This window comes from Rhineura floridana, chromosome 1 (genome assembly GCF_030035675.1).
Source record: "Rhineura floridana isolate rRhiFlo1 chromosome 1, rRhiFlo1.hap2, whole genome shotgun sequence".
Classification (NCBI taxonomy): domain Eukaryota; kingdom Metazoa; phylum Chordata; class Lepidosauria; order Squamata; family Rhineuridae; genus Rhineura; species Rhineura floridana.
The window spans coordinates 311165265-311237353 of NC_084480.1; the positions used below are offsets into that span (position 1 = coordinate 311165265).

General features: G+C 42.3%; 1 protein-coding gene across 1 annotated transcript; it reads left to right on the forward strand.

Moving 5' to 3' along the window:
- Nucleotides 1-1977: 1977 nt before the first annotated feature.
- LOC133377602 (solute carrier family 2, facilitated glucose transporter member 5-like) lies at nt 1978-32970 on the forward strand. Its single transcript, XM_061611963.1, has 11 exons — nt 1978-2055; nt 4516-4611; nt 8442-8566; nt 12692-12844; nt 12937-13062; nt 15126-15313; nt 15863-15973; nt 20431-20532; nt 21185-21260; nt 22003-22130; nt 32773-32970. The coding sequence occupies exons 2-11, from the start codon at nt 4574-4576 to the stop codon at nt 32968-32970; spliced, it is 1245 nt and encodes a 414-aa protein (XP_061467947.1). The 5' UTR covers nt 1978-2055; nt 4516-4573.
- Nucleotides 32971-72089: the final 39119 nt, after the last annotated feature.

Consider the following 72089-nt stretch of genomic DNA (forward strand, 5'->3'; position numbering starts at 1 on the left):
TAGTGCTTTTGTTTGCTGCCCTGGGCTCCTACTGGGAGGAAGGGCAGGATATAAATCAAATAATAAATAAATAAAAATAAATAAATAAACTTCATTCACCCAACCCAAAATTTGGAATCATGCCACTTTAAGCTGTTTTGCAACTGTTTAAACTTGTTTTATGGTTATTGGTTTTTAAAGGGATTTTTTTCTTATTGTGAGCTGCCTTGGTTTCCAATCACCAACCCTACCTCACAGGGTTGTTGGAAAGACTACACACACACACACACACACACACACACACACACACACACACACACACACACACACTCACACTTGCAGGTGTAAAAATACACCCCATATAATAGTTTGTTGTCAAACCAGTTGGTCATTGAGGAACTTTTTTTTTAAAAAAAATCAGTATTAGTTTCCTACATAATAAAAACTGTGATACCTAGGTAAACCCTGCCTAATTGCTTTAAAAATAGGATTGGAGGGAGAGAGAAAGATTTACAACACAAACACAAGTCTGTGCTATGTTTACTCAAAAGTTCCATTAATTTACAGCACAATCCTAACCATGTCTACTCAAAAGTAAGTCCTAATGGAGTTCAGTGGGGTTTACTCCAGGTACATGGAAAGCAAGTATTGGATTAAATACTTTCATATTTCATAGCCCAGGGTCTGACTCTTGCACACTAGAGAGAAAAAAAATACCTTTAAGCCATATTACGCAAAGTACAAAATCTCAAAGCCACCATTTTCTGATGTTGAGATTAAGCCTAGGCATGCCTGGATCAACAAGTCACAACCCTGGCTTCATTTATTGGCTACAGTCCTGAAAGGGCAGGGTTAGAGACAGAGCTTGGAAAAGTTACTTTTTTAAACTACAACTCCCATCAGCCCCAGCCAGCATGGCCACTGGATTGGTCTGATGGGAGTTGTAGCTAGAGCTAGGAGCTGTTATAAAGATCTGTAAAACAGATTTAAGAGTCGCGCGGGGGCGGTTGACGTTCTGGTGTATATTTCAGGAACCAGACCACCTAGAAACTTAATTTTTTAAAAAATTGAAGCTGAGAGTCTGGAGATTAAGGGGTGCCAGCTGGAGAACCTGAGGGGACCCCCCAAAATCCAGAGACTCCTGCCAAAACCCGGAGACCTGGTAACCCTAGTGCTGAGAGTTGTTAGGATACTCCTATCCCCCTGACACAGAGTGGTTAAACAATCAGCCCCTCTTCCCAGGGAACTCTGAGAGCTGCAGGTCTGTACGGGGAATAGGGCTGTTTTACCAACTCTCAGCACCCTTCACAAACTACTCTTCCCAGAGTTCTTTGGGAAAACCATGTCTGTTTAAAGTGGAATGATAGTAGAATAAATGTATAGTGTGAATGTGGCCCTTGTGCCATATCTCCTTATTTCCATGGCCATGGTCTCAGTCAATAACACTGGGGATAACAGGTCCTGAACTTTCTACAGTTGCAGACTTCGTTGAAATGTTCAAGGAATCAGTGTTCAAGGACTAAAGCAGTTCCTTCCCTCAATCTTTCTGCTAACAAGAGATGTGATGACCACTGGTAGAGTGAATTAGCATGTGACCTTCTCATAACAATCCCCATAGGCACGCCTCCAAAAACACAGACAGCTGCACTGCCCTCAATTTCCCTTCCACTATACTCCTGGTGGTGGCTCTTAGCTTCGAGGGCTTTTTAAAAAAAAGGATTAGGGAAGTTCATGGAGGAAGCCAGAACTATCAATGGCTGCTAGCCCTACTACGTAAATGGAAGAACAAGTTCAGAGGCCGTGTACTTCTGAATATCAGGTGCTGGAGTACAATCAGTCAGGGCTGGTCATCACTTCTATGCAGAGCTTGGAAAAGTTACTTTGTAAAACTACAACTCCCATCAGCCCCAGCCAGCATGGCCACTGGATTGGGCTGATGGGAGTTGTAGTTCAAAAAAGTAACTTTTCCAAGCTCTGCTTCTATGCCTTGCTCATAACCTTCCTGCAGTCATCTGACAAGCTGCTGTGGGGTTACGAAGTTGGTCTGATCCTGCAAAGGTGTTCTTTACTTCTTAAGTAAGTTGAAAGAGTAAATTACTGTCTGTCAACAGCACTCTCTTATTCCTTGACAGGTGAACCTTTTTTTATGACTTGTACACAAGAAACCATGGATAAAAAAGAGGTAGCCAATGCAACAACCAAGAAAGGGGTGAGCTTGGAGGGTTTGTCCAATCTACTTGGTTTGTAAAATACTGAAAACCTATGTTGATGTATAATTCTTTCCCAGGGTTCAGACAGGGTGTTGTATGTAATCCGGTAGCACTGTATAGCATAGATAGTATATTGGGTTGGATCCAGAGCCGTTCAAATCCCAGTGTGGAAGTGGTAGGGTATGCTGGAGCAGCATAATCACTGCCACGGTCATAGCCCCATTGCTCATACCAGCCAAGGTGGAAAGTAGGGGGCAGGCAAATGTCTGCTTCAGGCTATGCCAGCCTGAAGTTGGCATAGCAATTGGGCCAGATTCCATCAATTTACATGAGTGGGGCTGGCTAAGGATGCAGCAGATCCCAGGCTGACACACCCCTTCCCCAGTCCCAGCACACCCTCTTTAGGGCTCTTCAAGATATATAGGGCTTTGTAGACCAGAACCTTGAACGGCCTGGTAGCTAATGGGCAGCCAGTGCAATTCTTTCAGCAGCAGGGTGTTGGTGATACCCTGCCCCAATAAGCAGTTACGAGGCCACATTTTGCACCAGCTGAAGCTTCCAGACTAACCTCAAGGGGCAGCCCCACATAGAACACATTACAGTAATCCACCCTGGAGGTTATCAGTGCATGGGCAACACTGATCAGACTATCCCAGTCCAGAAACGGCCACAACTGTCTTACCAGTTGAAGTTGGTAAAAGGCACTCCTAGCCACTGAGGTCACCTGGGCCTTTAGCGACAAAGATGGATCCAGGAGCACCCCCAGACTATGAACCTGCTCTTTCAGAGGGAGTATGACCTGATCCAAAGCAGGCAACTGACCAATTATCTGAACTTGGGAACCACCAACCCACAGTGCCTCTATCTTGCTAGGATTGAGGCTCAGTTTATTGGCCCTTATCCAGCCCACCACCAAGTCCAGGTAGCAGTCCAGGACTTGCACGGCCTCTCCTGATTCAGATGTTATGCAGAAATAAGCTGGGTATCGTCAGCGTACTGCTGACACCTCATCCTAAATCTCCTGATGACCGCTCCCAAGGGATTCATATAGATGTTAAAGAGCATAGGGGACAAGATGGTACCCTGTGGCACCCCACAGCACAACTGCCAGTGCACCAAAAGACAATCACCCAATGCTGTTTTCTCAAAACAACCCTGGAGATACAATTGGAACCACTGTAAAACAGTTCCTCCGATACCCATCTCACCAAGTCAGCCTAGAAGGATGCCATGGTTAATAGTATCAAAAGTCACCAAGAGATCAAGTAAGAATAGCAGGGTCACATCCCCCCTGTCCTTCTCCTCATAAAGGTCATCCACCATGGTGACCATGGCTGATTCAGTCCTGTAACCAGGCCTGAACCCAGTCTGGAATGGGTCAAGATAATCTGTTTCATCCAAGAGTACTTGCAGTTGCTGCGCCAGAATCCTCTTGATCACCTTCCCCAAAAAGTGGGTATGGGTGACCAGGAGGTAGTTGTCATAAACCAATGGGTCCAAGGCGGACTTTTTCAGGAGCAGTCAGATTACTGCCTCTTTCAGGGAGGTTGGGACTACTCCCTCCCACAGTTTTGACCACTCTGTGGATCCATTAGTTTGTTCTAGAATTTTATTTTATTTAATTTATTTATTTTATTCAGCTTATATCCCGCCCGACTAGCAAACAGCTCTCTGGGCGGCAAACATAGAAACATATACAATAATAAAATTACAAGATCAATATAACAAATATAAAAGTACATCATCTAAAATACCAATTACAACATTTACATAAATAACTTAGATTAAAATGCCTCAGAGAAGAGAAAGGTTTTAACCTGGCGCCGAAAAGATAATAGTGTCGGCGCCAGGCGTACCTCCTCGGGGAGACTATTCCACAATTCGGGGGCCACCACTGAGAAGGCCCTAGATCTTGTTACTACCCTCCGGGCCTCCCTATGGGTCGGGACCCGGAGGAGGGCCTTCGTAGTAGACCGTAGTGTACGAGCCGGTTCATAACGGGAGAGGCGTTCCTGCAGGTATTTTGTTCAAGTATAGCTTTTAATAAGGTTTTAAACCACTCAGATGCCTGAGTTAATGGTTGGTATATAGATGATGATGATGAAGAAGGTTATGAGGATGATCATCATCATCATATACAGTTGGACTGGTCAAACTGCACAAAAATTACATTTATGAAGTGATGTCCAAATATCTGACATATCTTTAGTCTATCTTTCCTTTTAGAATATTTTTTTAGTTGTAACTGTACTTAATTAATGGTTAATAGATGTAAGAACTTTGCCCTATACATCCTCATCACAGTATCTGCTGCTCCTTCCTGTAGGAACTGTCAAAGAAGCTTCTTTGGGGTTCGATTGTTTCCTGCCTCCTATCTATACAATATGGTTACAACATGTGGATACTCTACTCCCCTTCTGTGGTAAGATGGCCGTACAGTGCAGATGGCTTCTTTAAGCAGAGGCTGTTGTTGAGCTAGGGGACCTTTTCTCTCCCAAGGGCCACATTCCCTCCAGGATAAGCTGATGGGGGCCACAAGCTGGCAGTAGGTGTGGCTAGAGCCAAAACTGGGTAGGGCACTCTTCCTTCACTCTCCCTTAGGCTGCATTCAGACATGGATTATTGTATTATTTTAATGAAAGTGCTTTACTGGTAGCACTTCTCTCCTGATTTCTAACATTCCTTTCACACTACACTACCTGTTGCATTATGGAACTGTGGCTCTTTGATCAATATACCTCCATGTCACCCAAAGTTTAATTCACACCAGTGAGTGTGGTGTGACACAACAATAAACATAATTGGACATGTTGCTACTCCCCCAACTTTTCTTCACATGCACACTCCTGTTCTCCCATGATTCACCCATGAAAATGCCAAGAAAGAACTGTATGTCAGACAATGTACCTCCCCAAATTTCATCACTTTACTCTAGTGATTTTCTGGGTTAATGGGGTTGCAAATGGATCTTATTTTGAAGCTATTAACATGGAAATGAGCACTAAACTTCCACTATATTCCACTTAAATTTCCCGTAGTGACTTTTCCATCGTGTGAAAGATCAAATAAAATGGGGAAATCATCAGGTAAGGAAATGTTGGGAAAGTGGAATAAACTGCCACTTGAATGCAACCTTACACACAGAGAGATAAAATAAAGAAAAAATAAAGAAAATAGAAGAAAAGTGGGGGCATCAATTATTATTATTATTATTAACTTTATTTATACCCCGCCGTTTTTCCAAATTGGAACTCACGGCGGCTTCCAGATAAAAGACACATACAGTTAAAAACCTATCAAAAATAAAAGCATATAATACATAAATGAATAAGTATAAACAGATATAATTAAGAAATGAACTCTAGTTTAAAATAGCATTAAACTGTTTCTAATAATTAAAAAACATAATCATAAAATCAGAATAATTAAAAAATAAACTGGCAAGAACAATATAACATCCGTTTGGGCCTATCCTTGGCTGCCTTCGGAATCAAAGGCTTGCTGAAATAAGAAAGTTTTTAACTGTTGGCGAAAGGACTGCAGGGAAGGGGTCATTCTTATCTCCCTAGGGAGGGAATTCCAAAGCCTAGGGGCCACCACCGAGAAAGCCCTATCTCGTATCCCCACTAGTTGTACTTGTGCGGATGTAGGTATTGAAAGAAGGGCCTCTCCTGAAGATCTCAGGGTCTGGGCAGGCACATAGAGGGCGATGCAATCTGACAAATAGCCTGGACCCAAGCCGTATAGGGCTTTATAGGTCAGCACCAGCACTTTGAATTGTGTCCGGAAACAAACTGAAAGCCACTGGAGGTTATCAATCTGCTATTGCATCTGGCTTTCAGAAGCCAGTGTTTGGTAGGCTGTTGCTGAGTAAAGAAATGCAGAATGTTGAAATCAGAGAGGAGCCTTGCTCTTTGATTACAGATATTAAAAGAACACATATCTGTCTGTTATCATCGACGGAATATTGAGCAGTTTGATGAGAGGCAGAGGGCTGGTCACGCATGAGTGCAGAGATGCCTTTCGTGATGTTTTCTGTTCACTTTGTGCAGGCCTGACTGTGAATGAGACAGACCTATGCTCATTTAAGTTGCTTTTTAAACATGTGTTTTCAAATTTGTATATTTGTTTTTAATGCTTTAAACTGTTGTAAACTGTCCAGAGAGCTTCGGCTATGGGGTGGTATATAAGTGCCATAAATAGCAATAACGCACCGTATAGCCACTTTCTCTGGGCAGCCCTGAATTGACTGCAGATGCTGGGCAGTTGGTCACTTGGTCTGAGGCTCTCAGTTTTTGCCACCAGGAGATCTACGTATTACTCCTAATGTTGAGTTGTATGTGCTTTTCTCTTAGCTCCTGCATGACTTGTTTAATATAACAAAATTTGAAGAATTGGAGGATCCAGCTTCTCAGATGGTCCTGGTGATTATCACCATAGCTTTATTCCCACTTGGAGCCACCTTTGGGTCCCTTCCTGTTTTCTATTTGATGGATAGATTTGGCAGGTATAGATATAAAGTTGTCACTGGTGAATTCCATGTCTTAGGATGGCTACGGGGGAGGGGGGAAATGTGGGGCTGCCGCTTATCTAGATGCCCCTAGTAACATCTCACAAAAGACACAATGCTTTTGGTGGTTTTGTTTCCCCTTCCTGTGTCATTCAACCAATTGGATGGGATTTCTCAGAAAGGCACATTCAGTGATGGCAAATTTGCAAAGGCAAATTCAGTGATGCCTTTCAGGCATGGGTCTGCAGCAGGGAGACACAATAAGATCTAATTAGGCCTCTGGAATCCTAACTGATGGCATCTTGTCAACTAATGGAAATTTGTTTGAAGGAGGTGGGAGCAGACCTTCCGAAATGCATGCTAATCCTACTTTCAATCAGTTTTGTACCTAGGTTGTTAGCATAGATTTTCCAATACTAGAGGCTTCTGTGCAACCCCAACACCTAACCAGGGCCGGCTCCAGGAATGCCGGGGCCCTTGGGCATCAGCTTGCCCTGGGCCCTGGCGCGTGTGTGTGCCTACGCATGCACACACGTGGGGGGCCCACCCCCACCTACCTGTCTGCTGTCTTTTACCATTGCCCTTAACGAAGATGGCAGCTGCGGTTTCCCTAAGGGGATGACACCTCCACCGCCATCTTTGTTGATGGCATGCGTGTGTGCTGTGCTCGCGCATCTCTGCCATCAACTAGGATGGTGGCAGGGGCTTCAGTACCTTAGGGAAACTGCGGCCGCCATGTTCGTTAAGGTTAATGGTAAAGGACAACAGACAAGTAAGTGGGGGGGCATGGGGGCCCGCAGATGGTGGAAGGGGAGCGGAGGGGCAGCTGAGGGCCCCCCTGTAGCTCCAGGGGCCATCGGACCAGTGCCCCACCTGGCTGCCCTTTAGAACCAGCCCTGCACCTAACCCCAGGAATGCCAACCCCACACACACATCAACCCCCTCAGGCTTTGGCAAACTCCCCCCCTTTGATATGACCGAAACTCTTCCCCCCTCTTCCCCCAGAAGCAGGAGGGAGGCTGGTTGAGGTGAGCCACACAGTTACCCTGTCCTGTCCTGTTTCATCTGTGCCTCACCTGGCCACCACTGCCTCAGCTGCTTGCCTGGCACACCTGCTGCTCTCCATGCCCCCAAAGCATTGTCCCTGCCACCTTGCTTGTTCACCCTCTGCCACTGCCACTTCTCTCACCCCCATGCTGTCTTGCTTGCTGCTCCGCCACTACCCCATTCCACCCCGCTCCTTCCACTTGCCCACCCCACTCGCCTCCACTGTGCCTAGCCCACCTGCCACCTGGATGGCTGTCATAATGCTGCATGATGGCAACTTAAGAAAAATATAGACATAGGAAGATACCACTACAGAAGGGCCATAGGTCAGTGGCAGAGTGCAAGTGTTCTTTGAGGAGATTCCATCCTCCGCCATCAACACCCTCCAATTAAGAAAGCTTGCCTAGCATGGTTGCAAATTTCAAGTTTCTGGCTGTTATGAATATATGTGAGGAATGCCTTCTGAAATCTATGAAGTGAGAGAAGGTGCCTGATTAATTTTACAGTGCTTGGGAGTCAAAGTTTCAATGCCATGGCTAGGTCCTTCTAGAAAAAGCAGAGCAAATTATTCATAAAAGGATCAGGAGCCAACTGCAATTCTGTAGCTCCTCTTCCTCCCCTGTTCTTTTGATGGTGTGTATCACATATTCATTGGCCTCTCCCCACCCCAATGCCTCCCTTCCTTGTCTTTTCAGGAAAGGTGCTTTGGTGATAACTGCCTTTTCATCAATTATCTGTCCTATCCTATTGGCTTTTGCAAATAAAATAACTGTCCATGAATACACAATCTTTGCACGCTTCTACACTGGGATATGCACAGGTGAGTCAGAGTCCTGGATTTGCAGGTGGGGGAGGGATTAAGAGAAAGATGCCAGATCCTGCAATTCATGTTAGTCTGAGCTGAGCAGGGACTCTGAAATTTGGGAGCTTCAATTCAAATAAGTGATTATGTGCACACACAGGGAGGAGAATGGCTTTGCCTTGAAATTTTCAACATTGCTAACATGATATCAAAAATGCAAATTGTTTTCATAAACTGAGCAGTGGCTTCTTTCCTCAGCAGCAGGAAGTTCTGTAGCCAAAGAACCAAGTAAACTATATTTTAGATTGCGTTAACCATAAGTATATATAGTATATATTTTATGCAGGAAATGAGAAATTAAGAAAAAACAGGGTTGCTTTAATAGTGAGAAGTGATGTAGTAAAAGCAATTAGGAGCTACAACGCAAGGTCTGAGTGAGTGATATCAGTAACATTTTATGGGAAACCTATCAACATAACCATCATCCAAGTCTATGCTCCAACAGCAAACGCAGAAGAAGAGGAATTAGAGAGATTTTATGCAGAAGTACGGGAAGAAATTAATCACACACCAAAACAAGATGTTCTGATAATCATAGGGGACTGGAATGCAAATGTAGGGAACACAGAAGAACTAGGAATTATGGGGAAATGGTGCTTAGGAGATAGAAATGAAGCAGGAGAAAGACTTGTTGAATTCCGTGAAGCCAATAATTTGTTTCTTGCAAAGACATTTTTTGAGCAACCAAAAAGACAACTGTACACATGGACATCACCAAATGGTCAATATAGTAATCAAATTGATTATATAATTGGTAGCAGAAGATGGAGAAGTTCCATACTTTCTGCAAAAACAAGACCAGGGAGCAGACTGCGGTACAGATCATGAACTGGTAATATCAAAAATCAAAGTAAAGAACAACAAAGCACTCATAATGCCAAAATACAATTTAAATAACATCCCAGAAGAATATAAAGATCAAATAAGAAACAGATTTGAGGCTTTAAACTTAGTTGACAGAGAACCAGAAGAACTATGAAGTCAGAGACATTATCAGGGAGGAATGCAACAAGACAATACCTCTAGTTAAAAAGAAAGACCTCAATGGGTGACTGAAGAAACTCTTAAAATGGTTAAAGAGAGAAGGAAAGCAAAAGCAAAAGGATGAAGAATCAGAAATTTTAGAATGTGAGGTGAAAGCTGCTCTAAAAATACTTGGAAGAAACAAATCACCAGGAACAGATGGCATACCAACAGAGTTGCTACAAGCTACTGAGAGTGAATCTGTCCAAATTTTAACAAAACATTGTCAAGAAATATGGAAAACTAAACAATGGCCCACAGACTGGAAGCATTAATATACATCCTAATTCCAAAGAAAGAAGATCCCAGGGAATGCAGTAATTGCTGTACTATTGCCTTAATATCCCATGCAAGTAAAGTAATTCTCAAGAGTCTACAACAAAGGCTCTTGCCATATATGGAGTGAGAAATGCCAGACGTCCAAGCTGGATTTAGAAAGAGAAGGGGTACCAGACATCATATCGCACACATATGTTGGATAATGGAATGGACTGAGGAATTTCAGAAGAAAATTACCCTGTGCTTTATAGATTACAGCAAAGCCTTTGATTGTGTAGATCATGAGAAACGATGGAATGCTTTAAAAGTAATGGGGTTGCCACAGCATCTGATTGTCCTGATGTGCAACCTATACTCTGCACAAGAGGCTACTGTAAGGACTGAATATGGAGAAACCGATTGGTTCCCCATCGGAAAGGGTGTGAGACAAGGGCATATTTTATCACCCTATTTGTTTAATCTATATGCAGAACATATCATACGGAAAGTGGGATTGTACCAAGATGGAGGTGTGAAAATTGGAGGGAAAAATATCAATAATTTAAGATATACAGATGATACCATACTACTAGCAGAAACCAGTAATGATTTGAATCGAATGCTGATTAAAGTTAAAGAGGAAAGTACAAAAGGAGGACTACAGCTGAATGTCAAAAAGACTAAAGTAATGACAAAAGAAAATTTATGTAACTTTAAAGTTAACAATGAGGACATTGAATTTTTCAAGGATTATCAGTACAGATTCACCAAAATGCAGATAATAGTCAAGAAATCAGAAGGCTAGGACTGGGGAGGGCAGGTATGAGAGAACTAGGAAATGTCCTCAAATGCAAAGATGTATCACTGAACACTAAAGTCAGGATCATTCAGACCATGGTATTCCCAATTTCTATGTATGGATGTGAAAGTTGGACAGTGAAAAAAACAGATAATAGAAAAATCAAGTCATTTGAAATGTGGTGTTGGGGGAGAGCTTTGCGCATACCATGGACTGCAAAAAAGACAAATAATTGGGTGTTTGAACAAATTAAACCAGAACTATCACTAGAAGCTAAAATGATGAAACTGAGGTTATCATACCTTGGGCATATAATGAGAAGACATGATTCACTAGAAAAGGCAATAATGCTTGGAAAAAAAGAAGGGAGTAGAAAAAGAGGAAGACCAAACAAGAGATGGATTAATTCCATAATGGAAGCCACAGACCTGAACTTATAAGTTTTGAACAGGGTGGTTTATAACAGATGCTACTGGAGGTCATTGATTCATAGGGTCGCCATAAGTCATAATTGACCTGAAGGCAAATAACAACAACAAACCAAAGTATAGTTTCCAAATTGTGTGAAATACTAGTTCCCCTCAATTTGGCACTGGTTGGGCCTCATCCTGAGTACTGGACACTGCACTTTAAGAAGGACACAGACGAACTGAAACAGGTTCAGGGAAGCGCAACAAGAATGATCAGGGGATTGGAAACAAAGCCCATTGAGGAGAGACTGAAAGAACTGGGCATGTTTAGCCTGGAGAAGAGAAGACTGAGGGGAGATATGATTGCACTCTTCAAGTACTTGGAAGGTGGTCACACACAGGAGGGCTAGGATCTCTTCTTGATCATCCCAGAGTGTAGGACATGGAATAATGAGGTCAAGTTACAGGAAGGCAGAATCCAGATGAACATCAGGAAAAACCTCCTAACTGTTAGAGGGGTACGACAATGGGACCCATTACCTAGGGAGGTGGTGGGCTATCTAACACTAGAGACATTCAAGAGGCAGCTGGACAGCCATTTGTCTGGTATGCTTTAAATTGGATTCCTGCATTAAGCCAAGGGATGGACATGATGGCCTTATAGGCCCCTTCCAACTCTACTGTTCAGTGATTCTAAAACAAAGTCATTGTGTCTGATTTTCACAACATTCACATCTTAAAAACTGACTTCTTAGCTGGAATCTAATTGGGGGTCAGTTTGGGCTTCCTAGGATATTAATGGGGTAATAGTGTTGGAGAATTTTGTATTTCTCCTGTGGGTTCTTTTGCTGAGGGTCCTTGAATAAAATTTTTGAAGACACAGGCTTGCAGCAAAGAGGTAGGAGCTGGTATTGGCTTGCAGCAAAAGGGTAGAGCTGGTATTGAAACTCTATAGGATCATGAGTTGGAAAATGTATTTTTATAAGAACAAGACCCTGTATACAGAAGATATATGGGTTAATTAGTGTGGAAATTATTCTACCACCATGGTATCTTCTTGATGTTTTTTGAAAGTAGTTTCCATCTACACCAGCAAATAGCTATTCCATGGCCAATAGCCAGTGATGATGGGAACTGCAGTCCAATATCATCTGGGGTTTGGCAGGTTGGCTAACCCTGCACAACCCTATCAGTGGTCACCACAATTACTCTAAATAAAATAATTTAGTGCCATTTCTGGAAGATGTATACGCTCTGGCCTTGACACGCCTCCATGAAAGAAACTTCCAAAGTTGTGAGGCATCCACTGAGAACCTCTCTCTGCGTGTCCTTGCGGGGCCTGATTTGATTCAGAGCTACAACTGGGAAAAGTAAGCATATCTATGGTGTCAAATGCCATCTCTTTGTATAGTTTCACCCAGTGGTCAGTGACATATTGCAGAACTCCATAGGGTTCATTGTTGCATCATGAAAAATTACCTGTATGACCCACTGGGGCCTCCTATACGGCACTGAGCTGTTCATACATTTCTGCACATCATGCCACATGCTCGTTGTGAGTTGTACTTTGATTTAAATTTATCATCTAACCAGGAATAATCTCCATTGTTGTTCCTCTGTACCTTGGCGAGATATCCCCTACAAGCCTGAGAGGAGGCATAACCATGATGACTCACCTGTTTCTTGTTTTTGGTCTCCTGTTGGCTCAGATACTTAGTGTTCCTGAATTGCTTGGGACTCAAAAAGGTAATTCAGAGAAATTCATTCTTTGGCTTATATGAGATTCGAATCACCACCACAGTTTCTTCAGATTATAATCACTCTACCTTCTTGCACAGGTTTCTCAATTCTGATGGGCATTTCTGGGGTCATGCCATTCTTTGCAATCCTTCTGCTGCCCTTCTTTCCTGAAAGTCCTAGGTATCTATTCATTCAGAAGAAGGATGAAGAGAAGGCAAGACAAGGTACAATACTATGAATTGCACTAAGACTTCTGGATGTGGGTGCCATACATAGCTATGATAACCCATCAAGCTGACAAGACTTTGCCTACCATTGGTGTGACAAATAAAATCTCACCGTTCTAGCATTTCCAGATCATTTTTATTTAATTTGTTTAACAAATTGACTGTAAAAAACCTCTAAGCAGTTTACAAAAAAAATTAACATTATCAATAAAACAGTTTAACAGCAAGTCATGAAAGCAGTTTTAAAACAACTGAAACAACTGACTAAAAAGTTCACTATGTTTTTAATATAGGGTCATCAACATCTATTTCATAACAATCTGCATATATATGAAATATCAGTGTACATTTTTGGTACATAAATGTTGAACCATCATGGATGATAGGGTTTCCAAGGCTACTAGAAATGACAGCAATATATTATCTCTAGTATCAAAGGCAGTATTTTATTTTATTTTATTTTTTAGTATTTACAACCTGCCATTCATCAGATGGTCGAAGGGTGGGAAATACATATGCATTAAAGCCACGATTACCAATATTTCAAAAGTAAAACAGCTAATTCAGAAATTGTAACTACATAATTAATTTTTTTCCGGCAGGAGCTGAGTAAAGCACAGGTTCAGTCAGGAACTTCACCCATCCACACTGTGGACAAAGACATGGTGTCTGGAAGGTGGGCAGCCTTGGTACATACCGAACAGCTAGCCTGAAACCATGCAAAACTGCCAGCCTACAAGATCTCAATGGGAGTTAGGGCTCCAGTGATTATTCCTGGGGAATTCATAAGCAGTATCGCAATAAAAGTGGTAGCTAATTTTACAGATGGTTTCCCCATAATGCAGTAATGACTGAGAGAAGGAAGTAAAAATATAATTAGTTTCAGGCCAAAAGCAAAAGAACAATGGGTTATCTCCAACACTACTATTTAATTTATTATTTACTTAAGACATTTATCTACAACTTAATCATTCACATTTCTAAGAAGGGTACAAGGCCTACTCCGAGTAGACTCAATAAAATTAATGAACATAGGAAGCTGCCTTCTACTGAGTCAGACCATTGCTCCATCTAGCTCAGTATTGTCTACGCTGACTGGTTGAGGGTCTCCAGGACTTCCGGCAGGGTTCTCTTCCAGTCCTACCTGGAGATGCTGGGGATTAACCTTGGGACCTTCTGCACGCAAGGCAGATGCTCTGCCACTGAGCTATCGTCCTTCCCCAACGTAACAAATGTTACGTTTGTCCATTAATTTCAATGGGTTTATGATTAGTAAAATGTTGCTGGATACAACCCAGTATAATTGGTGCCAACATGCACTATGACCACTGACTCCTTCCTAGCACTGTTTACTTTTAAAAAAAAGTTTTTAAAAATGTTTTTAACGCTGTTTTGTCTTTTAAGATTTGTTTGTATGATGTTTTAAAGTGTTTTTAGTGCCTTGTTTGCCGCCCTGGGGTCCTGCTGGGAGGAAGGGCGGGATACTAAATAAATAAATAAATAAATAATAATACCAGTCCTTGTAAGTGCTGTATGACCTCTGCAACTTTTAGAATAGGCAGACAAATATCCAGTTATCTACGTCTCTAATGATAAATTGCCCACCCCCAGCCCTCACCACGTGTATCCTTAGTGCGAGAGGATATCAGTTTATCCTCCAAGGAATGGGTCCCATCCTAAAGTTTACTTTTCTTTTTCTCGGAGTAATACCCTCCTTTCCAAGGCCAATTTTCTATTATTTTTAATATTTTTAGCAATATATGCTCCAAATCATGTTTCTGTATCCTTATTGCCTGCTTGCCTTTCTTTTGCAAAAGCTTGTGTTCTTTTGGACATCCCTTTTCTAAAATATGTCTTTTTGTCTTGAATCGCTTCCTTGTTACTGATCTGTGTTAGGTGTTCTGTCTGAGCTTTTATTACTTTGAATAACTCCCAAGCATTCTGAAGAGATTTGACCTTCTTGGCTTCCCCTTTCCAGCTTCCTTTTTACCAATCCCCTCATTCTTTTGAGAAGTTTCCTCATTTAAAGTCTAATCCTTTCCGCCTCTGTTCCCACCCAGTATTGAAGATACTGAGAGACAGGAACAATGTGGAGGAAGAGATTGAAGAGCTCCGACAGGAAGACCTCCTCGAGAAGGCAGAAAAGAACATGAATCCCATGAAGCTGCTATGGACTCCAACCCTACGATGGCAAGTCATCACCACAGTTGTCTTGATGGGAGGCCAGCAGCTCGATGGAATCAATGCGGTAAGAAAGACATTATCCCAAAATGTTCAGAGATTGAGCCAGGTAAAATGAGGGCTTATTTCACGCAAAGTTTAGAGGCTGTAATACCAAGTTTCACTGTTAGTCTCTAGGCACAGCCAAGTTCTTTGCAGTCAGCTGGCTCTTCTGCAGAGCTTGGAAAAGTTACTTTTTTGAACTACAACTCCCATCAGCCCAATCCAGTGGCCATGCTGGTTGGGGCTGATGGGAGTTGTAGTTCAAAAAAGTAGAGCACCTCCACAAGATGGGAAAGTTGGTCGGTTTAAACCTCAGCGTTTACAGCTAAAGCTGTGAGAGGTGCCTTCTGCTAAATCCTTGAGAGCCGCTACCGGTCAGTGTAAACAATACTGGGCTAAATGGACCGATATCTGTATAAGGCAAGTTCTTATGTGTCTAACCTTGACTTCTTTCCCTTGCAAATGAAACAGATGCCTCATGGAAGCCCAAACGGGATTCATCAGTTCCTCAGAACCCTGGGTCATCACCAATTGCTTCTTCCATTCAGCTTTGAATCTTCTGTTCTGATTTCAGGTGCACTTTTATGCACAGAGAATCTACTTGTCTACAGGGATGGAAGAAGGCCATGCCCACTACCTTCGTATGTCCTCAATCAGTATGGGCTGCTGCTCAATCTTATTAGGGGTAAGCCTCTCCCACCTCTGCCTCTCTTACCTTCTAAAGCTTGAAACACATTGTTCTCCAGAGGGCTAATATTCACAATCACTTTAAAAAAATCCTATTTAAGTGTCATAATCCTTCCCCTCCCCCCCAAAAAATAATCCTGGGAATTATAGTTTTATGAGAGTTCTCTGAGTATTCTTTGACAGAGAACCATGGAGATTTACGTACACTACCTGTATTCTGACTTGTCCTGGAAGTTGTCTGAAGGGGTTGGAAAAATCAGCTTGCAAATTTATTTTATGTGAAATAAAAATTGAGTTAAAACTCCCTTCTTGTTCTTTCCATTCTGCAGGGTACCGTCCTACATTAAGATCTCTCTCTCTCCATTGTTCACGAAGGGGAGCTCTCATTTTTCCCCAGTGGTGAATTTGTGTGTTGGGTATAACAGGTCCTGTCTCCAGACATTTGAATTTCAAATTTAGACTAACTAGAAGATCCCCGACACCTATCCCGCTGGGGGGGGGGGATCCCAATATTCCAAATGAAGTCTGTGGTAAGATATGCCCCACAGCCTGCAATTCTTTACACTGGGGTAGCCAACCAGGTGCTCTTCCAATATTGCTGGACTACAACTCCCATCATCTCCAGTAGTGTAGTGGCAAATTCAGAAGTGTAGGCTTTCTTCATGACAGCCACACCCCCTTCTTATGCAGCTGTTACGAACCCGCCCTGCACCAAGGGATTATCCCTCCTAACACACACTTCATTCAGGAAATCCCCACCCAGGGGGACGCTTGCCTCAGCCTGGGCCAGATATGCTCTCTGCACCGCTTCAGTCCTTCCACCTTTTCTCCCACCCAAAGGTGGCCACTGGTGTGCCCTGTGAGCACCATAGGATGTGGGTTCAGGAACTGAACAGGACCCTGATATGGTAGCACATGTGACCAGGCAGATGCGCAGGAATTTAAATGAACCAAACAACTTTATTAAAAAACAAGACGTTAAACAGTATATCGATATCTTCCCCGCTTGTCCTACCCCCCAACTCATATGCAATCCACCCTTTTCCACCCAGCTCACTCCTGCAACACAACCTCCCTCTTTCCACTCCAAATCCCAACAACAAAAACTCCTGTCAAAACCAACTGTCTTTTTATTCAGACCTCCCTTAGAACTGTCACTCCCTTACACACACCCCTCCCACCTGGTAGCCTTACATCACTCATAATCCCAGGCATTCCATTAACTCCTTCAAACCCGTCACGCATTTCATAACAGTTCTCAACAAGTGGTTTTGTTACAACAGCCTCCAAAGATTATACAGTGAAGTGAGCTTTCAGTGTCTTCCTTTGTTTGGAGTTCTGGTGAGCGATGAATGTAGGATGAGGGCACAGCTTTTAAAGATTTTTTAGGTTTAAGAAGAAGAATACAATGATAGCTTCCAGAAGACTCTTCTTAGTGGCTAACATGCTCCCCTTTCATGCTGATTGGTCCATCAGACACTGGAGACATGGAGACGATGCTGGGACCCTGCTCCCAAAAAAGGAAGGGGTCTGTGCTGCCACCACCCCTGGATGACTACACCCCTGATCATCCCTGACTTTTGGTCATGCTGGCTGGAACTGAAGGGAGTTATTAGTGTAACAAGCTTTGGAGACTACCACATTGGCTAAACAAATTCAAACACACACCCTGCCTTGATATCTGTTGCTTACACGTGCATTCCTACATATCTACCACTCATGCTGGATGACTTGATTGTGTGACTTACCGTAGAAAAAAAGGGGGAAAGGAAAGTAGGAAACTCACAGTCCTTGAAAAGAAGATCCAAAGGCCTGTTCACTTTTTTGTTAGCAGAACTTTGGTATCATCAGTCAGCCTCGCCACACAATGGAAGCACCGCTTTGAAATCATTGACTGCAATAACAGACTATAAGCATCATAATACAGCGTGACTTCAGCTGAAAAATAGAAAGAGGAAGTTGCATGTATCAGACAAGAAAGGAGAGACAAGGCTCCTGCACTGTTTTAGATGGCTGCTGATTATTATTTTTTTTAATTTCAGCAAGCCTACTCACACCTATAATTTAATTAGCTAGACTTGCTTTAAAATTTTTGCTGACTTCATCTGTGTTTTATTGACAATTATTTTATCTTTTTTATGTACACTGCTTAGATCTGTTTTGATTAAGCAGTTAATTTTTTTCAGAATAATATCAATAAAATAAAACACTACAGTAATAGCACTTATACACTCAATGAAAATCACCATTAAAAACATACGCCAAGGAAGAATTGCCCTGAGAAATGTTGGCTCTGGAGCAGAGCTTGGAAAAGTTACTTTTTTGAACTACAACTCCTATCAGCCCCAGCCAGCATGGCCACTGGATTGGGCTGATGGGAGTTGTAGTTCAAAAAAAGTAACTTTTCCAAGCTCTGATTTCTGGAGTGGGATTCCTTTTTCCTGCTCCTCTTCCACCACCTCTGGTTTTGTGATTTGTCTTTACCATAGACCAACCAACACCACAGAACAGCATTAGCTGTGTATCTTATTTGCATTTTTATCCCACTGTTCTTCTATGCCCTTCCCATTTTATACTCTAAAGAACTGAGTCCAAACTCTACATACTACACCTCATTGGCTCACAAGGGCCTATCTCACACTTCATAAGAATGTAAGAAGAGCCCTTTTGGATCAAGCCAGTGGCCCATCTAGCCCAGCATCCTGTTCTCACAATGGGCAGCCAAATGCCGGTGGGAAGTCCATAAGACAAACATGAGGGCAACCGTATTCCCCTCTTGTTGTCCCCTGAAAACTGTATTCAGAGAGGCACACCATCTCTGATACTAGAAGCAGCATACAGCCATCATGACTAGTAGCCCTTATGACCTTTGATACCCTGATCCAACATGAATCTCTGGTGCCTCTTCCCTTTCTAAATCCAGCTTGGACGTCTGGCATTTCTCACTCCATATACGATAAGAGCCTTTGTTGTAGAATCTTGAGCATTACTTTACTTGCATGGGATATTAAGGCAGTAGTTTGATAATTACTGCATTCCCTGGGATCCCCTTTCTTTGGAATTGGGATATATATTGAACGCTTCCAGTCTGTGGGCCATTGTTTAGTTTTCCATATTTCTTGACAATTTTTTTTGTCGAAAGTTGGACAGATTCAGTCTCAGTAGCTTCTAGCAACTCTGTTGGTATGCCATCTGTTCCTTGTGATCTATTTCTTCCAAGTATTTTAAGAGCAGCTTTTACTTCATATTCTAAAATTTCTGATTCTTCATCGTATGGTCCTCCATGAATGAATCTGTACATTTTGTGGTAGTTCAACTATGCTTTGCATGAAGTCTATACTGAATCTTCCAACATTCAGCTTTATTGAATGACCCCAGCTTCTTAAATTGTGAGAAAGGCAGCAAAACCCCTTTCCTTGTAACATGTATAATTTTGTACAGCTGTGTCAGGTTCCCCCCCCCTGGCCTTTTTTCTAAACTAAATCCTATCCCCCATTTTTTCATTGGTGAGTTACCCCAGCATCCTTATCATTTTGGTTGGCCTTTTATCACCTTTTCCAGTGCTACAATATCCTTTTTCAGATGCAGATGTCAAAACACTATGCAGTATTGCAAGTATGGTCACACTGTAGATCTCTATATTGGCATTATGATGTTGGCAGCCTCACTTTCATTTCCCTTCTTAATGATCCCCAATGTAGAATTTGGTCTTTTTTTCAGAGCTGCCACATGTTGGGTCGACTTTTTCATTGAGCTATCCACCATGGCCCCAAGACCTATTTCCTGATCAGTCACTGCCAGTTCAGAACTAATTTATTGTTGTTGTTGTTGTTGTTGTTGCATTTATATCCCACTCTTCCTCCCAAAGGAACCCACAGCAGCAAATACAAACAACACAATTTAACAAGAAAAAGAAAAGCATACTAAAAACATTCCAAAACACAATAACAATGAAAAACATTCTAAAACACAGTGTAAAATACTGTACAACACAGTTAAAAATATTCTAAAGTACAGTTAAAAATATTCTTTCATCAGTGATCTTTGGGTTGTAAGGAACAGTCCCTTTCAGCCATCACATGCCTGGGGAAAACAGGAATGTTTTCCAATTCCTCCTGAAAGTCAGTAATGACGGAGACAGATACACCTCACTGGGGGCCCTCCCAATGAAAAGGGAGAGCCATCACTGGAAAGGCCACGCAAATATGAAGTTAGTTGAAAAAATTGCCCCTGAAAGCATTGTTTATACTTGCTTACACTGGCACTCCCAAAAAAATCTACAAAGTTAGTTATGCAGGACTTAAGAGAAACCAAGCTGATTCTTCTTCCTCACAATTTGCTTCCCTGCACACTTGGTATTTTTATCTTTAATAATGCTTTCCACCAATTGTCCAGGAACAAACATAAGCTAGCCACTTCTAATTTCCAGATCTCCCTTCTCTTTATATTCTTTAGATGTGTCTTGCTGATTCTAAGGGGCACAGGATTCTGTTTCTCGCTGGCTTTGGGATTTGCTGCATTATCTGTGTTCTATTAACCATGACCCTAGAAATGCAGGTTTGTAACTGGTGGCATTTAGAGCTGAGGATCACTAAATGGGCTACCCTTTGGCCCCGTTCCCCCTCACCCTGTAATCTGGGCTAAGTAACAGCCCCCAAACCCCTGGGAAAGTTGGCTGTAAATGCAACAGAAAATCTCTATTGTTTTTTTTAAAAAAAATGCATATGAACAGGTTGATTTGTAACAGATGTGCTTTTGATTAGTATATCTATAAAAGAAGACTAGAGATTAACATTCAGTTGGATTTTCTATGAAGGCTTCAAGGTGAGAAGGAAAATAATTTCCAATTTCTAGATCTTTATTGTGAAATTTATGTACATGTTGCATTCCAAGGTGAGAGATCTTACAGGGACTCAACCCATGGTGTTCTCAAGCACCTCCTGCATTCTGTAGAATATGGGCCAGCAGTGCTATGGAATAAGGGATGGCAATTGCAAAGATGGCAGGCAGTCCACGTGATTACTCCCCAGGCGTTGTTGGAAGTCCAACTCCCATCAGCCCCAAGCAGCATGGCCAATCACTGGGATGAAAGGGAGTTGTCGTCTGTCCACATCTGGAGGGCACCTTATTGGCTACCCCTGTTCTATACATAGGGCACCTGGCAATATTGCTAGCGTATAACTGAAATACAACCTACTTTCTCCAACAGGGCACTATCCCAGAGGTGGCATATATCAGCACATGTTTAGTCCAAGTATTTCTCTTTGGACACTCCATTGCGCCAGGTAAGCATTCACATGATGTACTGAGCTCCTAAGATGATGGGCAAGCTATGAATACTATAGATAAATGGCAGAGCAATCCAACTCATGGGAAGCTGGCATAAGTTGTGCTGGAGCAAGAGAAGCCAATGTAGTATTTCACCATGTCCAGTAGCCATTCAAGATCCTGTGGACTAGCTGAATGCCAGCTTAGCTGGAAGCTGCATTCAGGGACCAGAAAGTAAAACCCTACTCTTCCAAATACTCCTACCGGGGAGTAAACCCTCTCCACTGGCTTCTATTGCAATTATTTTCTTAGACCTACCTTTTTCCCGGCCAAACTTTTGCTTGGATTGAGACCTGCAGGAGCACTCCAAACACAAGTTGGATGCACCCTAGGTCCTCTCACATCTGCCCTGCCCCTGACACACCCCATTTTGGGGCCTTCTGCCCAGAGCTTGGAAAAGTTACTTTTTTAAACTACATCTCCCATCAGCCCAATCCAGTGGCCATGCTGGCTGGGGCTGATGGGAGTTGTAGTTTAAAAAAGTAACTTTTCCAAGCTCTGCTTCTGCCAGCTTCACTTGCACTGGTCTGATGGACTTACGCTGGCGTATCCCAGCTGAGCTGGGACCCAGCCAGCTCCGCTGGAGATCTGCTGCATCCAACTCCCCTCAGCCCAGCATAAATGTGAGTTGGATTGTGTCCTTAATGAGTAAAATATGAAAATTGTATTCAGGGCCCTGAATCCTTTGTTTCTACCAAGGTCCACTTTCGTCTGTAATTGTACTGGAGCTGTTCCTTCAGTCATCGCGATCCTCTGCTTTTGTGATTGCTGGATTTGTGCAGTGGTTCACTCACTTCCTTATAGGGCTGATATTCCTTCATGTTGAGGTGAGTGATTTTGATGGTCAGCATGATGCAGAGTTTGCGTCAGTAAATTAATTCCATCCCTATAGCCCACCCATGTTCTCCCGCCCAACACGTATAAGAAGCCGTATCATCAGAGTGATTGATTTGTCATAATTTCTTACTTTGTGTTTGGTTAAAGTTAAGGTATCTCAGAGATTTACATGTCAAAGCTTGCTGTGGCCGTTTGGCGGTGATTGTTTTATTACTTTGTTTTTATGTTACAGCATTATTACTTTTGTTGGTAACAATGTTGTAAGTCTCTTGGACACCTTCGGGTAACAAGTGACTAATAAATCCACAACAACAACAACAACAACAAGAATAATAATGCTTTTCTGACATAGTTCAATCAGTTTGGGGTTCAAATACCCAGGGACCCCTGAAACCCAATACATGGTCTTGGAAAAGTTGCTCTCCCTCCAGGGAAGGAGCCATAGTTCCAGAGCTTGGAAGATTACTTTTAAAAAGTAATAAATTACAGTTACAGTTACATGGCCCAAAAAAGTCGTAATTACCGTTACAAGTACAATTGCTCTGAAAGTAACTGATTGCTTTACTTTTCCTCCAAAGTAATCGCTACAATTACATTTCAGTTACTTTAAAAAAATGCCTGCAAGGCGCTGGCCTTGGCTGCTGCACATCTAAGTAGTCTAAAACAATATTAAAAATAAGCACACACATAAAAAGGTAGTAGAATAATTCTTTTTATCCATGATAGCAATGGTGGTCTCTCCACTGGTAAGGGAGGTGGGGAGGGAGGCAGAGGCCACTCCTCAGATCTTTGCACATCAAATCAAGTGCAACCCCCCCTTCAGCCAGCAAACATAATCTCTCTCACTTAACCACTCTGCCCTACCACCAACTAAGGGACACACCCAAGCAAACATTTTCCCCTGAGATGCAAAAAAGTTAAGATACTGCAAATGCAGCACAGTAGCCAAAGAGGGTGGTGGAGGCCACTTTGTGTGCCAAGTGCAAACACAGTATTCACACACACACACACACACACACACACACACACAGAGAGAGAGAGACAGACAGACAGACAGACAGACAGACAGACAGACAGACAGACAGACTGTCATCTTTCACCTCCACAGTTCTTTATCTCCATTCTGCTGCTGCCTCCTTCTCCTCTTTTATCCATGTTCTTGACCTCCAGATCCTTTCCCCCTCCACTCCATTTTTTTAAACAATTGTTTTCTCAACTCCACCCCGTCTCACTCTCCACCTCCTCCCTTGTCACCTCCTACCCACCCACAGACCATGATGGCAATGAAAGTTAAAGAGGAAAGCACAAAAGCAGGACTACAGCTGAACATGAAGAAGACTAAAATAATGACAACAAAAGATTTATGTAACTTTAAAGTTGACAATGAGGAACTTGTCAAGGATTATCAATACCTTGGCACAGTCATTAACCAAAATGGAGACAATAGTCAAGAAATTAGAAGAAGGCTAGGACTGGGGAGGGCAGCTATGAGAGAACTAGAAAAGGTCCTCAAATGCAAAGATGTATCACTGAACACTAAAGTCAGGATCGTTCAGACCATGGTATTCCCAATCTCTATGTATGGATGTGAGAGTTGGACAGTGAAAAAAGTGGATAAGAGAAAAATCAACTCATCTGAAATGTGTTGTTGGAGGAGAGCTTTGTGCATACCATGGACTGCAAAAAAGACAAATAACTGGGTGTTAGAACAAATTAAACCAGAACTATCATTAGAAGCTAAAATAATGAAACTGAAGTTATCATACTTTGAATACATAATGAGAAGACATGATTCACTAGAAAAGACCATAATGCTAGGAAAAACAGAAGGGAGTAGAAAAAGAGGAAGGCCAAACAGAGATGGATTGATTCCATACAGGAAGCCACAGACCTGAACTTACAAGATCTGAACAGGGTGGTTTATAACAGACATTATTGGAGGCCACTGATTCATAGGGTCACCATAAGTCGTAATCGACTTGAAGACACATAACAACAGCAACATATGTGCTGTTGTTCATGCATAGGCACTCCTTCCTCTCCTAGTCCATTCCATTCTGTCTCATAGTTTGAGAGCTTTCAAAAGCAAAATGCCACATTAAAATTCAAAAATAAAAACTATCAAATACAGATTTTAAATAGGGATGGGAAATCATACAATAATAGAATAGTAGAGTTGGAAGGGGCCTATAAGGCCATCAAGTCCAACCCCCTGCCCAATGCAGGAATTCAAATCAAGGCATTCCTGACAGATGGCTGTCCAGCTGCCTCTTGAATGCCTCCAGTGTTGGAGAGCCTACTACCTCTCTAGGTAATTGGTTCCATTTTCATATGGTTCTAACAGGAAGTTTTTCCTGATGTCCAGTCGAAATCTGGCTTCCTGCAACTTGAGCCCATTGCTCTGTGTCCTGCACTCTGGGACTATCGAGAAGAGATTCCGGCCTCCTCTATGTGACAACCTTTCATGTACTTGAAGAGTGCTATCATATCTCCCCTCAGTCTTCTCTTCTCCAGGCTATACATGCCCAGTTCTTTCCGTCTCTCTTCATAGGGCTTTGTTTCCAGTCCCCTGATCATCCTTGTTGCCCTCCTCTGAACCTGTTCCAGATACATTTGTTCAGTTTACATTTTAAAGCAAACCTACCTAATCAGTCAATAAGCAAACAGAAACACAACTATTCTAAATTTTGTGATGCAGTTCTCCAACCAGAAAGTGTACAGAAAAATGCATAGATCAGCAAAGATAATGAGCGAAACATTATATTAAAGGAAAATGATTGTAAAATGTGTATATTAGGAGAAAGCTGTCCAAAAATGTATATGAATTCACAAATTGATGTGGAATTGGAGTGGACTGAAGGCTGGAAAATTAGAAACTGAGAGAAGCTGAAACAGATTCATTCTTCCCTAGGTCCAAGTGCTGCCTTTCTATTTCAAAAGCACAAATACACACACAGAGGTAACAGCTTCTCCAAGTGGCTAAAAGCCTAGTGGCTGTTTGTGTGGGCATTCGAAATGTGGCCACAAGTGCCACGTTAAAAAGTTTTTTAAAAAAAGAGTTAAAATCTGATAGAAAAAGTAAATACCATTCTGCCCAACATTTATGGTACAGCCTCAAACACTTATATTTTCAAAGGCTGGCAAAAATCTACAGTGAAATTATGAATTTATGTTATGTTATGAAATTGTGTTACTTCTTGAGGGGGTAATAGCTGGTAATGTAGTAGGGTTCTTAAAAAGAATTCATAAGATTCAAGTACATTAGAAGTGTAACATAAATGCAAAAGTAGTTGTGCTGATTGGTCTATAAGAAAGAAATGGCAAAATCCACAGTTGGACAATACTTTCATTAGAAATATTAGTGGCTATTGGCCAAAAAATATGATTAAAACATGTTGGCTGAACCATGCCCCACAAATGAATTTCAAAGGTCATTAAAGATCCTTCTTCAGAGCATTGTAATTTATCAACTTACCTTAATGGGGGTGGTGGCGGAGGCAGCAGGTGTGAGGGGGGAGGCAAAAGGTGCAAGGGGGAGTTGGCGGCAGGCATGAGGTGGAAGGTGGCAGGCGTGAGGGGGGAAGGCGACAGGCGTGAGGGGGAAATGGTGGCAGGCACAAGGGGGGAAGGTGACAGGAAATGGGGAGGTGCGGCAGAAGCGAGGGGGGAAGCGACAGGCATGAGGGGGAGGTGACAGGCACAAAGGGGGAGGCGGCAGTCAGCATGAGGGGGGAGGCGCAGCAGGTATGAGGGGGAAGGTGATAGGCATGAGGGGGGAGATGGCAGGATGAGCGGGGGGCACACACATACCATCGTCACGCACCTCAGCTCTTCACCTCCATTCTGCTTCTGCCTTCTTCTACTTCATCCTTGCCCTCCAGCGCTGTCTGGCTCTCCGCTTCCTCCCTCGTGCCTCCTAACACAGAGCACAAGGGAAGAGCGCAGCTGCGCAGAAGCCCAGGGCAAGGCATATGTCTTTCTTGCACCAGTCAGAGGAGCAGAAGACCTCCCCTGCTTCTCCCCCCCCCCAGTAACATCCTAAAGTAATGCTGGAAACATTACCATTGTTGCTAAAAAGTAAGGAAAATACTAGTTGTTCTATTACTAGCAAAATATAATGAAGTTACCCACTCGTTACTTAAAAAGTAATAAATTACAAGTAACTCATTATTTCTAACAAGTTACTTCCAAGCTCTACATAGTTCAATGATCAAGCACATATTTTGCATGTAGAAAGTCTCAGGATCAATCCCTGGCATCTCCAGATAGGCATGAGAAAGTCCTTTGTCTGAGGACCTACTGCCAAGCAGTGTAGACTCAATTAGATGGACAAGATGTCTAACTCTGTATAAGGCACTTTCATGTGTTGATATGTGTGGTCATCTTTGTCAGCTGTCAGAAGGTCTGGGATTTGAACCAGGTACTGCATTGGACAAAGGGTCAGAGCAACTGTGGACTGTATGTGTGCTGAGGTTTTGGAGCCCTCTACAAACATGTAACAGAATAGGGAATATGTAACATTAGCTCCTGTGATTGGCAGGGAGTATGAAGCCTCTAGGTTCCCTAGTTAACATAAGAACACTTCTGGCATACTGCACTCATCTCAAACCTCTGCCTCCATTAGTTGACTATGTTGCACACTTCTAATTTAAGCTCATAGTTTTCCAGTGTGGCCCTCATCTCTCCTTTCCAGGGTGTTAATCAGGATTTTTAGAAATTAATAATAATGAGGCAGCCAGGACTTGACAAGATATTTTGCTGCACTCTAGAGCAGACTATTTGTAACCAAAAATGATTAATGTCATGGCTGATTTCACAGCTGAAAATTATTTGATCCAAGATTCAAAGGAAATAATGTAAGTGATTTCTCCTGTGCTTGTGTTTATTGCTAAAGTATACTGTTAACATTTTCAACCCAATGAACACACAATCTCATGTTACTGAAGACTAGATTCTCCCTGCGGTATTGCAGTTGTTTACTAGGGTCATGCACTGTATTTGTACAAATCACAAATAACAAACCAAATAGGGCCGATTTAGGCCTATGTGTATCCTGTCCAGATTGGGTTGAAGCAGCTACAAATCTCTAGAGTCACCTGTTCCCAAATTGATTTGTAGAGATTTGTACAGATCTGTAGCTCAAAACAGTCTCCATTTCATTTTTATTTCCTCCAAGGAACTCAAAGTGGTGTACAAACATGGTTCTCCCCCTCCTTTTTTTCTTTTTTCTTGTAGATTAGGCTGAGAGACATTGACTGGCCCAAGGTCATCCAATGCACTTGATGGCTGAGCAGGGAATTGAACCCTGGTGTTCCAAGTCTCAATTTGATACCGTACATCACATTGGCTCAACGAACCCAGACAGGGTGTCTCTGAAATGCAGCAATTACAACTCCATAAAGGAGAACACTCAAATGGGGAGAGGGAGAGGAAGGCTAGAATGCTACCACCTCACTCGATCTCACCACTCTCCAATCACAGTGCTTGGATGGGGTGAAGTCTTAAATAGCAGGTTTTTTGTCAGTTCTGTGTCTTAGAAATGTTTGGTGGGGGTTGGGTGGCATTTCTTCAGCTTGTGTATGTTTTCTGTTATTTCCCAATCAATCCCATCCTCTTCTTATTTACATATTATTATTTTTAAAAGGTTGCTGTCTGAGTTTTATTTTATTTGATTATCATTGCTAAGAATTATTAAATTGTATGGGCATATTTAGGCACACCTTCTTCTTCATCATCATCATCATCATTAATTTCCATTGCTAACCACAGTGAATATTATTAATATTGAATAGTACTTTTTATTTTTCCCTCACTCACTATTGTTGTTAGCAATCTGTCCACTATATGACACAGTCTTTAAAAAAATCTTTCTTGGAAAAATCATATGTTAAAGGTGGCTAGCATGAAAGCCCCTGGAGCTTCTGACTTGAAATTTGGCAGGGTCAATCCCCTCTGTAGGGGTTACTGTGTCCCCAAATGTCATGTCCCTATGTGCATATTATCATATTATCTCCATGGTGCTGCCAGCCTGTGCCTATCTGATGCTACTTACACGACTTGAGTATCGTAAACCAAATTTTTAAATATCCTCTATTTTCTTCAAATCTTAAAGGAAGAAACAGGAGAATCCTAGGAGTATGTCATGACTGAGCATTCACAGTCTTATTTTTTTAGAAAATCTTTTTTTTAAAAAAGCAGACTTTAAATAGTATTTTTATTTTATCCTTATTCACTACTGCTGTTAGCAATCTGCCCACTATATGACAGGGTCTTAACAGAAAATCTTTTTTGGAATAAGCAAATGTTAAAGGTGACTAGCATGAATTCCTCTGGAGCTACCCACCTGAAATTTGGCAGGGTTAATTCTCTCTACCATGTCCAAATTCCATGTCCATGTGAAAAAACAAAACTGTTATGTCCATTTTAATTTTAAAACATTTTAAACTGTAAAGGTGGCTAGCATGAAAATCCCTGGAGCTTTCTTCCTGCAACCTGACAGTTTAATCCCCTATACACCAGCTTTCAAGTCTCCAAATGTCATGTCTCTAGGTCCAAAGAACAAGAATGTTAAGGATGTTTTGGTTTTGCAATGTAAGTCAATGGGATTTTTGGAGATTTGTAATAATGGTTCAGATTGGGTATGTATCTGTCCAGACTGGATTGTGCCTCATCTGTATTTACAAATTGGAGCAACAAATCTTATTGGGAGTGGGGATGTGCTCAGCCCTATTGTTTACCCACAGAGATTTCAAGCCTGAAGAGATGTTTGTTTCCATTGCCACACTGGTTAGAATCAGATTATGATAGAGGAGACTCCCATGAAGCTGTCGCCTTGGACCAGTCACCACCTCTAAATTTAACCTGCCTCACAGGGTTGCTGTGAGGATAAAGATGGGGGAGATCATGCACACCATAGTAGGGCTCATCTACATGGTGGTTTACTGTGTGTTTGGTGCTACTCACATCTCCTTTAAATTTGCATGGTTCACATGATGTTACTAGCAAACAGAAGCTATCACACAGTTCCCCCTCTGTAAATCTATACTAACCTAATCCACTGATAAGGGGAGAAGAATATGTGCCGGCTTTGCTCCCTCCATGTAGATGCTTTGCTTTGCTGTTTTTAGTTGGATGTGTCAATCATTCCCTTCTCCATGCCCACTATCTCCTCCTCCTCCCTTCTTTCATTTTGTTTCCTGTGGACTGACGAGCAACTTCCAACTGCTCTCCTCTGTTCTGCTGGCCTTTTATATGTTGCTGCATATTTTTCTTTTCTTTTCCCCCTAACTTGTGTGCAAAAGCATAACACTGCTCAAACAAAGATTTGTATTTGAGCTGTATCGTACCAACCATAGGCAGGGAAAACACAGATATTTGCACTTTCTGGTTTTTTAAAAAAGGAACTAACTGTAGCTGGTAGAACAGATTAGGCATGCTCAGTCACCTAGCAACCAAAGGGATGGAAATGTATAATTGGAAGGCAGGGCCACAAGGAAACAGCGAGACTAATCCTTCTCAGAGGAACACCTACTTGTGTGAATGGGAAAAACTGATTGGCAGCTGCCATTGGTCAGGAACTGCAGATGGTGCAAATCAGTAACAAAGATAAAAGCAGTGTATTTGCTATGAGGAAATGCTCCCATGTAGATGAGCCCTTAGCCTCCTGGAGAAGTGGTAAAATATAAATGTAATAAAAATATACACTAGGCTGTGTTCGTACCCCCAAATTATGATGTGACTGGGGATTTTTTCACATTCCTGAGTCAAGTCAGATTTATTCATTGTTTATTTGTTAAATTTATGTCACACCCTTCCTCCAAAAAGGAGCCCAGGGCAGCAAACAGCAAGCGACAAAACACTAAAAACATCTTTTAAAATATCTTAAAAACAAAACATACTTAATAAAAACAAAGCATTTTAGAAACATTTTCATAGCCTATTTTAAAAAGCATTTTTAAAAACATCTTTAAAAATAATTGCAATGCAGATGCCGACTGCGATAAGGTGTCTATTTAAAAGGCAGAACAGCCCACTGCAGTGTCAAATAATTCTCATTTTATCTCAGTAGGTTTCCCTTATTTATTATTAGTAATAAATTGAGGTAGTAGTAGTCGTAGTAAATAAATAAATAGTAGTTGTAGTCATAGTAAAAAAAAAGTCATATAGTTCAGTATTATTGCTTGCTGCTCGTGTTGTATGATTTTGCGGCAATGCCAATATTATTCCCATCATGCCCCAATACATTTCCATCCTCATCTTCCTCATTAATAATAACATTATTACAAGCTAAAAATTAGAACACCCAACCTTATTCCTTGCTTCTGTGTCAGCCTGAGTGGTGCTTGGTTCGGTGTGAGCTGGAGGCTCCCTGTTGCCACGTTGACCCTTGAGGATGCAGAGCTGGCAGCAGCAGGAATCTCAGAGGGGTTGGTGCAGAGCTTGGAAAAGTTACTTTTTTGAACTACAACTCCCATCAGCCCAATCCAGTGGCCATGCTGGCTGGGGCTGATGGGCGTTGTAGTTCAAAAAAGTAACTTTTCCAAGCTCTGGGTTGGTGTGATTCGTTTTGGGAGCAATAGAAGCAACATGGGCTGCTTGCATTCTCTGCCCTCCCCCTCATATCTAAAAATGAGACAGCTGTCCCAGGGGATGAAATCGCCATAAAGCAGCAGCACCAGTTGCTTTCCTTTGCTCTGAGAAGCTCACCAGTAGTAGCCACGAGGACCAACAGTGCCACTCTTCTCTCTTTCCCCATTGGTAGAGAAGCGTCTGTTTCAACTGCTTCCCCAGTCCATTCATGTTCTATCTGGACATATACTACCAGGATATATGCTGGTAATACATGTAAATGCCATTGCAGCCCTAGAAATTGGCAGAGGCAGGGATGTCAACGAGATTGGGGCTGGCCATGCTAGAGGCAGCAGCAGTGGGCCCTGAGTTCTGTGCACCCTAAACTCAAAAGGGCAGTTGCAGAGGAAGGAGTAATATGCATTATCACTTGGTTTCCCCACCCTCTGAGGAGGCCAGCATGAATATTAGTGGGGCGAGCAAGGCAATCACTAATGCTACAACCCAACTTACTAATGAGGGTGCTTTCTGTAGAGCATGAAGAAGCGTCCAACAGTTTACCATTGTAGACTCCTCTGGCCAAAGCTGTAGAGTTCAGGGATGCCTGCTTGTTGGATATAGAGGAGGAGAACATCCCACAGGAGGTGGGATTAGCAGTGGTCCTTGTGATGTTCCTATATTAGTGTAAATAGGGTAAGTGCTGTTTGTATAGGAGATACATGGTAAGTAGAATGAAAGAGGAAGGGGGAGTGAATGGGCAGTAGAATGCTGGATGATTGGTTGAATGTTTTAAAATGGCTGACAGTATAAAAGGAAGTATGACAGGTAAATCTGGGTGGATGGGTGGTGAACGTTGGAGTGGATGTTGATAGGTTGTTTTGGTGGGTTTGAGAGAGTTGTTTGTCAGGAGAGCGTGGAGAAGGAGGGGGTTGGAGTTCGGATTAGTATTAGATAAAACCATATGCTTATGTGCCTTATGAAGAAATCTTGTTAATCTTGTTCTCTGTGTTATTTAATAAATACTTAATTTGGTTTACCAGAGGCCTGATCCTTGGCTGGGGTTTCACAGACCAGAAGGGAGGGTGAGGTAAATAACCAAGGCTGAAGAGTGACAAATGGTGGCAGCGGGTGAAGGGAAGAATATAACACCACAAGTATTCAGAGCAAACCAGAATTATAAGCAGTCTGAGTAAATCAAAGGGATTGGGACAGCTTTAGCACTCAGTCACAGAGGTAACCTGATAGAGAGACTCAGGCAGAGTCTCTGGGACTACTGGTTATAGGAAGTGACTGGTGGTTGCCTAGCAGGGGGATCTGTTGAGATCTGTCCTAGAGCGGAGAGGGAAACCATAAAAAAGGACAGTCCGGACTGGTGGAGTCCCTGGTGGTGCCTAGAGACAGGCAGTAACCACGATCAAGTAGGAGCCTGACAGGGAGAGCCAGGGAAGGGCGTCACAGTCCTCATAGGTCCGCCAGTTCTGGAGGGTGGCCGCAGGCAGGGGTAAGTGGTTTCCCCTGCAATATCCTCTTTGTTCCTGTGCTGGGCACTCAGAAGGAAGGGAAGAACCAGAAGCATCCTCAGTGGCTGCAGCAGCAGCAGGACATGGTCTAGAGTCACCAGGGACAGCCAACATGGTGCCTTCCAGATGTTCAAGTAAAAGTCCTATAATGGCTGGCCATTCATTGTATTTGCTGGGGCTGATTTGAATTGGAGCCTTAAAGACCTTGTTATTCAGGCAGGCCTATGGGATTTCTGGGGTGGGTTAGGCTATTATGTTGTATTACTAACGGGTGGTTTAGATGTATTGTTGTTTAATATGGTGACTGTTGTATGAATATGTTTTAAATTGTATTTTATATTGTGTAAGTCGCCCAGAGTGTCTGTTAAGTCAGACAGATGGGCAACTAACAAATATAATTTTATTATTATTATTATATTATTAGCTCCTGGGGTTGGGGATGCCCACAATGATATGTGTGTAATAGATGGATAAATAAGAACCTGTATTATGCTCATCTCACACTCTCTCTCTTCCCCCCCCCCGGTTTTCTTTTTACGTCTAGACACATATTGGAGCCTACAGCTTCCTCATTTTCTGGCCTATCTCTGTAGCCGTGTTTGTTTATATCTTCAAGTTTTTGCCAGAAATGAAAGGCAGGACCTTTGTGGATATCAGGAGACTCATGGCAATCCAGACGGCCAAGAAGATTGCAGTCAAGGGGCAGGCAGGCAAACAAGAACTCAAGAAGCATCCTGCGTAGTTTTGTTTATTTATTAAATAGATTTTCTAAAAAGAACAAAGATTCCAAGAGAGGCTTTATTGTTATCTTTCAAGTGTCTTAGCCCAGTGGACATAGGGAACAGTTTCCCTCCCGGTCCGAAGATAGCCTTTTTTTTTCATGTTCAATGTCCTTTTTTTTCTTTTCATGTTCAGGCTTTCTGAAAGTGGGTAGACTTCAAGAAAGCCACAGATCTACACCTCATCATTTGCCACCCTTTCCGGTCATAGTAGTTCTCTGCAAATAGCACGTGATCCATATTTTGGCTGGGCTGAACTAGATGCAGCTCTGGAATAGGCCGCAGCTCAGTGTCTGCCAGTGCAGTGTGGGAAACAGATGCCTGTAACTCCTGTATTGGAGTCCTGTAAGGAGAGAGGGAGAGGTGCTCTTGGAAAAGTTACTGTTTTTGAACTACAACTCCCATCAGCCCAATCCAGTGGCCATGCTGGCTGGGGCTGATGGGAGTTGTAGTTCAAAAAAAGTAACTTTTCCAAGCTCCATGCTTAACTCATCTCTGAGGAAGCCTTAAATCAGGGATGAGGAAACAAGTGACCTTCCAAATATTTATTTTATTTAGTGTTGCGCGCCTCCCCCAATCTCCGAGCGGTGAGATTTCCAGGGTCCCTGCACTCCTCCAGGGTTTGGTTTCCTTTGGGAAGAAGGTCAGTGGAAACTGCGGTATCTTTATGAAATACAGTTTATTTATTTACACACATTCCAACCTGAGCTTAGGATGAAGGGGGTTCAATGCATCAGCAGTCCTTTTCTGTCTGGGTTACAGGAGGCACCCCAAAGGCCATGGTGCAGAGAGCTAGTCTCTCTCTGCCTGCCTTCAGTTTCCAGCCATTCTCTAGAACACACTCAAACTACAAGCCTCTGCTGGGCTCCAGGAGGGGGGGAGGCTCTCCTGAAGAGTTTCAATGACAAAAAGGTCTTCCTGGCCCATTCACCATTGCTGGGCAACCAATAGGCCCATTATCTTACCTGGCCACTCTATTTGATTAACAAAGGAGATTCATCTGGCTAGCAGAGCCAGCCCCCAGGCATAGGATTTCAAATCATAGGCTAGAAAGGGGACCCACAGGAATCATCCATTCCAACCCCCATGCTCATAACATTATTAGATTTATGTCCCGCCCTTTCTTCCAAAAGGGAGGAGGGCGGCATGTTAGTAGACTTGATGTCAATCAGCCCAAGCCTGCAGGGTCAATGTTCATGGATGAAGGGAGCTGGTGTCCAACAACATCTGGAGGGCCATAGCTTCCCCATTCCTGGCTTAACTCAGACTTATATATGGTTCCCAGGCAGTCTCCCTTCCAGGCACTGACCAGACCTGACCCTGCTTAGCTTCAGCAGGGAGCTGGTGTTATTGTACCTTCAGACCATAGCCTGGGACCTTCAGACCATAGCCTGGGATCTTCTTGCAAAAAGCAGTGAGGCTGAGCAGCCTAATTCCATCCCATTTCAGTTTAGTTGGAGCTTAGTCAAGTCTTTTGCATCACTCTTTTGTGTAGAGAGAGAGTTCAAAAAGTTGGCATTTAAAATTCACCTATTTTGTGTGCATTTTGTGCACATGCACTTTTGCGGTAAGGTACACTGTTTTTGCTTTTCATTGCATTTTTCTGTAAAAGCACACATTTTGAAACCTAAAATATGAATTTCTGTGTGCTCTTTTTCCATGCTGAAACTGCGCTGCGGGATCTGCAGAAGTGTATAATCCCACTGGGAACTGCGTTCTGATGTGCTAGCAAGTTTAGGAGTGCTGGATTCGGTTGGTATGCTGAAAAATGGATCAAAGAAATTCCTCCTCCATTCCACCCTCCTACTTGGAATTGGTGGGAATGCTTACTAAATTTGCAGTTGATACAAAATTGGGAGGGATAGCTAATACTCTGGAGGACAGAAACAAAATTCAGAGGGATCTTGATATGCCAGAGCATTGGGCTGAAAACAACAGAATGAAATTTAACAGGGATAAGTGCAAGGTTTTACATCTAGGAAAAAGAAACCAAATGTACAGTTTTAAGATGGGGGTTACTTGGCTCAGCAATACTACATGCAAGAAGGATCTTGGAATTATCATTGATCACAAGCTGAATATGAACCAACAGTGCAATGCAGCTGTAAAAAAAAGGCAAATGCTATTTTAGGCTGCATTAACAGAAGTATAGTTCCAAATTGTGTGAAGTACTCGTTCCCCTCTATTTGACGCTGGTTAGGCCTCATCTTGAGTACTGCATCCAGTTCTGGACACCACACTTTAACAAGGATGCAGACAAACTGGAACAGGTTTAGAGGTGTTGGGTTTAAGCAAGCTTGCATGCCGCCCCCTTTGATAGGGAGATGTCCCCTCTAGCTAGAATTGGGGAACATCTCTCTGCTTGTTTACCATGATGTAACTTCCTAAAGGGTGGGGTTAGTTACCTCCTCTTCCTCTTTCCTTTGTTAAGGGATATTGATCTCTTTACATATTCTCCATTAAGCTTGAGTGAGTGAGAAGCACACACATGCTTCTCTTCCAAGATGACTATAACTATGGACTAAGACTTCTATTTTTCTATCCAAGCTAGAGCCTATGTTTCCCGAACATATGGAGGATCATGAGTAAACATTCTTTATACTTTTTACCTAAGAAGACTGTCTCTGTTGTTCATTTTATTCAACTAGTGTTCATGAGGGAATAGTGGACTGGTTTATTCTCATTCTGCTGCTTGCATTTATACCTCTGGTAAGAAATAGGACTACGAAACTGTTCCTATTTCATTTAAAAACCAAACGAGGAGGGCAACAAGGATGATCAGGGGACTGGAAACAAAGCCCTATGAGGAGAGGCTGAAAGAATTGGGCATGTTTAGCCTTGACAAGAGAAGAGTGAGGGGAGACATGATAGCACTCTTCAAGTACTTGAAAGTTTGTCATACAGAGGAGGGCCAGAATTTCTTCTCGATCATCACAGATTGTAGGACATGGAATAATGAGCTCAAGTTACAAGAAACCAGATTTCGGCTGAACATCAGGAAAAACTTCCTAACTGTTAGAGCGGTACAACAATGGAACCAATGATCTAGGGAGGTGGTGGGCTCTCCAACACTGGAGACATTCACAAGGTAGCTGGACAGCCGCCTGTCGGGTATGCTTTAATTTAAGATCCTGCATTGAGCAGGAGGTTGAAGAACATTCCAATAGGCTAAGAGTGTGTGTGTGACAGGGCCAAAGCCACCCATTGAGCTCCATGGATCAGTGGGGATTTGAAGCCCAGACACCCAAGTCCTAGTCCAACATTCTAACCATCACACTGCATAGCAGCACACTGACTGTGTCAGTGTGACTCATACAGAAGCACTTAGGATGGATTCCACTGAGGCTGGTAGACTTCATTGTGCACTTGAAAGAGTAAAACATTTACAGTGTAAAAACTGTACCTCCCATTTTCATGCAGAATAAAATGATGTGCCACAGCTTTTTAAAAAGAGTAGTTTGGGAAACATTGCATTAAATTTTATAACATTCTCTACTACCAGACTGATGCACACAGCACATGATTAATTATGTTCACATTACCCCGAAACTTCTCTGTCAGATTGTTTAGCTAATATTCAAAGTTATTCAGAGTTAAAAATAGTCATTCCTGATACTGGAGTATAATTAACAGAGCCACAAACGTGGAAGATCCTCAATTTCAGATCTGCATATGCAACGTTGTTTGCAGGGAACTTTGTTAAAATGACCCCCTTTTTTTAAAAAAACTGAGCATTGATAGATTTTTACGTGCTTCACTGGTGGTGGAGGGATTAATGGGGTGAAGGAGATTTTTAAAAACACTTCTTCAGAACTGGGGGGAGAGAGAACCTATAGATGATTTTGTCCTCTCTAAAACAGGTTACAGCCTGGAAGAAGACAAATAGCAGTTTTCTGAAATACTTTTACATCCCAAATCATGCTGATATTTCCCCCCGAATGGTTTCCTTCTCCTTGCCTCTGGCTCACTAATGCTTAGGCTAAAAGGGAGGACGATATGTAACTGTTTTTAGTTTTCTTACTCTCTTATATTTTGTTGTATTTTATTATGGGATTTTACTGTATATATTTGTATTTCTTTGTTGTACACCGCCCAGAGAGCTATGCTAGTGGGGCGGTATAAAAATTTAACAAATAAATAAATAAATAGATAGATATGGGCAGACCTCTTGGATGCAAATGTGCAAATCTGTGGTAAAGCAACATGCAGAAAGCATGTGTCCGTGTATGTCCATCTGCTTGGACCGGAAAGTGGACACTGCAGACCTCATCTGCAGCCAGATGTTGGTCTTCAATGAGATTTCCAACTAATCATTCCCTGCATTCAGAGCAGCATCCGACATGTCACTTTTGACACACACAAAAACGCTTGGAAAGAGGCAAAATTCTTGCAAATATGGGGAGCAGTTTTGTGCCTGATCAAGAGTTGCTCTGGAATGTTGCATTTGCTAGTGCATAATTGCTTCTTCAGAAATGGGAACTGTCCATATCTGTAAAAGAATGGGTGGCTTCAGTTTCAAAGCAAAGGAGAAGAGCAGACTGTTTAGCAGTGAAAGAAGACAGGACAGGCCAAGACATTTTGCTGTCTGAGGTGAAACAATTGCCTCCACCCCTTCCCAAGACAAGGTGTATCATACTCAAGCTTGGCCAACTTCTTTTATCATTTCAGGCAGAAAATCCCACAAACACCTCTCTCCAGAAGTGAAAAAGATACAATAACCATACCTTAAATTACTAACAGTTTGCTACCTTTTCATGGCATCCCAAATCAACTGCTAAGGACTCATCTTCATGGTGGTTGACTGTTTGTTTGGTGCTACTCACATCTCCATTAAATTTGCATGGTTCACATGATGTTACTGGCAAACAGAAGCTATCTCAGTTTTTCCCCTGTAAATCTATACTAACTCAATCCGCTGATAATATGAAAAGTGGAGAAAACAAGAGTCTTCACTCAATTTCTCTAATGGTTGCAGACACTTTTCTCTGATGCTTTTAGGTGGGTGTGTCAATCATTCCCCTCTCCACGTCCACTATCTCCTGCTCCTTTCATTGTGTTTCCTGTGGGCTGACACGCAACTTCCAGTTACTCTCCTCCATTCTGCTGGCTGGCCTTTTTTATGTTGCTGCAAACAGTGTCTTTATTTTCTTTTCCTCCTAAGCATTGGCAGGGAAAACAGATATTCACACTTTCTGGTTTTTTGTTTTTCTTTCAGAGCTAACTGCAGCTGGTAGAACAGACTAAGCATGCTTGGTCACCTAGCAACCAGAGGGAGTGGAAATGTATAATTAGAGGGCAGGGCCATAAGGAAACAGTGAGACTAAACCTTCCCAGAGGAATGCTTATTTGTGTGAATGGGAAAAATCAATTGGCAGCTCCCATTGGGTGGGAACTGCGGACGGTGCAAATCAATAACAAAGGTAAAAGCTGTGTATTGGCTATGAGGAAATGCTCCCATGTAAATAAATCCTAAGATGGTTGCCTCACTCCATCTAATGGTAGGGTCAGCTCTGATAAAAGGATACTTTTCTTTGTGTAAGATGAAATTAACTTCTGTAATTCTCTACTGCAAAGTATGATGGTGGATAATGCCTAAAATGGTTTTTAAAAGAATTGGCTATATTTATTTGTTTACTAAATACCTTTCCTTTCCTCCCAAAGGAGGCCAGAGCAGCAAACCTGTCAACAAAATGGATGATTGTAGGATTGGTCTATAAATCAAAGGGGTGAGAGGATGGCCCCCAACCATTCAATTCTTCTATTGTGGGTCCCCTGGTTTAGCTAACAAAATGTCTAAGATCAATTTGAAATTCAACCATGCACAAAATGTGGCTGCATCTTTCACTTCCTTTGTTTTCCCCTTCCCCACTATGTTAATGATGTGCCCATGTGATGTGGACTGATAAAACACTGCAAAAAGTTTCCACATTTTCCCCCCACAGACCACTTTAAAATTGAAGAGGGTCTTGGCAGTCTACTTAAATTTTTTTATGCCTGTTGTAGCAATTGTAATGCACTGTGCTAGATGCTGTATAATTTTTTACATTGTATTTTTATAGACATTCCATGGACCAGGGTGATTTCACACACGGAGCTGATTGCATTAGTTTAACAGATTAAAAAGGTAGTGCTTTTGTCCCAGTTTCTAAAATCCCTTTCACTTTGCAATACCTGTTGTGTTAAGGAACAGCAGCTTTTTTAGCCGATATACCGGCATTTTGCACAACTGTCCTTCACACGGCTTGTTTTCTTCCCTCACCCACTATGCACATGCACACTGTTCCCCACTGTGTAGGTGGTCTAAGATCTCGTCCCATCACCATGCAAGCCTTCTCCCTTTAGGATTTGACTTTTAAATTGTTTTAGTTGTATCAAGACAGGGGTGTGTGTGGGAAATGCAGCTGCTATTTGCATTGATGCTGGAATGCCGGTACAATGTTTGTCAGGCAAAAAAAAAAAAAACCCGCATGACTAAAGGGCGGGAAAGCACTGCATGCTGGGAAGCCTGTCACATGAGCAGCTGCAGCTAGCGAAAAACTCCTGTGAACATCTGGGTTCCCAGCCTTGCTAATGGATTATTTCTGGTATCATTTATCAAGGAAATTTATGCTACACTTCCACTACATTCCACTAGAATTCTGCAACTAGCTTGTGCGTCGTGTGAAAGATCAAATATAATGCACAAATTATGAGATAAGAAATCATCAGAATAACAGAATAGTGCAGTGTGAAAGCAGCCTATCTGAATGAAATTCATGGACAACTGGTGGCTCATGGATCACAGTTTGGGAACCCATGATATAGATAATTGTCTATATATGCATACCAAAGTAAAGAAAAAAGCAATAGACATTAGATGTGAACTGAATCAACTCTCCCCCTGCCAATCTCCACTAGTGCTAGGCTTTCAGCCAGGGTGGAGTTGCCCACGGGAAGAGACATGGGGAATTTCATTCCATCCTCATTATCTCTTCCAGTTGGAGGCCTGCATTTAATATACTGCAGCAGATCCCAAGTTATTTAACAGTTAATGCAGTCACAGCCTTTTTGCACTACTTTCTTTTCTCAAGTGTCATCATTCTGTGGTGTGTGGACAATGCACACTGCCCAGGGCTCAGTTTGAATAAAGGGCAGTTTAGAAAGTTGACAAATAAAACATTGCAGATAGAATCCTGATGTGCTCATGCATACAATCACACCAAGGCTTTTTTTCGGGGGTGGGGGGTTAGTATTTTCTCAATCTGCACATGTGTATCATTGATATAAACAAGAAGAAATTAAAGGAACAAAGGGTTGTGACAAGTTAGGAATACCCAGTGCTCTCTATACAAAATTCAGAAATTAAAAACAGCAATCAAATAATGCAGAATTTCTAGCACCTGGTTCCACTTTGGAAGCAATTGACTAGAAAAGACAATAATGCTGGGGAAAAACAGAAGGGAGTAGACAAAGAAGAAGGTGAAACAAGAGATGGATTGGTTCCATAAAGGAAGCCACAGAGCTGAACTTACAAGATCTGAACAGGGTGGTTTACAACAGATACTAGTGGTGGTCACCGATTCATAGGGTTGCCATAAGTCGTAATAGACTTGAAGGCATATAACAACAGCAAGAGATACACATTTCATAAGGCTCCTGAGTGCTTAAATCACCCATCCATAGAAGAGGGTGACCACTGGCTCCCTCTCAAGCTTCAACCATGGGTAACAATCTGGGGTGAGAGAGGAAGCAGAAATTAGAAGTGAGGGCCAAAGGGTAAGTCAGAACCACAGGGAAAATCAGGAAGCAGGATCAAGGAAGAAGCCAGAAGCCAGCATGGAAGAAAGATTTAGGCTTATTCCCAGGGGTTAATTAACAGACATCACTGCTGGGCCTATATTGCTAAGGCAGAGATGGGGGGGCTGTAGCCTTTCAGAAGCTGTTAAACTACAACTTCCATCAACTCTCACCGCGGGCCATGGTGGCTAGGGCTGATGGGAATTGCAATCCAGCTAGGAATTGGTGAGAATTTTTCTTCAATTCACATTTCAAGCAGAATTTATCAAATTTGCACTTTCCAAAACAATTGTTAGGGGCCTTCAAATCAATTATGACTTATGGCGACCCTATGAATCAGCGACCTCCAATAGCATCTGTCATAAGCCACTCTGTTCAGATCTCGTAAGTTCAGGTCTGTGGCTTCCTTTATAGAATCAATTCATCTCTTGTTTGGCCTTCCTCTTTTTCTACTCCCTTCTGTTTTTCCCAGCATTATTGCATTTTCAAGTGAATCATGTCTTCTCATTATGTGTTCAAAGTATGATAACCTCAGTTTCATCATTTTAGCACCTAGTGATAGTTCTGGTTTAATTTGTTCTAATTATTTGTCTTTTTCGCAGTCCATGTAATGCGCAAAGCTCTCCTCCATCACCACATTTTGAAGTTGATTTTTCTCTTATTCACTTTTTTCACTGTCCAACTTTCACATCCATACATAGAGATGGTCTGAATGACCCTGACTTTAATGTTCATTGATACATCTTTGCATTTGAGAACCTTTACTATTTCTCTCACAGCTGCCCTCCCCAGTCCTAGCCTTCTTCTGATTTCTTGACTATTGTCTCCATTTTGGTTAATGACTGTGCCACGGTATTGATAATCCTTGACGAGTTCAATGTCCTCATTGTCAACTGTAAAGTTACATAAATCTTCTGTTATTACTTTAGTCTTCTTGATATTCAGCTGTAGCCCTGCTTTGTACTTTCCTCTTTAACTTTCATCAGCATTCATTTCAAATCATTAATGGTTTCTGCTATTAATATGGTATCGTCTGCATATCTTAAATTATTGATATTTCTCCCTCCAATTTTCACACCTCCTTCAGCTTGGTCCAATCCGGCTTTCCCTATGATATGTTCTGTGTATAGATTAAATAAATAGGTGATAAAATACACCCGTCTCACACCCTTTCCAATGGGGAACCAATCAGTTTCTCCATATTCTGTCCTTACAATAGCCTCTTGTACAGAGTATAGGTTGTGCATCAGGACAATCAGATGCTGTGGCACCCCCATTTCTTTTAAAGCATTCCATAGTTTTTCATGATCTACACAATCAAAGGCTTTGCTGTAATCTATAAAGCACAGAGTGGTTTCCTTCTGAAATTCCTTGGTCCGTTCCATTATCCAACATATGTTTGCAATATGAACTCTGGTGCTTCTTCCCCTTCTAAATCCAGCTTTTACGTCGGGCATTTCTCGCTCTATATATGGTAAGAGTCTTTGCAGTAGAATCTTGAGCATTACTTTACTTGCATGGGATATTAAGGCAATAGTTCGACAATTACTGCATTCCCTGGGATCCCCTTTCTTTGGAATTGGTATGTATATTAATGCTTCCAGTCTGTGGGCCATTGTTTAGTTTTCCATATTTCTTCACATATTTTTGTCAATATTTTGACAGATTCAGTCTCAGTAGCTTGTAACAACTCTATTAGTATGGCATCTGTTCCTGGTGATTTGTTTCTCCCAAGTATTTTAAGAGCAGCTTTCACCTCACATTCTAAAATTTCTGGTTCTTCATCCTTTTGCTTTTGCTTCTCTCTTTAACCATTTTAAGAGTTTCTTCAGTCATCCATTGGGGTCTTTTTCTCTTTTTATCTAGAGGTATTGTCTTTTTGCCTTCTTCTCTGATAACATCTCTGCCTTCATTCCATAGTTCTTCTGGTTCTCTGTCAACTAACTTTAAAGCCTCAAATCTGTTCCTTATTTGATCTTTATATTCTTCTGGGGTGTTATTTAAATTGTATTTTGGCATTATGATTGCTTTGTTGTTCCTCTTTAGCTTTACTTTGATTTTCAATATTACCAGTTTATGATCTGTACCACCGTCTGCTCCTGGTCTTGTTTTCGCAGAAAGTATGGAACTTCTCCATCTTCTGCTACCAATCATATAATCAATTATTAATTATTTAAAATATTTATATACAACTTAATCATTTGCATTTCTTAAGCCATATACATAAAAACAAGCCATACATAAAACAACAGAGCAGTGAAATCATCATCATAATAAAAAACCATTACCTTAAAATGCCCAATATACACTTGAAGTTCAGCAAGGAGGGAGCCTGTTTAATCTCAATTGGGAGGGAGTTCCACAGGCTTGGGCCCACTGCACTGAAAGAACAGCTTCTAGTCATTATGAGTCGTGTATCTGAGCCTTGGGGGGCCACCAATACCTAAAAAACTATATGATTTCTTTTTTTAAAAAAAAATGGACACCATAATTATTATTGGGGTCATTTTTGGCTTTGAAATCTTTCTGATTTCTTTTTGAATATAACTTCTTTTTTTGTAAACTACAACTTGGTTAAAAACCTGTCAAGCTGATTGGGCAAAATGAAACAGCCTCAGCAGCCATATTTAGTCTTCAGGCTGCTCCTTGATCTTCCTGCTTTTATGTATTGAATATCCATTGTTTTCTGAAAGTGTACTGCAGCTGTGAAGCCTTTTATGGGAGACCTCTTATTGCTTTAATGATTTATTAAGCTTGAGAGTTAGTCTCATGGTAGCCAAGACGACATGAATCACACCTAGGTTGTTTTTTCTGCAACATTTGCAGCCAGTGACAAAGTTCAAGGCTAGTTCCATGCCACTAATCTTCAAAACAAAACAAAACAAACCCAAACCATGGGAGAACACCTTCTGCCCTTCCAAGTATGGAAAATGCTGCCAATGGACACAGAAATCTGGCAAAGTCTGAATGGATTCCCTTGGCCAAGTACTGCCTCAAATGGTTTCATTACGTTGTCAGAGAAGAGAAATAGAGTTGATGTAAAAATGTTAGAGCATGGTGCCAAAGGTGCTAGAAGGCAAGTTATTTCTCACATAGAAGCATTATTGCTTATCAAACTTGTTCCTCTCGAGTTGTCACCTTTGCAGCATGGTCATGGCCCTGCTCGGTGGGGCATGTTCCAGGAGAGATTTTTGGAGACATATTGAATTGTGGTGCGATGGCAGAATCTTGTCATATAGGAACATAGATAACTGTTTTCTACAGAGGCAGTCCATTGGTCCATCTAGCTCAGTATTGTCCACACTCACTGGCAGCACCTCTCCAGGGTTACAGACAAGTGATGCTCTCAGTCCTACCTGGAGATGCCAGGAATCGAACCTGGGACCTTCTGCATGCAAAGCACACGCTCTACCACAAGACCATGGCCCTTTTCCTCAAGCTACAACCCTCTGGTTTGAAGTGGGAAAGGGTATGGCACTTCTCACCTATTTTATAGACCTCAGAGCGAGCCAGGTTTGGCTCCAGATTTTTGACAACCTGAGCTGGGGCTCTGGATACATAACCCAGCCTTGCAAGGCCACACGTGATGAAGCAGACTCAGGAATGAGAGTCCAGGCAAGATTATTGACAGGTTCGTCCAGAGCTTTTCCTCCTGCATGGTCCCACCACCATCTCACAGTTACTCCATTAGGATTAAAATTGGGGCCTTATTTGATCCTTTCAGGCAGGATATTTGTCAGACCCAGACAGGCTTCTCCCCATATAATGCTTCCCATTTGCTTTCCCCTGCAATCCCACTAGCTTTGTTCTCTAGGCTCCATTGTTGGTTCCAGGTTTGGAGAGTCCTTGGACAAGATACCATCCATGGGCCATTTCCCTCTGTGAGTTTGCCTCCTCGCCACCATTGCTGCCGCTGCTCTTCCCCATCATTGCTATCTCCTGCTTTCTTGTCAGACAGAGAGCCAACACACAAGCTGACAGTCACACATCTTCTGTTCCTCCTTCTCCCATCACTGCTGAAAGCAAGCAGGTTGCAATGGTAAAGAGAGGAAGCAGGTCTGGGGGATCTCAACAGTGGGCCTCCTGTTGAGGTTGTGAGCCTTTGGCTGATGCCTGACCATGCTGACCCTTGGCGTCTGCAACCCTAGAAATATGTCCTTCTTTTGCTTCTCCTAACAATGCCTTCCCTTGCATCATCTGGGCATCTCATCTGCCACATCCTAGAAATTGGATTAGAGATCCTGCTGACTCTGGAGACATGTTCAGGTGTTTGAACATGTAAAGACTCAAAATTGTGCCCCACAACATCCTTCTGAATGTTGCTCTCCCCCATCAGTCTCCAACCATCTCCATGATGAGCAGTAAGGTCTGCAGGGACTTTCTGTTCACATTTGCTTGAATGCATTGTGCAGTGGGAAAGGTCTGGAGGAGGCTTACGTTCACTTGAATGTGATACTCCTCAGTCCAACAGGAGGAGGATGTGCACAAGTACATTGGGAGTGGGAGTTGTGTGTGGCCATGCCTGTCACATACACACTTTAAGCACTTGCATGCAAGCCTTGGTACTCAACTCAGTGGGCATGTCTATCATGTAAGGTCCCTGGCAGCTGAGCAGCTTGGTCAGGTGCTGCCACAGGTCATAATCAAGGCCAAGAGAAGAATATAGGAAACTCTACACTTGTGAGACAGATACAAAACAACTGTCTCCTCCCTTACAGCAGTTTTTATGCCTTTAAAATGTTGCATGGCAAAGAGAAATTCAGTGTGGAAAAAGTGGCATCGATTGAATCTGAAACCCAGAAATGCAATGCTTAAAAGCACGGGATCACAGTCACCCTGGACATGATAACAGAAGAACCAGTGCAATTTCAAAGAGAACATGTTGGATGGATACTGGGAGATGGTGGTCTAAATCCCATTTCACTCAGGGTCTCACATGGCCTTGAGCCAGTCAATATCTTCTATTTCTTCATCATACCTGGAAATAAAAAGACATGGGATGGTGGGACACAGTTGAACATATGATGATCTATTTCACCAGAATAGCCTCACACGGATCTCTGCCTCCAGATCCGACATGGTTGTGGCTAGAATTGCTGGTGGAGCCTCAAATAATTTTTATTTTCAGATTTGGGGAGCTGCCACCCTGAAGATTCATTCTGGATTGGGCCCTTAAGCTGTCCATAGTAGTCCGTATGTGGTCCAAACTGAATCCGCATTGGACCTCTTATGTAGTTCTGTTGCATCCTTGATGCCATGGATGAGGCACTATGCACTGTCTCTATATGAGACGGGCCTTAGCTCAGTGGTAGGGCACATGCTTTGCCTGCAGAAGGTCATAGTTCAATACCAGGCATCTCAAGTTAGTTATAAAAGGATCCAAGTAACTGGTGATGAGGTAGACTTCTGCCGGTGGCCCTGGAGAGCTGCTGCTGCCACTCACAGTGGATGATATTGAGGAAGATGCAGAAAATAGCCTGACCTGGTATAAGGCTACAACTTCCTATATTCCTAGGTACGTGAGTAGTGCTGGTGGCAAATGTGGCTGGAGAGGCTTCACTCAAAGGACCAGGCTGCTGCTGTGCATGCGTGGTGTCCCAGGGCGGGGCAGGGGGCTGCCATAAGCCTTAAATCCTTTGCAGCTGATTAAGACCGGGGGGGATAACCATTCCTTTATAACAGTTTCAACTTTAAGTCATAGCTCCCGGTCTGTTGACCTTCCAGAATGAAATGTATGCACACATTTGATTTGACTCCTGTCTTAGGGTGCTCCTTTGGACAAATTTCACCCCCAGAGTTTGGGCTGCTGCCACTCTGGATCTTCTCTCAGGGGACCTTCGCTCCCACGTTCAAAGAGAGGGCCCGTTTGGGGGATGGACTGTCTCACAGTGTTTGCAACTGTTCCCAAGACAAGCCGCCCCTTCAGAAGAGCTGATGTAGGAAAGAGCAGGCCCAAAGGCAGTGTGGAAACCAGCCACTGTTAACTCCATTCAGATTAGGATCCTTATGCAACGCAGCTATTTTCTTTGCAAATATCTCTGGGCTGTTTCTTCTACCGTCTGTCCTTGTGGGTGGCTTCCTTTGGGACAGTTTGTTCTTCATCCTCTTCCTCCCCCAAGCAAGCACTCTACCAGCCCAACTGGGAGAGATTGAATGACTTCACTGTGGCATCACTCCAGGGACAGAAGAGACTACACATACTTGCACTGCATACTCACTGATCCATCCAAGTTTTGTTCAATTGCACATTGTACTGAAGGGCTGATATTGGGTTAGATAAACTTGCCTCAGAGGGGATCACATTAGGAGCCTGCACAGGGAAGGTCCATAGCTCAGTGGTAGAGCATCTGACTTGCATGCAGAAGGTTCCCAACAACTCCAAACAGGGCTAGGAAAGAATCCTGTGTGAAATCCTGGAGAGCCGCTGCCAGTCAGTGTAGACAATACTGTGCTAGGTGGAGCAGTGGTCTGACTCAGTAGAAGGCAGATTCCTGGGTTCCGTACTGGTGGCTCTTTGCCCCTTCAGTGGGCAACCTTGACCCCCAAAATTAAGCCTCTGACATGTTCCGGCATGGCATTTGCTCATCTTCTTTGAAAGTTAGGCCTCTCTGTCAGTGTGAGGCTCAAAAGGTCTCCCTGTTTTCTTTCCAGGGGGGGGGCTTTTCTGAAGGGGAGGGAGTCATTGAAAGCAAGACCTGTGCACCAGTTGATAGATTGAGGAGGAAGATGTGTTTTTAATATGCTGCCAAAGCTTCCTGTGCCTGTGTGGAGGTGGTATTGTTATTGTTTTATTGTTGTTTCTTTCTTGGGTGTGTTTTATTTGTTTTGTTTTAACATTGTGTAAGTTGCTTGGGGATCTTTGGGTATCAAGCAACACAATAATAATAATAATAATAATAATAAGAGGGCTGCCCAAAGGGTCTCCTAATTTCCTCTTCTTGGAGGGTGTGATAGAGCCTGGTCCCTCCAGCTATTTTCTAGTTGGAGGGGTGTGTGTCATGCCCTTGATCATTCTGGTTGCCCTTTTCTGAAACTTTTCCAATTCTATAAAGAGTTACAAAGTTGTTGGTTTTTTTTAAAACAACAACCCAGAAACAAAACAATATGCAATGTGATGTGGAAATAGAGCAAATGGAGTTGAAGACTGAAAAATGAGAGAAACCAAATCTGACAGTTTCCCCTATCACTATTCCCAAGATACAAGTGCTCTTCTTCAAGCTTTGTCGCAAATTCTTTGCTTGTCTTGGGGAAAAAAGGGAGTGATCTAATTGGCCTTGGCAGTGCTTTGTTTAGCTTGGTCACTGAAAGGCCATTCTTACATTAGACATTAGACCTTCTCCAAGCTTGGTTTGCACTGTGATTTCCTCTGAGAGTTTCACATTCACCCTTGGTAGGGTGAATGAACGGGACATGGCCTCCCCCAGCTTCAAGAAAAACCTTGTGTATGTTCATAAAAGCTTCTGTTCCTTGCCAGCATGTAGAGCTGCTTCCTTCTCAGGTGGAAACAAAAACTCAGCCATGGTTCATTTCTTTTAGGCTAGCTGAGCAAAGAACTACCATGTAACTCTTACGTAGCAGCTAAGCGGGTCCTTTACAAGCTGGTAATGTTCTGCTTGTATTATTACATGGAGGGTACATTCATTTACTTGTTGCTGTGGCATCTTAAAAACATTCATATAAGCCATATTCAGACATTCATTTGAACACATGAAGGGTTAAACTGGGGGTGGGGGCTTCCGCCAGACTTTGAAGACTTGGCTTTTCCGGCAGGCCTTTGGAATGGGTTAAGTTTTACTGTTGGGTTCTTAAATTTTAATTTTTAATGTTCAATGTATTTTATCTTGTACGTCGCCCAGAGTGGCTGGTCAACCAGCCAGATGGGCGACTAATAAATATAATATAATATAATAATAATAATAATAAAAGCGCAAAGGTCTGAAGGATTTTTTTGAAAACATGTTCAATTGAACAGGCTTTGGAGCCTCATTGCGAATAGGAATCTTGGCTTATAGTTTCCAACTGCAGAAACAGTTTGTAAGTGTGTCCAGTTGTGCATGCTTTAAGTCCTCCAGACCTTCATGATTATTACACAAGAACCGAAAGAGCAACTGGTGTGCCTGGTGGATAGAAGGTATGCATGCACACCCCTGCCCCCATTGGCAGTATAATCCTTCACATCAGGTGTCACAACCCTTTGGCCCTCCAGACGTTGCTGAACTTCAGTGTCCATTAGCCCCATCAGGCATAGCCAGAAATGATGGAAGTTGTAGTCCAGCAACATCTGGAGGGCCAAAAGTTCCCCACATCTGTTCTATGTGCTCATGTTCATGCTGTAGTCTGTTGCTTTCACCCTTTGTGTTGATTGGGCTCCCTCTTTCATCACCGCATCAGTGGGTGTCAGAGAACCTGTATCATTTGAATAGGGTGTAAGAAGATAAGCCTGAGAGTTTCCTGTGCCTTTGGCATGAGGAACACAACCCACACTCCAGCCAGTTGTGCATAATGCAACAACAATGTGCAACAGTGATTAAGATCTGCATTGCGACAATTTCATAGCCACTTCGATGATAAGTATTCAGGCTTTCAGTGTCTGTGTATGATAAGTGCTGCATTGAGAGAGTGGAGGTATACCACCGTGCCTTATCCCACCTGACATGCCACCCTTTCCTTTATTGTCCCGGTCCCCCATGGGTTGGTGGGCAGCATTTTGAAGCATGTGGATTTCTCTGCTCATGGAGGATTGGGGCTGTAAATGGCACTGGGAACCTCCATGAGTAGAGGCTTCAGCACTTTACCATCCAACTCATGGAGGGCTGGAGCAAGGGTGATGCCAGAACTGGCAGGGCCTGGCAGGACACCTCTACTCTCCTTTGTGTGATTGTCATCACCAGTAGATGCTGAATGCCAAACAGGGTTTAAGAGTCCCTAACTTATGATGCCAGCCTATAGGAAGGCAGAGGTGTTGACATTAAGAAAGGTTTATTTATGAGACTGGTCTTCTCTAATTCTATACACACACACACACGGGTAAGAAAACAGCATTGGGTTTTTGCTTCTTGGCAACTTCATTGCTTTGTACGACCTTCATCCTCAGATATTCCTTCCTGGCTGGATTCCGGCCCCGCATGCTTAAAACCACGTCCCCATTAAATCTGACATTTCCCTGCCACTTCAGTCAGATTGAATAAAGTGTCTCTTAGCCACGGCTTGAACTTCTGATCTTTGCATCCCACTGTGTTCAAAGCAACCTCGGCGTTCCGCAGTTTCAGCAGCGCTCGGTTTAGCGGTAGCCCTGTGGGAAAGTACAAAGGATGGAATCAAATGCTCTATTTATAGAACATGCCTGGCTTTTAATGGGCAGGCTTGCCTTCTTCAGTGGGCAGACTTGTAATCACACAGCATTCGAAAAGGCCCACACAACACACTAAAGCTAGGTCCTTATTGCAGCAAGCTAATGATGAACGTGCATGGGGAGCTCTGCCCAACATTATCGTTGGGCTCAGTGGCCACAAAACAATCTCTCAGATTATCAGATTGTGTTGTTTTCTTTTCAGCAGCATCAAAGTTGTAGGCACAACCCAGCAGTTGCTCTTCAAGCCACAAAGCCACACATCAACAGTGGTTCTACAAAGCATGGTGCCACGTAAGCTGCCACAGACAGAGACATGGCAGGGGTGGGTCTGTCCAGGGACAAGTGACAGGCAACTCAGACTCAAAAGAGAAGCACATAGATACACTGTTGTGAACGTCTAGCTTGATCACTCTGAGCCATCTACAAGTCTTTTATTTATTGTATTTATATACTGCGCCATAGCCGAAGCTCTCTGGGCAGTTTACAATAACTAAAAACATTAAAAACAAATATACAAATTTAAAAACACATGTTTTAAAACACAATTTAAAACAATTTAAAACACATGCTAAAATGCCTGGGTGAAGAAGAAAGTCTTGACCTGGCGCCAAGAAGATAACAGTGTGGGCGCCAGGCGCACCTCACCACACAGATCATTCCATAATTTGGGGGCCACCACTGAGAAGGCCCTCTCCCTTGTTGCCACCCTCCCAGCTTCCCTCCCAGTAGGCACCCGGAGGAGAGCCTTTGATGTGGAGCGTAGTGTACGGGTGGGTTTGTATCGGGAGAAGCGTTCCAACAGGTATTGTGGTCCCAAGCCATGTAAGGCTTTATAGGTTAAAACCAGCACCTTGAATCGAGCTTTTGCTGTAAAGACTCTGCTGCTTCTGCTTTGCTGCCCTCCCCTGATGCCGGGGAGGGTCCATAGCTCGGTGCTAGAGCATCTGCATTGCATGCAGAAGGTCCCAGGTGCAATCCCTGGCATTTCCAGGTAGGGCTGGGACAGAATCCTGTGTGAGACCGTGGAGAGCCATGACCAGTCAGCATTGACAGTACTGAGCTGGATGGACCAATGGTCTGACTCAGTAGAAGGCAGCTTCCCATGTTCCCACCCCTGGGATTCCCTCCCTGTGGTGCTCGCCCATTTTCTCTCAATCCCTTCCTCAGAACATGGACTTTCCAGGAAACCTTTGGCTTAATCTTTCAGCCCTCAGTCTCAGCTGTAAGGGAGCCTAAATATATGTAACAATTTGCTCACATTCACCCCTTGATATTTGTATTGCTTGACAGCCCATTTTTCTTTTGTTATAGTGGTATACATTGGGAGCCCATTATTAATCTTGCTTTCCCCCGTCCCCACTCTGATGCCTCCACTATGGCACGCTCTTTTATGTATAGATCATGGTTTTTCTTACTCTTATGTTTTCTTCCCTTCTCCCTGCCTGCTCATTCCTCTTCTTTTTTGGCTTCATACACACCATACATCTAAAGTGCATGACTTCCCTGAAACAATGGATCCTAGTTGACCCCTCACAGAGCTACAATTCTCACCACCCTTAACAAGCTACAGTTCCCAGGATGTGTATGTGTGTGTAGGGGGAAGCCATGGGTTTAAATGTGCTTTCAGTGTATGGTATGTGCACAGCCTTCGTCTCTATACGTGCTCATGCGACCCACCTTAGTAAAGGGTACAGTTCAGTGTTGGGTAGGGATCGAAGGATCTATCCGTTTCGGTTCTCTCCACTTCTCAAGTTTCTAATCTTATATTTGGTTCTCCACATTTCTATGGCAATTTGTGATTTAAAAAAACAACAGTGAAAATTCATGCAAATTCTTCAGCATTTTAGAGAGAATTTCGTGTGCTAAATACATGTTTGTATGCAGTTTTGACTAATGTGCATATTTTTGCAAGTAATTTCTCCGCATGTAATGCATGTTGGTATGTTATTTTCACTAATATATTCATTTGTATGCACATTTTCCCCTAATGTAAGCATTTTTGCAAACATTGCTTAATCAGAGAAGTGCATTACAAAATTCAGACAAGTGCGAATTTTGAAGGACGGCTATGTTTTGGTTCTCATATTGTTTCAGAAAGTGCGGATTTGATACATTCAGCTTTAAATGTGAACTGAATCGAATTGCTCTCCCATCCGTAGTGTTGGACCATGATGCACCAGGTGAAGGCCAGCATGGAGACAAGAATGGCCATTGCCAGAATGGTTCACAAAGTATGGGTTGTGCAACCTGTCCTTTGGTCTGGTCGTATGGAGACCGTATAGTGTGAATCAGTCCTATGGACCTATGAATGTGACCGAGGAGGAGGAGGAGACCTATGTCATGATTGCAGAAATGCACTTATTTATTTATTTTATTTATTATTTGATTTATATCCCATCCTTCCTCCCAGCAGGAGACCAGAGCGGCAAACAAAAGCACTGAAAACACTTTAAAACATCATTAAAACAGCCTTTAAAATACATTAAAACAAAACATATTTTAAAACATTTTATAAAAAAGCTTTCAAAGTCATTTTTAAAAAAGGTTAAAACATTTTTTTTTAAAAAAAGGTTTAAAAATATTAAAAAGCAATTCCAACACAGACGCAGACACTTGTCTCATCATACAGCAGCTATATGTCAGGATCACCACACCTTGAATCAAAAGCCTTCTGGCCCATGTGTCGGCACCCCTTGAGTGGTGAGAAAACTCCACAATTGAAGAAGGAGGTTAGGATAAACCTTCCATGTCCCACCTTGGCTCCATCCTCTTTCAGAAAGCCCATATGTTTCTCTTATCCTCGCTATGGAAATGGACTGCCTTCAAGTTGATCCCGACTTATGGTGACCCTACGAATAGGGTTTTCATGGTAAGCGGTATTCAGAGGGGGTTTACCATTGCCTTCCTCTCAGGCTGAGAGGCAGTGGCTGGCCCAAGGCCACCCAGTGAGCTTCATGGCTGTGTAGGGATTCGAACCATGGTCTCCCAGGTCATAGTCCAACACCTTAACCACTACACCACACTTCAAATTCAGACTGCATTCTCTACCGCAGCTGCTGGAGGAAGTATGCTCCTGAATTCCAGTTGCTGGAAACTGCAGGACAGGAAATTGCTGTCACGGTCAGGTCCTGCTTGCAGGCTTCCCCTAGGCATCAAGTTGGTCGCTGTGAGAACAGGATGCTGGGACTAGATGGGCCACTGGCCTGATCCAGCAGGCTCTTCTTATGTTCTTAATCGTTACCTAGGATTTTCTGCTTGTCTCTCTCTGCCTGCCTACTATGATCTTAATTTGCTATGTTCGCCCTTCCTGCATGCCTGTCTGCTATAATCTAGTGTTCCTGTTCCAGCCTGCTTTGGTCAGTCTCATTGGCCAAGGCCCTTGCCTGCAATATGCTCTGCAACTTCATTCACCTCCTACCTTGCTGCGAGCCAATGGTGCAGTGTTCTGATCCCAGTTCCAGTCTTGCCATAACTTGCCATGACAAGGATATAATTTGTTCAAAAAGAAGACAGGAACAAAATTTGAAGCAATCTTCATAGGCTGGAGCATTGGGCTGAATACAGCAGAATGAAATTGAGCATGGATAAGGGCAAAGTTCTACACCTAGGAAAAAGAAAGCAAATGCACATTTATAAGATGTGAGATACTTGGCTCAGCAATTCTACATGCAAGAAAGATCTTGGAATTGTTGATCACAAGCTGAAAACGAGTGAAAAGTGTGATGTGGCTGCAAACAAGGCCAATGCTATTTTAGGCTGCATTAACGGAAATATAGTTTCCAAATCATGTGAAGTACTAGTTCCCTTCTATTCGGCACTGGTTGGGTCTCATCTTGAGTGCTGCGTCCAGTTCTGGACACTGCACTTCAAGAAGGATGCTGACAAACTGGAACAGTTTCAGAGGAGGGCAATAAGGATGATGAGGGGAATGGAAACAAAGCCCTCCTCTACTATTCTTTGATTTTATGTGTAGTTTTGTATGGCATTTGCTGCATGCAAACTCTTAACCAGTAGATTTTATGACTCAGCTCTAATATTCTATGATTCTATGACTCACACCGTTGTCCTTTCAGCTGTCTATTGGCAGGCACTAATCATCTGAGATTAGGATTCTTGTCCCAGTAGCCTGAATGCATGTGATTGCACCTGCCAGCACTCTCTTCTCATGAGATAGCATGCACAGGGAAGTATGTATAGATGAGGAGCAGAATCACACTCGCTAACTTCATCCCTGGCTTCTGCCCAGTCAGTGGAACATCAGAATGGAGACTAAGCAAGTACAAGTTGCCCATTGTTTTAAACCACCTGCTAAATGCACGGAGATTGGAAAAGGGCCAGAGGGTTGTCCCACACAAATTCCCTGTACATGCCATGTTGCATGAACTGGGCTTGTGAGCCAGCCTGCAAAATCTGGATCGGAAAGGAAGGATCATAGGGCTGTAGCCATTGCTAGTACAACTCAGAGCAGACCCAATGAAATTAACTGGTATGACTAACTCTGTTCCATTACTTTCAGTGGGTCTACTCTAAGTAGAACTTAGATACAACTCACACACTTCTCACTCAGTAGAATTGATGCAATTTGCACCTTGCCACAACTACACCTTGAGAGAGCGGCAATGAAATGTTTGTGCCTTGTCATGTGGCACAGAGGTGGGGATCCGCACATCATTACAGCTGTTTTTGTGTGTGCAAAATATCATATTTCCACCTTGCTCTGAGCATCTCTTTCTGTAAGCTCAGCGGCATTAAGGCATACAAATGCTCCTTTGATTCCACCCTTACTGGCATTAATTTAATTACTGGTCTAATCTGCGTTGAGCCCTCCTAGCATGAGAACATTTGGTGAGCTAAGCCACAGAGACTGCCTGAGAGACTGCTTTTTGTTGCTTGCAAAAAAAAAGGGAGAAGAGGTGACTGGAAATGGCTCCTATTTGGGCTACAGCCAAGTTAATTAATTTATGAGAAAGATTGTCTTCAAAAGCCCTTTAAGATGTCTGAAATATTTTAATCGAAGAAACAGATCATACCCTTTTGTGACGGGCAGGCTGTTCTGGCTCCACAGGTCAGGTGTGGTTCATGAGGACTCTTCCAATGAGAAATATGGAACTAAGTTGAGTCTGCTGGCAACATGGAAAGCAAGCAGCAAAGTTTTCCCCCCTTGTCTTCTTCATATCACCCTGCATTTCTCTCATGGGGCCTTGCCGGGAGTTCAGGGAATAGACTCTGAAGTAAATGCCCTACCATAGATTTCTACAAAATATCTGAAGGAGTGTCTCCTCCTGTATCAGCCTACCATGTACCAAGATAATCAAAGGCTTCTCTGTGTTCCATCTTTGAGAGAAGTATATCATATATGCACAAAGGAGGGGTCCTTCTTTTTGATGGAGCCCTGACTGCGGGATGTCTTCCTGAGGGAGGTGTGTCTGATGCCAAGACAGTGCTTTTTTCTGATGCCAGTTTAATCCCGTTTTATTTTCCCAGGCATTTTAGATTATATTTTAGCTGGTTTTATTCTTCTAAATTCTGTTGCATTTGGAGTTTGTATTGTATTATACTTTTAAATATCTTTGTATACCACCCTGAGATCCATTTCTGTATGAAAGGCAGTTTATATTAGGCCTCTGTGTGTACTCTTGTGAGACATATTGGGGTGATTGGAGCAAGTTGTTACATTCTTGAGTAAGACTATGTGGTTAAAGTATCTGGGGCTGATCGTGGACTCCCTAAGCTTCTGAGTGGCTCTGTGGCCTCAGCTGTTCAAATACTGCACAGCCATCTTCCCTCTGCCCCATAGAAACTGAGCTGACTGGGGAAATGTCCAGAGCTTAAGAGAAGGGTGTATGTTTTAGTTTGATGGGCAGATCTAGATTTTAATCACTGAATTATTTTCCCAGGGCACTCCAATCAGTGATCTAGGGGAGAGATTAAAAATTGTGTTTGTTAATCATGTGGATCTATGAATTCCCTTACGCATGTCAGTGGAGAGATCACCACTGTATCCCCCAGAAACCTTGGGGAGCAGAAGCCCGTCCTTATTGGGGTGGTGGTGGTGATCTATGAACTTTTTTCCATCCACCCCTCCAATGATTCTGATTGCATCCTCTCTAAAATGATAAAGTCTGCCCTTGTGGGAGACCAATTGAAGCAATCATTCTTTTTTTGCAGACTTCATCCACTCAGAAGAGGTGACCATGACTGCAAATTGCATCCAATTCTAGCAGAAAATGAAAGTGTTATGTGGACTTTTCCTTTGTTTGTTTTCAAAATCAAAGTTTAAGGGTGCTCTTCACAAAAAGACCTGGATGTATCTGCCTACACTTTGGCAAGCTTAATCCACTCTGGATGGGCAGCTGTGCCTGCAAATTTCATCAATTTCTATAAAAAGGGGGGATTATATCCATGTTTAGATTTCCCATTATAGTGAAAGGAAAAAATAGACCTTCATTTTTAACATTTCTTCTCCCAAAGAATCCTGGGAAGTGTAGTTAGTGAAGGATGCTGAGAGTTGCTAGGAGACACCCTGTTCCCCTCACAGAGCTTCAATCAGAGTGGCTAACTGTTAAACCACTTTGGCCACTGGAGCTCTGTCAGGGGAATAGGAGTCTTCTAACAACTCTCAGCACCTTTCAGAAACTACAATTCCCAGGATTCTTTGGGGGAAGCCATGACTGTCTAAAGTGGGATAAAGGTCTGGTGTGGATGTGGCCAGGGACAGCTTTGGTTTAAATTTGGGTGGGAGGCTACATGTGGTTTCACAGGTTTTGCAGTTATTAGTTGTGATTTTAGTTTCTGTGTATATGTTTTTATATTGAGTGTATTATATATTTTTACTGTATGTCACCCAGAATGGCGGGACAACCTGCCAGATGGACATCTAATAAATCCAATAAATAAATAAATAAATAAATAAATAAATAATGACTATCTCAAGTGAAATAAAGGTCTGATGTGGGTGTGGTCCCCTAATTAGCCAAACCAACTAGCTGCCAGTTTGGCTTTTAGAACACTGACAGTTGGTTCTTACTGAGCATGCCCAGGCTTATCATTGACTCCAATGCTAAATTTCTTAAATTAATTAAAAATCAGCCAGACATTTTTTAACTTTTAAATTGCAGAAGATGAAGGTCAGAGTATGGGCCAAGGTCAGTAATAGGATTACAGGTACTCTGTGAACATACCTGATTTTTAATTAATTTCAACAAATTATGAGAACACTGACAAAAAAAGTCAAACAGGCTCTGTTTTTTCTCTCTCTCTTTTTACATTTTGAACTCTTGATTCTCTCTGACTATTTTGTGTATCACCATGAAATTTTAGAGGGTTGTTAAGCAAGTGTTTCTGAGTTCAGGACTATAAGTTTTGTAAGATTTTGTTTTGAAATGAGCTTATGGGAAGCATCAGAATGGCATGGGGTATTTTCAATTTAACATTGCAGAATGCAAAAACTCCATGCTGGATGTATAATCCCCCTTCCCCCACTTTGCACCCACTAAAAAACCGAAGGTCACACTCCAAGCATCTGATGAAATGGTCTCTAGTCCACAAATGTGTACGTGTATAATAAAAGTTTAGCCTTTAAGTTGCCACAAGATGGTTTGCTGTTTTTGCTGCAAGGGATGAACACGGCTACCTTTCTGGAAAATCTCCAAAGCAGCAGAGATTTTCCCCCCAGATACAAAGGTGTCCTAAAAAAATGCAATGATCTTGTATATATATGCTTGTTTTTTTTAATTTAAGGAAAGTTTCCATAGGCCACAATGAAATATAAATCAAAAGAAAAAGAACCAGGATTTCCATTTTTCAGTAAGTGCAAAATTGATAGATTCAAGTTTAAACATGAATAAAATTTATCCTCCATTTCTAGTAGAAGCTCTACTTCATTGAGATGGAACTAAAAACCCAATAAGAAACCCTTACTTGTGGGGATATTTTTGATGACCTCCACCTATGGCTGAATGCCAAGTTGCCCTAGTTCAGCAACTAAAGAATGAGTTCCTCTGTGGGGTTCCTCTTTCTACTACATCATTGAGAGCTTGTTCATATGAGACATTTTTGGGTAAATGGAGCACAGGGAGAGTTCACTTGACTTTTTATGGTTTAATTTATTAGAATGTGATCCCAGCATAATTTGGACAAGAAAGGTCATTTCTCTACCTTGTATCCATTAGCGAAGTACTACAGAACTCAAGAGGTGCATAATTATGCAGTTCTGTGAGAGGTTTATGAAATTTCATTAGGGAGGTATTTTACCAACCTTGGCGGCATTGGCTGTTAAAAATATACACATTTATTTTAAAAAGTGCTGATCACCTCTTTAAGATACCAAAGGAAGTGTTGATGGGGGAGGAGAGCAGCGAGGGAAAAAAGTACCCCTCAGTCTGGACACTACCTTAATGACAAAACTAAAATGTCAGGAACATTTTGGAAATAACTTATCAGGTAGGCCGGATGAGATGAAATATGCAAATATTTTAAGAGCTGCAAAATGCATAATGCAAAATAAAAATAAAAAGCAGACTCACCAAAAAGCTTGAGCAAGCGGACCCTGCAAATGATTTATTATGCCTTCCAAGCTTCTCTTACTTTGTTTTATTTTTATTACCGTGGTCATTGGAAATACATTGAATGATCAGTTTTGAGAATCTACTGCAGCAGCAAGCACCTCCCCTTGTGGAATACAGCTTAATGCCAGGGGGCATGACATCATTTTCTATGACTTAGAAATGGGGCCACATTCATACATGTGGGGAGAGTGTTCTTGCACTCGGGTCCTGCTTGCGGGCTTTCCCCAGGCACCTGGTTGGCCACTGTGAGAACAGGATGCTGGACTAGATGGGCCACTGGCCTGATTCAGCAGGCTCTTCTTATGTTCTTATGTTCATCCTTCCCCTTTCTGGAGATTTTATATATATATATATATATGTATTTATTCATATTTATTGGTAGCTTTTTTTCCAGAATGAAACTCCAAGTGACTTACAAGAAAAAAAATCTCCAAAACATACAAAATAAATACATACACAAAAAAGAAAAATCAAAATGATATACCAAGCAGAACTCAAAAAACAATACAAGAAATAAACAAATCACAGAACAATATCCAACATACAGTTCAAATACAGTACATCATACAATTAGGAATCATCTTACAAGGCTAAGTAGATAAAAATGATAATCTGCAAAACCTCCAATGTAAAGGTAACTTATACATTTTCATGCAGTGGGGGAGGATGCAAAAATATCTATTTAAGCATGACAATGATTTTCAGAGGCAGAAAATGCAAAGCACCTCACTTCCTGCTCCTCCATCTTGGGTGTACCCAAACCCAGTCCTTGACATAATGATTGAACTTAACAGGAGATGGACTGATTTTTTTTTTAAAAAAATGCACAAAATGTCCACATTTAAATTATGTGCACATTTTGTTTGCACTTTTTCTTGAAAATGCATACACTTTTTACATAAAATACTCATGCTTTTCAAGGCATTCATCTGTAAAATTTTATTTTAGTTTATTATTTGTTAAATTTATATCCCACCCTTCCTCCTAGAAGGAGCGCAGAGTGGCAAACAAAAACACTATATCTTCCGATGGTTATTAAGGAACAGGGCCTAAAACCAGACCTTTTCCGCATACCAGGTAAGACACCTGCATAGATCTCTTCCTCTTGAGCAACAACACAGGTCTTCCACCAGAGAGGACACACCTTTTGTGGCTCTTCTGTTATCTTTGATCAGAGCTCCCCTTGATCTTTTACATATCAATATAACAAGAGGCAGAGTGGATCAGGTGTTTTTATTTTTTCCTGGAAATGGAGCTTGAAAGTTCTGGAAACATCCTTGGATCCCAGGCAGCTGTTTGGCCTTGCTGTATGGCAGCACAGGAGGCCTAATGAGGCAAAGAGTGGTCAGATCTGGCCTACAGACTGCTGGCTGCCAAACATGCCTTGAAGCATCACCCAGAAATATTCTTTGCAGGAGAGGAAATCAATCATCATGTTGGTAATACACAACACAAGGAAAAGTAATTCACACACTATAATAACAGTCAGTAAGCCCAACTATATGCAAGCAATATCAGGATAGCAGTAACATTGCAAGGATTCAATTTAAACAGTGTCAAGCCAGCTCTGAGTGTTATGAAAAGTGAATTTGTTTACCACTGAATTGGCTGTCTGACCATCGAATACACCCATGTCATTTCCCCAACCAATGCACATTTAGAATAGGAGAAAACAATAAGAAAGCTACTTGCAATATATATATATGCCAACATTTATTTTGTAAACTTCCAAAAGATTTTTGATCCAAAGGAAGTCATCTTTTTTCTCTCCCATGGATTTTTAACAGAGCTTTTCTGATGAATTCTGACATGTTTGTTTCCTATTTCTCTTGCTCAACTAAAAATGTATCTATAAATGTAACATTCAGACATCTCTGCTACAGTGATGCTGAAAATTATTCTTACTGCTTTTTTGGTGTTATATTGTTTTTTAAAGATTTATTTTTAATGCTCATTTCATTATGCATTTTTATGAGAGTTAGTGCATAATGTTTAACACACACACACATGAGAGAGAGAGAGAGAGAGAGAGAGAGAGAGAGAGAGAGAACTTGCAATGGAGCCCAACTTCTTTGGTGAATATTTGCAGTTATTTATGGGGTACTTCTGGGTAAACATCTAATGAAAGCTGGTGGTGCCATGTGACTGGGGGAGCAGAATCTGCTCCAGATTTCAGTCTGAACTTTCAAGGAGCCGTCCAAGGTGGACAGCTCCTTGAAAGTTAGGACTAAAACCTAGGGTAGATTCCACTGCCCCACTCACATGGAGCTACAAGCCAACACTGTAAACATCACAACAGTTATGGTGAGGACCTGGGGAATTGTTGTATGGTTGATGATTAACTTCCTTCCAAAGATGAGTTGACCTCTGCCACCTCATTCTCCTACCTGCATGTAATATGGAAGACCTATCCAACCACAAGTTCCATAGGGCAGGTGTTCATTCATCGACCCCATCCCTCAGTAGCATTAATAACTCATTTAATAAGTGAGAGTTTTGTAGATCAAAATCCTCATTGCTTTTAAAAACAGGTGGCAGAGCAAAGGTGCAATGCTATATCGTAAGACCTAGTTCTTCCATCTAATAATGAGTTGGTCTTTCATTTATCAGCCAAATGAGAAGCTGGATGATGAAACACAGTTCAGCATTCTGTCTCATTGCAATTTTTAATTAAAAGGAGAGGGGGGGAAATTCTCTTCTTCCCATCAGAGGGAAAGCAAACGAGTGCATTGTCAATCACTGAGCAGATCTATGATTCAATACAAATTCTGACTAAGCCTCTTAAAGAGCAAGAACAAAAACCAACATGGCCTTGTTTCATCTTTTCTAGAGGAAAAGTGAATAAACAACCTTGCCTGGCTCCATCTGCTAATGGATGTCAGATTGCCTGCACACAAAAGGAATCATTTTATCCTCTTACTACAGCATATGGTCTCTAAGAAAGCTGGCCACATTTGCCAACTCTATAAAACAGGCAAGTCTATAGTCATTTCTTCAATTTTCCCAAAAGGGGTTTCATAGTTAGGAACACAGACATCTTTGGTGTTGAACTTCCTTGCGCTTGCTTTGACCTCTCATGATCCCTCCACCTCCAGGAAAAGAAAAAGAAAACACCACAATGGACCCCATGCTGTTGAAGAAAGGCCAAAGCTCAGTGGCAGAGCACTTCCTTAGCATGCAGATGCTGTCGGGTTCAGTCCCAAGTATGGGGAAGGCCCCCAGTCTGAAACCCTTGAGAGCCGCTGACAGTTGTGTAGAGTCTACACTGGGAAACCTGTGACCTGTCATCCCTGAGCATTGGCCATACTGGGTGATGCTGATGAGACTTGGAGTTGAGTAACATCTGCAGGGCCACAATTTGTCAGGCTTAGGTGGGCAACACAGCCAGTTCCAGACAAGACTGTTAGGAGTTAAAGACACAGTGAAGCCGGTAATTGACAGCACTTGGCAGAAACGCCCAAGGTCAGGCTGCAGCTGTAACTGATAAGTGAAGCAGCGATAAAAAGGCTTCAATGAGCACACAGAGGTGTGGGGGTAATAGGAAAGCATTATAGAGTTGGTTGGTGAGAAAGAGACGGAGCATGGTGTGAAAACAGTAAAGTTTTGTTTTCTTAAAGACTTGGCTGATGGTCTATTATTTCGGTCGGTGACTGGCACTGAAAAGCAAGCTAAAATGCTACTGGACTCTACTGGTTATATTGGTTAATAGGTGCTGCACTCTACAAGGGTTATGGGCCCAGTTCCAAACCAGTAACACCCAGTTAAAACCAGTGAGCAAGTTTGTGCTACGCCGGAAAACCGAAGGAAGCCGAGCCGGAGAGCTGGTGAGCTGTGGGAGAGCGGCAAAGCAGAGATAGAGAACCATGTTGCCTGGAAACCAAAGTGATAAGAGGTCTGCAAGAATGACTGGAGTAACTTTGGCTGGCATTCCACTGGAACGTCTCTCTGAACGAAATTACTCATGCTGGCGGCTGCGGATGCAAGCCTATCTAAACAGAGAAGATTTATGGAAAGTAATTGACCAACAACCCCCCTCTGTTCCACCACCTGCTGAATGGCTACACTTGGATGAAAGAGCGAAGTCACTAATTATCTTGGCTGTTGGAGACTCGCAACTACTGCTTCTAAGAGGTAAAGAGACTGCTAACGAAATGTGGACTGCTTTAAGAGCATATTATGTTCAAGAAACAGCTAGCAGTAGAATAAGTCTTGCGAGAAAACTATACAGAATGCAGCTAACTGACGAAGTAACTATGTCAGAACACTTAATGAACATTACAAGCCTGTTTGTAGAATTACAAGAAAGGGGAGTGGAACACTCTGAAACGCAGCAGATCTATATCACTCTTTCAACACATAATGACTCTTGGAATCCTGTTATCAGCGCACTTGAAGCGATGCCCGATGCTGGACTTTCGTTTTGATATGTTGCAGACAAACTAAAGCAAGAGTGGGAGAGAAGAAAAGAAACAAAACAAAGGCAAGAAGGACGGAATGAAAGGAGTGAAAGAAAAGAAAAGACTGAGATAAAGGCTTTTGGGACTAAAGCTTGTTACAACTGCGGCTCCTTGCATCATTTAAGGCGGGACTGTGACTTACTGAGAAGGAGGAGGGATGGAAGAAAACCCTCACACGTGCAGTTGGTGAGTGCAAAGACAAAGAATGAAAAAGACTTTGTTAACAGAGACAATAGTTTGTGGGTCCTGGACTCAGGTTCCACCCATTCACTGATAAAAGATAAAAGTCTATTTAAAACAATGGTGCCAGCTAATGAAGACGTGAGTTTAGCTGATGGCACTAAACAACAGGTGATGGGTAAGGGTACTGTACAGTTATGTGCTTTACAAACAATAATGACAAATGTTTTATTTGTGCCTAATTTAACTAACAACATTCTGTCAGTTTCAAAACTATTGCAAATGAATTATAGTGTGTTATTTAGAAACAAGAAATGTGAAATAATGAAAAGGGGAAAGGTGTGCCTAAAAGGATATTTATGTTCTATGTAAATGTATGTTCTATGTAAATGTAAACCCTGCAGTACAAGCCTCACTAGTAACGCATAAGAAAACACATGATAAATGTATCCATGAATGGCACCGAAGGCTGGGGCATGTAAATTATGAGACTGTGAAAAAGGCAGAGCAATTCAGTGCTGATGTACAACTAAAAGACTGCAAGCAATACATGCAGTGTGAAGTATGTCAGCAGACAAAGGCCACTGTAGCTCCAATTAACAAAGTAGCTGAAAGAAATACAGATAAGCCTTATCAGACAATACATGTTGATTTAGCGGGACCATTTCCCAAAACAAAAGGTGGTGCTAAATATTTTCTCGTGATTGTTGACGATTTTTCAAGATTTTGTCATGTAAAGTTATTGAAAACAAAAGATGAGGCTGCAGAGCAATTAAAACGTTTTCTAAACAGAGTAGAAGTGCAGCATGGTACGCAGGTGCAACAGATTAGATCTGACCAGGGCGGGGAGTTCACAGGAAAGTCCCTGGAAGAATATTTGGAAATGAAAGGAATAAACCTTGCTGTAAATGTGAATCAGAATGGGACAGCTGAAAACAAAACATTGCAGGATGCAATGAGAGCAATGTTAAAGGATTCAGGCCTTGATCAATCTTTCTGGGGAGAAAGTTTAATGTATGCTACATATATTCAAAATAGAGTACTGCATAGAACTATTGCCATGTCACCATATGAAATGTTGTATAAAAGAAAGCCCAGATTGCAACACATACTGAGATTTGGTTCCCCATGCTGGGTGCATGTTCCCAAGGGAAAGAGAAAGGGAAAATTGGCTCCCAGAGCGAAAAAGGGATATGTGTTGGGGTTTCAACATGTGAATTACCGCGTGTGGGTTCCACAGGATGGTAGTGTAACACTCAGCAGGAGTGTTAGAACACAAGAACAAGACTCAGAGAATCACAGAACATATGTAAATTTAGAAAGCAGTGACACAAATGGTATAAATGCAACAGAGCCTGCTCAACAAATAAAACAGGAAAGGGAAGAAACAAAACAGGAGATAGAGACAAGCAGCTCTGATTCCAGTAGCAGTGCATCAAGCACAGACATAGATACAGAACAGGAACAAGAAACAGAAACATTAAGGAGGTCAACAAGACAAAACAAAGGGAAACCTCCAGAACGTTTCCAAGTATCAGCCATACAGAGTGAGACAAACAATGAGGAAAACAAACAGAGCAAAGTAATAATAGACAGTGATACCCTGTTCATAAATAAAATAAGAGAACGAATGGCAAAGTATGCTCAAGAAGGTGACAGTGACTGGACTTCCGGGAAGGGTGACTTAGCCTGTGCCTGCTTTTGAGACGGGCTCCTGCCTCAAAAGAAGCTTATTCAGATATATCAGTCAGTTTTTTCTTTTTTTTTTGACTGATTAAATTTCTCCCGGGTAGGGAGAAACGAAGAGATTAACCTCAAAGCCTATTTTTGTTGGGACGACCAGATCTCATTAATTTATGGGACGAGGTCCAGCCGACGAAGGTGGGACGGATTTTCAACAGCAAGCTCTATCTGTTAAAGCGAACGTTCATCTTATCTTCTAAGAGAGAACGCACTAACAGGCAAGCACCCTTCTTTCTATATTTTTCTTTTACTTGACTTAAATTGTTGCTGTTTAAAAGAGATTTGCCAGATTGATCGGTTTTTGACATCTCACTGGGGAGCCGTAACTTCTCTCTGCTACGCACTAATTAATAGCTTATCTCTGTTTTTGTTGCAAAAAGCTGTCCTGGATTTGCATTCTAAAGATATACACAGAAGAGGGATTTCTATTCCAGATTTTTATTTTGAAAAATATTATACTGTTTTGAGACTACTCTCTTTTTGGTCTATTTTATTTTGACGAATCTGTTTCTTGACGATTGCCATTAATTGTTTCGATCCTGGGAACTGCATTTTGTTTACTTAACTATTGGAGAGATAAGGCTGTCTGCTCTGTTTATACTGTGATGTCACCAAGTTTGGAGTATTAACCCAATTGTTGCTGAAATAAGAAGTGGTTTTCCTATATTTTTCTTTTAAAATGGCAATTAAGAAAGTGGCTGAGAATCTGGAAATAACTATGTTTCAGAAAATAATGGATGAGATTGAGATAACGAAAATTGAATTGAGTAAAATGAAGCAGGAGATTAAAGATATAAGGGTCCCTGTGAGAGAGGTGACCCTGGAAGGGGTCCCTGTGAGAGAGGAGACCCCGGAGATTGGAACAGGGGTCCCTGTGAGAGAGGAGACCCTGGAGACTGGAATAGGGGTCCCTGTGAGAGAGGAGATCCCGGAGATTGGAACAAACGTGGAACAGGAACAAGATTTGGAGTCTATGGACTTTAGAAATAAAATCTATTGTTTGGAACTCAATGTTATCTCTGAAGAAATTAATGAAGATTCTAGAGATAAAGTTATCAATGGCATGGATTATCTTCTGGACTGGAATGATGTGATGGAGCCCAATATAGAGAAAATCTATGGAATTAACTGCAGCCATGTGACAATGGAAAAACTTTTAAGAGATGACCCAGTGTATTTTGAAAAAAAGAACAGAGATATGATTTTACAGCAGTATTTCAGCAACCTATTCAGAATGGATGGCAAGAAAATATTTGGGATAGAGGTAATTCCCATCAGACTCTTACTATATGACTATGGCTTTGACAGCAAGATTATTATGGAATACTGATAATGGAAGATTGGATATTGAAATTACTGGACTTAACAAGACTACTGAAGATGGAAGATGGAAAATGGAACTAATAGAGATAATAGAACAATGGCTACTGAAATTACTGAACCTAACAGATTCTGATGTGTTGGATTAATTGAAATGTTTATTTTGACTATGGTTATGACAATAAGATTATCATAATTAGTAATGAGATGGATTAATCGATATGCTTATCTGGAAAAAAAATTGATAGATATATTTCTTAAAGAATTGAAACCTCTCTTTGACTTTTTGTGGAAAGAATAAAGTAATGTTTATGAGATTTGATGATTAAGTAAGATAACTATTGGAGGAAAGTGATTTTATAATATGACTTAAGGGACGGGATTGTTATGTATTATAGACTTATAACTGATTTGATCTTTGACAAATGGGAAGTCAATATTTTACTCTTTATTTTTTATTTTTGTTTTTTTTTTTCTTTTTTTCTTTTTGTTTAACTATTTTTGATTTTGTTTTTTGTCTTTGAATGTTTTATGATTTTGTTTTGTATGTTTTATGAAAATCTGAATAAAAATTATTGAAAAAAAAAAAAAGAAGGTGACAGTGACTGTGCATATATGTGTTAAATGTGTAAAGAATGTAGAAAAGTGAAAAATGCCTGAAGACTGAACAGATGTAAGATAGTAAAAAGCAAATGTATGTAACAAAGGAAATGTATAATTGTACTGTGAGAAAAAAATGTAAAAGTTTAACTTGAAACGTCTGTCTGGAAGGTGGGGGCTGTCAGGCTTAGGTGGGCAACACAGCCAGTTCCAGACAAGACTGTTAGGAGTTAAAGACACAGTGAAGCCGGTAATTGACAGCACTTGGCAGGAACGCCCAAGGTCAGGCTGCAGCTGTAACTGATAAGTGAAGCAGCGATAAAAAGGCTTCAATGAGCACACAGAGGTGTGGGGGTAATAGGAAGGCGTTATAGAGTTGGTTGGTGAGCAAGAGACGGAGCACGGTGTGAAAACAGTAAAGTTTTGTTTTCTTAAAGACTTGGCTGATGGTCTATTATTTCGGTCGGTGACTGGCACTGAAAAGCAAGCTAAAACGCTACTGGACTCTACTGGTTATACTGGTTAATAGGTGCTGCACTCTACACAATTTCCCCATCCCCGGGATATATAATACTGAGCTAGACAGACCAATTGCCCAAGGGCATTCATGGCCATTGAGCCATAAAAGGCTAACCGTTCCTGATATAAAGTACTCACATTTGAGGCTAACAACCATCCCAAACTGAACTTTTTAGAGCTGGAATGCATCCTGAGGGAAGGTTTTGGGAGAGTGGGAAAGACAAAAAGGTGTCTTCTGTTTCCCACCTCACCCCACTGACAAACTTTAAACAGCAAGATAATGTCCAAGGCCCCATCTCCACTATAGAACATTGATAGAACATTTTGTGCTTTCATTGGGAAGTATAAAATCTCCTTAACGTGTTTCAAAAGAAAGGAATTGTTTAGCCTAAATGCAATCCAGCCACCACTTAATTGAATCCATGAGGTGTTTTTTTTGGGGGGGGGCAGCAGGGTGAGGACATTGCATCAACCGCTGCAGGGTGAGTCCAGCTGACACCTCTGCCCTTGTTTATGAGTTTGTCTCTGAGTTTTCCTAATGTTCAAAGTTTAAATAAATTTAATGTGATGGGGATGGAGAACACCCTCAGGGCTTCTGGCTGAGAACAACTCGGGAAGATGCTATTTTGAAAGAGAAATGAAGGAACACAGGGCGAGCATTGCCTAAGAGAAAAAAACAGAGAATAAATTCAGGAATCCTGAGCGCCGTACCTACTAAATCTAGAGTGACAGTTTAAGAGAATCTAAATAATTAAATGTGGGGCCTGGTCAGCAGAATTTTGGGAGCACCAGAGGGCGGTTGGGAAGACAGGCACACACACACAACTTTTTTTCCATTTCCTTTTTTAGGCCTAATGTTGCCAAGACATATCCTGACCCATTGTGTGTCTTCATCTCTCCATTTCAACTCCTTGTGCATGGGTTTGCCTGGTTGCCTCATATAAACATGTCTGGTAATTCCAGTCAGAAGGAAAGTTTGGAGGAAAGAGCTGAGCTTGGAAAAGTTACTTTTTTGAACTACAACTCCCATCAGCCTCAGCCAGCATGGCCACTGGATTGGGCTAATGGGAGTTGTAGTTCAAAAAAAGTAACTTTTCCAAGCTCTGGGAAATAGCATGGCCAGCTTTAGAAGTGATGCAGTTCAAAAGAATCATGCATATGGGATCCTTGAGTTATTCTTGTATTTGGGGAAGTGAGGATATCATACGCGACAAGCAGATCAGAGTAGTTGCTAGGGGTGCCTCACTGGGTCTTTGGCAGCAGTGGCTGGTGCCTATTGTGACTGGTGGGGGGAAGCCCATGGGGCCCAAACAGTAGGTGGAGCCAGAGCCAACAACAGGCATTCTAGGTCTTCCCCCATCCTCCTCCCTGCTGACTTCTACAAGTACAGCACTGAGAAAGGGAGGAAGAGAAAGCAATCCATGAATTGGTTATGAGTAAGAAGGCAGACTGATCTACCTCAGGGAAACAGGCTGGTGGGGCAGTGCCCCATTTGCCCTACTGGACCAGCCTCCACTGATGTTTGGCTAAGACAGAGGATCCCCCACCCCCACCCCCACCCTTGGACTAGTTTGACTTTGCCGTACTAGTCCATGCTCCTGTCGCTTACAGGCTTGATTGCTGCAGAGTGTTCTACATGGACCACTCTTGAAGATTACTAAGACGCTTCAGCTGCTGTAGAATGCTACTAAAGGTGGCACCAAGGGCTATAGATTTGCCTGTGTAAGGCCCCAAGTTCAATCCTTGGTATATCCAAGTTGTGGTGGGAGAGGCCGCTGCCTGAGATCCTGGAGAGCCACTGCCAGTCAGTGCAGACAATACTGATCTAGATGGACCAATGGTCTAACTCAGTTTAAGGCAGCTTTCTGTGTTCAATGATTAATCGGATCTACTCCATGTATGTAAGGCACCAGATTCAGCCACAGAACCTAGAGATGTTGCTGCATATCTTCTGGTAGGTATTGGAAAGCACCTGGTTTTATTATTCTGCTTCTGGACCCAGTTCAAGATGCCACTTAAAAAAAAAAACTTTTTAAATCCTTCTGAAGTCCAGATTTAAGGACAAACTCGTACTTTAAGGATAACCTCTACCCATATAAAACCACTAATCAGCTACGTTTTGTGGTCTGTTCGATTAGGGAGATTATGGCTAGGAATCGGAAATGTTCACCCGAGGTTCCAAAGCTGTTAAATTTTCTTTCAGAAGAGGTTCTGGCAGGGGTCACAAATATGGCACCAATGAGCTCCAGCTTGCCCTTGAGCACTTTCTATGGTGCCTGAAAAAGGTCTCAATTAGGACAGTGGATTCAGACGAATCTCAAATCAAATAAAACAGATTTGGTGACACCCCCAGATTGTCACAGATCAGGTGGCTCAGAGTAATCTGCTGGTGTCGGGGTGGGGAGGTATGAGGCAGGAAGGAGAGGCAGGCATCGGGCAGGAAGGGGAAAACAAAAAAGCCTAAGAGAGAAGGCGGGTGTTGACATACTGAGCCAGCTGCCTCTTCCTTCGAGAAGACAGACATGGTGGATGTCTCCGGAGATGAGGTGCTCCTTTCCTGCCCTACTTCTCCTTTCCCCCATCTGATTCTGTTTGGCTCTCCTACCCATCCAGTGCCCTGCCCCGAAACAGCACCCCATGCATTTGATGCCTCTGCTCAACCAATGCTGAGGATTCAATTCTGCTGAGTGCAGGGAGCTCACAGCCAAGCGGCTTCCTGGCAGGAAAGGTGCTTGCAAAGGCACACTCCATAAGATCGATGCCTCTGCTCAACAGCTATTGAGTGGAGGCATCAATCCTGCAGGGTGCTCCTTCACAAGTGCACCTTCCGCACAGGGAAGACACTTGCAAGAGAGAGCTCCACAGAACGGAGCTCCCTGTTCCCAGTTGGGAGGGGGAGGAGACGCAATGCTCCTTACCCCTCTCTTCTCCCCCCTCCCAAATCTAATTATGGTGTTTCCACTAATTAAACATTAGTGCTGTCCAGCAAACTAATTTGGGACCAGATCTGGGGTGAGTGGTCCCCATGTTGGCTTTGGGTGGGTCATTCTGATTCAGGGCCCCCACAGTGAGTCCCATCACAGATTGGGGAGGGGGATTCTATGCACAGCCTTGTCTCACTGTATATCCCCTCAAAAATCCACAATGTGTGAATGTAATGGGTGCACTACCTTCAAGTCGATTCCGACTTATGGCAACCCTACAAATAGGGTTTTCATGATAAGTGGTATTCAGAGGGGGTTTACCATTGCCTCCCTCTGAGGCTGTGAGGCAGTGACTGGCCCAAGGTCACCCAGTGAGCTCATGGCTGTGTGGGGATTTGAACCCTGATCTCCCGGGTCATAGTCCAACACCTTAACCACTACACTGTTTGCTCTTTCTGCTCATTTCCTGTGTGCACTGGCTTGGCCTTTCCTACAATGAACACGCCCCCCAAACATGCCCAAATTTCATTGGATGCAAGGATTTGACACCCCTCCCTTCTGTTCTGAAGAGAGGAAAGGTGCAAAGAGGCTGTCTATGTGAGCGAGCACAGTGGTGAATGATGTAAATGCCTTTTCCAGTGCTGATGGAAGGAAGGCCTGCACCTTTTTGTGGTCCTGCCTCTTTTCCTGCTTTCAGATGTGGCAGCCATTTTTTCACCACTTTGTGATATTCTTTAGGGTACATTGCTACTAGTAAAATTTATCCGGATGATATAAGCAATCTTACAATTCTATACAGGGGCAGGCTGCCTTTCAGATGAATGCTTTTTATTTATTATTTATTTGAGGGTTTTTTTTAAAAAAAAATTGAGACGTTGAAGTGACCAGATATTTAAAGCACATTTAAGGCACATGGCTTCTCTCAAAGAATCCTAGGAATGTTTTCTTTTAAAGGGTGCTGGGATTGTAGCTCTGCAGGGATAAGCTACAGGTGTCAGGATTCTTTGGGGGAAGCCATGTGCTTTAAATGTATGGTATCGGTGTGACCTCAAACTTACCAATAAATAAACTTACCAATTAAACAAAAAGAAAACTGTTAGGGTTATCTGGGAAGGCCATATTTACTATTTCTTCTGTTTTCCTTGAATAAGATGGTCCTCAAAGTAACAACTTCTCACTCAATTCCCAGCCCTGCCAATAACAATTTCACCTTCCCAGTTAAAATTGGCCCTAATCAACTAAAACATAAGTCGATTAATCTACCCATCAAACTGTTAAAAACCTTACTTGGTTGGAAGTGGGACTAACATTTCCCATCCCACTTCTGCTTTTGTATCATATAATATTTCCCGTCTCCCTTATTGTCTTTCACCCTCCGGTGTTCCATTTTCCTTTTGCTTCCTGTTAATTTTGCAACAGGCTCCACATGGAAATCTAATCACGGACGATCTAATCAAAGTGGAGAGAAGAGGCGAGGGAGCGAGGAAAGGAGGACGGAAGAGGTCCGGGAAAAGATGTTGAATAGATTACACTCATTTTATCAGCTCCGCAGCAGCTAGAGCTGTTTCAATGAAGATAAATGAAGACCTCCATCATCTCTCATTGTAGACTTATTTAACCAGCAGACTGTCTGCTGTACGAATT

What these genes read in the sequence shown, in the direction of transcription:
- LOC133377602 (XM_061611963.1), top strand. Translation starts at nt 4,574, where the DNA reads ATGGTTACAACATGTGGATACTCTACTCCCCTTCTGTG. An exon ending in CTACACTGGGATATGCACAG is followed by an intron (nt 8,567 to 12,691) that starts GTGAGTCAGAGT and finishes TCATCTAACCAG; the next exon opens with GAATAATCTCCATTGTTGTT. An exon ending in AGCTCGATGGAATCAATGCG is followed by an intron (nt 15,314 to 15,862) that starts GTAAGAAAGACA and finishes TTCTGATTTCAG; the next exon opens with GTGCACTTTTATGCACAGAG.